This window comes from Pelodiscus sinensis, unplaced genomic scaffold (genome assembly GCF_049634645.1).
Source record: "Pelodiscus sinensis isolate JC-2024 unplaced genomic scaffold, ASM4963464v1 ctg34, whole genome shotgun sequence".
Classification (NCBI taxonomy): Eukaryota; Metazoa; Chordata; order Testudines; family Trionychidae; genus Pelodiscus; species Pelodiscus sinensis.
In genome coordinates, this window is record NW_027465849.1 from 6407777 (window position 1) to 6468724 (window position 60948).

At 61.4% G+C, this 60948-nt stretch overlaps 2 protein-coding genes across 4 annotated transcripts; both read right to left on the reverse strand.

Annotated features, from left to right (window-relative positions):
* Positions 1–22186: 22186 nt before the first annotated feature.
* FOXA3 (forkhead box A3) lies at positions 22187–48451 on the reverse strand. The gene is made up of 2 exons (XM_075915556.1): positions 48010–48451; positions 22187–23758 (listed from the first exon to the last, which is right to left on the reverse strand). The coding sequence occupies exons 1-2, from the start codon at positions 48079–48081 to the stop codon at positions 22577–22579; spliced, it is 1254 nt and encodes a 417-aa protein (XP_075771671.1). The 5' UTR covers positions 48082–48451; the 3' UTR covers positions 22187–22576.
* A 7762-nt stretch (positions 48452–56213) lies between these two features.
* IRF2BP1 (interferon regulatory factor 2 binding protein 1) lies at positions 56214–59961 on the reverse strand. 3 transcript variants are annotated; one of them, XM_075915554.1, is made up of 3 exons: positions 57162–59961; positions 56540–56697; positions 56214–56472 (listed from the first exon to the last, which is right to left on the reverse strand). In XM_075915554.1, the coding sequence occupies exon 1, from the start codon at positions 59829–59831 to the stop codon at positions 58041–58043; it is 1791 nt and encodes a 596-aa protein (XP_075771669.1). In that variant the 5' UTR covers positions 59832–59961; the 3' UTR covers positions 56214–56472; positions 56540–56697; positions 57162–58040. The 3 variants fall into 3 exon arrangements, with proteins under 3 accessions (XP_075771669.1, XP_075771670.1, XP_075771668.1); XM_075915555.1 differs by having other exon boundaries at positions 56214–56336; positions 56576–59961; XM_075915553.1 differs by having other exon boundaries at positions 56540–59961.
* Between the last annotated feature and the right edge of the window lie 987 nt (positions 59962–60948).

Here is a 60948-nt window from a genome sequence, read left to right on the forward strand (position 1 = left end):
CGTTAAAGCTCAGGGCCTTTGTGGACACGCCAGCTTCCCTGGAGCCAGGGGAGGGCAGGGCCCCTGCCTCTCGCTGCCCTTTGCTCCGGGCGTGCTGGCTTGGGGAGGATGCGGCCCAGGTGCAGAGCGGTCCCAGCCGGCTCTCGCAAAGGACGGGGCCTCTGCCTCTCTGTCTGGAAACAGCAGCCTGGCTGGGTGGGTAGAACGTGATGGATGGATGGGGGGGCAGGTTCAGGGATGGATGGGGGAGGGTGGGGGTGCAGAAATGGCCACGGGGGCAGGGTAAGCGGGGGGTGGGGGTGGAATGTTCCTGCCAATCCAATTGCAGGGGGCAAGCAGGGAAAATCACCGGCTGGGACTGTGGGCAGTATCGCTGTCTAGTGGTTAGAGCAGGGGGCTGGGAGCCAGGATGGTTCTAACGCCAGCACCAGCGTGATGTGATGGTGAGATCATGCCCCTGAGCCGGGTCTCTTTTCCACTCCCCACAGCAATCCCAGGGAAGCAGAAAGGGCGCGGGTATGTCCCCGCAACGTACTGAAGATGGAAAGTGTCACATTAACTCAACTATTTATGATTCCAGAAACCCTCCAAGTGCCTCCCGAAATGACACACTATACACCTGCCGATGATGCTTTCTCCTGCACTGAGATGCGCCCACCTCTAGGGAGGGGCGTGGCGGCCAGTTATACAGCAGCCCTCCCCTGGCACCGAGATGCAGCTGCTTCTGGTGTGGAACACAGAGGCTGTTCATATCAGGATCCCTCTTACACGCGGCACTGAGATGCCACTGCCTTTGGGGAGGGGCCCGTGCCCTCTGTGAGCTGAGCACCTGGGTGGCCTCCCACGAGAGGTTCAAATGCCACCCAGCTGATTAGCAGAGCGCCCACCGCTGGCAGCAGGGTGCACATCTGCACATGTCTTGGTGCACCGAGCAAAATTTATTCCACACAGGGATGGGAAAAAATGAGAGGGGACATTGGGTGGCACCCGGGGGTTATTTACATGCCAGGCGCCTGATACTCCTAGGCACCAGTGGCAGGATTCACACTTGCAGCCCCTCTGCCTTGCACCGCTCACGTAGCAGCCTGGCCGGTTGTGAGCGGCACGGAAGGCTTAACGCCTGCGCGAAGGTAGCTGAGGGCAGCTCCTGTCTGCGGAGCCCTGGCCCTTTACAGCGTAACGATGGCCTATAAAAGCCCTCAGCAAACAGCTTGTAAATTTCTGCGAGGTGTTTATGGAAAGGCTGGGCTTGTGGGGACGCAGGGTGGGTTGGGAGGGTGCAGCGGGGTGCAGACACCTCTGGGGAGTGGCCAACTCCTTGGCAAAGCTCTCTAAGTGCTGGGCTCCCCCCAGACCTCCACAGGGACTGGGGGAGATGGGTAACAGAGGGCAGCCCCCACCAGGGCCCCCCAGAGCAGGGTCCTGGAACCCTGCAGCCCACAGCCGGGTTCCCTGCTCCCGGGAGCTAACTGAAGCAGGGGGTCTCTCCCCCATTGAGCACACAGCTGCTGCTATAAAGGGGGCCATGCCACGGCTGGGCTGGAGGGTTGGGGCTGGACATGGCCACGGGAAGTGCAGCCCCTGTTGTGGCTCTGCAGCCCAGGCTCCTGTATGGGGGGGCCCAGCCCGGGTCACCCCTACGCACCCGCCACCTCCTGCCAACGTGCCTCAGGCCTGCCCTAGCAGCCCCCCCCAACCAGGCCCATCGCACAGCAGGGTTGGTAATGAAGCGATCCGAGGAGGGCAGCAGGTGGAGGACAAGCCAAGGCTGGGCTTTGAAAACAAAATGGCCGCCTCGCAAGCCCAGAAGGGAGGGCGTTGGCTGGGCTCTTGCACACACAATGGCTGCCTCAAAGCCAAGGAATCTGGGGCGGGGGCCCTGTAGCTCCATGGCGGCCTCACACCCAAAACAACGCCTCAACTAACCAGGCTTCCTCAATTAAAATGGCTGCTTCAAGGCCCAATGAATCATGGGAGCTGACAAGTGTCCTAAACCAAAATGGATGTTTCAGGACCCAGGAAATCATGGGAGTTGACTGGGTTCCCCAAATACAATGGCTGCCCCATGAGCCAAGGAATCATGGGAATCAATAGAAGTCCTCAATCAAAATGGCCGCCTCACGAGCCAAGGAATCATGGGAGTTGACTGGGCTCCCCAAAATACAATGGCTGCTTCAGGACCCAGGGAATCATGGGAGTTGACTGGGTTCCCCAAAACCAATGGTGGCCCCATGAGCCAAGGAATCATGGGAACTGATGGAAGTCCTAAATCAAAATGACCACCCCAAGAGCCAAGGAATCATGGGAATCAATAGAAGTCCTCAATCAAAATGGCCGCCTCACGAGCCAAGGAATCATGGGAGTTGACTGGGTTCCCCAAAACAAAATGGGCACTTCATGAGCCAAGGAATCATGGGAGATGACGGACGACCTAAAACAAAATGGCTGCTTGCCCGGGGCAAGAACCGTAGGACACAGAGTTGACTGGGTTTCCCAGAACCCAAGGGCCTGCTCGTGAACCGAGAACTGAGGGGCTTGAATTGACTAACGGCCGCCCCACGAGCCGGGCGTCTCCCCCGCCCTCCAGCGCCAAAGCCCTGGGCTGTCTGACCAGGCTCTGCAAGAGGGGGGAGGTGTGGGGTTACGGAGGCTCCCCGGGGCTGTCTCCCGCCCCGGTTCGTTCCTGTGCCCGTCATCCTCGGGTCCCCGTCCCCAGCCTGCGCGGTGGCCCCGTGGGGCGACGGCGGGGGCGCTCCGAGCTGGGGCTTGCTAGAGGCAAACAGCTGCTCCTCTCCCATCACCCTTGCAGGGCGAGGCTGCTGCAGCCCGACTCCCGTTCTGGCTGCCGGTTAACTATTAACCCCGCTGCGGTTAGCTCTGGCTGGGGGCACTGCCAGCACGGCAGGTCCCAAGCTGCTGGGAGGCGCCTACTTCCCTCCCTGCAGGGCCTCACTTCGTCTCCCCCCTCGGCCTTGGGGAGTTCCCGGCACAGCAGCTTGCGGGGAATTGTGGAAAATACCTCAGATGGACATAGGGGGGCAGCTTCTCCCCTCTTCGGCAGCAGGGAGGCACTGGACGCGCTCACACAGAGCCCGGTCCCTCTCCCCAGCCCCTTCTGGTGACCACAACGTGGCCCGGCACCCCCCCCCCCGCGCCCGGTGCTGTACAAACCCCCAGCGGCGGCTCCCTGCCTCGAAGAGCCACGAGCCGCAGGAGGACGGGTGGCTGCGCCAGGCGGCAGGCTGAGAGCTGGCCAAGACGTCCAGCCTTCCTCCCGACTTTTTCCTGCCCCCAGGGGCTGTCCCTGAACCCTGCTTCGTGTAGCTGGGTCCCCCTTAGGGGCTCGGCCAAACCGAAGGGGCTAATTGCATTGAAAGGTGCATTGAATGGAAACACGGCCAATTTAGCTCCCCCCCGGCCCTCGGGCTTGGAAACCCACCTCCCTGGACTGAACCGCCCGCCGCCTTCTCACCGCTTCCCTCCCCCGGCCCCTGCCTGTCTCAGTGTCCCGCTGTCTCACACCTTGGAAAGAAACTGGCAGCGCTGACAGGAGCATCTTTATACTCGCTGCCGTACCCGCACCCATCCCACCTTGCCGGAGACAAAGGCCCGTGTGTTCGGAGCCGGCCTGCCCGCCTCACCCAGCTCTGCCTGCCTGGAAAACACACAGGCCCCGTGTTGATGTAAGAATGTATGGATATATATAACACTGCGCCCTGCAGCCGGGCCGGGGGACGGATGTTTTCAGGGAAGCCGCCCGAGGATGTGAGGAAGGCGAGATCCGCGGCGTCCCAGTGCGTCGCCCGGCAGAAGGGCTTCACGGCGGCTTCTCCACACCCGCCCGGGGCCCCGTCAGGTGGCATGTCCAGGGGCGGCCAAGGCCTGGCCTCACGCAGGGCCCTCGGCTGATGAGCCCAGCGTGACGGCCGCTTCCTGGAAGGATGGAGCGGAGGAGACCGGAAAGATTTAGTAGTTTAGTTTTCGTAGTGGGGGTGTAATAAACGCAGCAGCTTCCCGGCAGGCGGCGAGGAGGGGCAGAGCGCCTTCGCCCACCCACACCCCTGGGTGTCAGTGCCCACGGCAGCAGGGAGGGGGCTCTGAGCTCCCCATACACCAATGCCCCATTTGTGCCCATAGCAGGGACTAGGGGGCACTGTGCTCCCTACACACCCGTAGGGGCCCTGACCTCGGTCACCGTGCGTCTGGGCAGCGCCCAGCCCCGATCTCGGTCAATTGTGTCTGGGCGGCACCTGGCCTGACGGGGCCCTGATCTCGGTCACTGTGTGTCTGGGCGGCGCCCGGCCCGACGGGCCCTGATCTCGGTCACTGTGTGTCTGGGCGGCGCCCGGCCCGACGGGGCCCTGATCTCGGTCACTGTGTGTCTGGGCGGCGCCCGGCCCGACGGGCCCTGATCTCGGTCACCGTGTGTCTGTGCGGCGCCCGGCCCGACGGGCCCTGATCTCGGTCACTGTGTGTCTGGGCGGCGCCCGGCCCGACGGGCCCTGATCTCGGTCACTGTGTGTCTGGGCGGCGCCCGGCCCGACGGGGCCCTGATCTCGGTCACTGTGTGTCTGGGCGGCGCCCGGCCCGACGGGCCCTGATCTCGGTCACTGTGTGTCTGGGCGCCCGGCCCGACGGGCCCTGATCTCGGTCGCTGTGTGTCTGGGCGGCGCCCGGCCCGACGGGCCCTGATCTCGGTCACTGTGTGTCTGGGCGCCCAGCCGAACGGGCCCTGATCTCGGTCACTGTGTGTCTGGGCGCCCAGCCCGACGGGGCCCTGATCTCGGTCACTGTGTGTCTGGGCGGCGCCCGGCCCGACGGGGCCCTGATCTCGGTCACTGTGTGTCTGGGCGGCGCCCGGCCCGACGGGGCCCTGATCTCGGTCACTGTGTGTCTGGGCGCCCGGCCCGACGGGCCCTGATCTCGGTCACTGTGTGTCTGGACGGCGCCCGGCCCGACGGGCCCTGATCTCGGTCACTGTGTGTCTGGGCGCCCGGCCCGACGGGCCCTGATCTCGGTCACTGTGTGTCTGGGCGCCCGGCCCGACGGGCCCTGATCTCGGTCGCTGTGTGTCTGGGCGGCGCCCGGCCCGACGGGGCCCTGATCTCGGTCACTGTGTGTCTGGACGGCGCCCGGCCCGACGGGCCCTGATCTCGGTCACTGTGTGTCTGGGCGGCGCCCGGCCCGACGGGGCCCTGATCTCGGTCACTGTGTGTCTGGGCGGCGCCCGGCCCGACGGGGCCCTGATCTCGGTCACTGTGTGTCTGGACGGCGCCCGGCCCGACGGGGCCCTGATCTCGGTCACTGTGTGTCTGGGCGGCGCCCGGCCCGACGGGGCTCTGATCTCGGTCACTGTGTGTCTGGACGGCGCCCGGCCCGACGGGGCCCTGATCTCGGTCACTGTGTGTCTGGACGGCGCCCGGCCCGACGGGGCCCTGATCTCGGTCACTGTGTGTCTGGGCGGCGCCCGGCCCGACGGGCCCTGATCTCGGTCACTGTGTGTCTGGGCGGCGCCCGGCCCGACGGGCCCCGATCTCGGTCACTGTGTGTCTGGGCGGCGCCCGGCCCGACGGGCCCTGATCTCGGTCACCGTGTGTCTGTGCCAGATGCTGCACACACACATTAATCGCTTTGTGTGGGGGCCTCGGCTTGCCGGGACCTGGGGTGCTAACGGCACAGAGATAAGGTGGCCAGTGAGGCCTAGAAGGACTCCCGCTCTGCCTAGCAGTCAAGCCCCCCTTGACGCCCATCAGGAACGGGTCCCACTCACAGAAAGGGGGTCCAGCGGGAGGGGAGAAGCGTGTTCCTATGTTTCTGGATGGGGCACTGGCTCGGGCCAGTCGGAGGGGAAGGCTGGAGGCAGTGTGGAGGCTGGAGGGGGGAGGTAGAGGGGCAGGACAGAGGGTGGGGGGAGCCATTTGTGGCCTGCCCTGGAGGCCTTTGAGCCAGCTGCCTTTGGGGGAGGTGTGGGCTGGGCAGTGATGGGACTGCGGGGGGGAAAGGGCCATGACGGAGGCCCTGGGCTGGGCGCCTCAAAGGAGCCATTGTAGTGCGGGCTGCCGTGTGCGCCTGCCGGTTATTTATAACCACGGCCGGTATTCCACGTCACCGCTGCCCGCACCCGCCGGGAAACTCACCGGGCCCAAGACAGCCGCTTCGAGAGGGGGGACCCGGCGGGCTGCTGCTGTGCCACCCTCCTCCCCGCACGGCCGACCCTGGGGGCACAATCCATCGCCCCCGGGCTGCATGACAGCTAGGCAGTGCCAGTCTGGGGACCTAGCCCTTGGCACATCATGTGTGAGCACGAGCGTGTGCCCGTGGGTGCGTGTGCGTACCCGTCCGTCGGTCCGTGTTTGCACGGCAGCGTGCGTATGTCTGAGACAGCGTCTGTGTCTCATACGTGTGTGTGTCTGTGTGTTTATGTCCCCGTCTCTATACACGTGTGCACGTCTGTTATTCTGCCTGTGTGTGTATATGACTCCATGCACACGTGTGTCTGTGACCCAGCGTATGTACATCTCTCTTGCTGTATGCATGTGTGCGCCTGGGATCCTGTGTGTGATTGTATGTGACTTTGTGTGTGGGCCTTTGTGTTTCAGGGTGACTCTGAGTGCATTTGTCTGTGTGTTTTGGACACGTGTGCATCCGTGTGTGTTCTGGAGGTGTGTTGGTGAGCCTACATGTCATCCTGTGTGTGCCTTGCATGTACGTGTCTCTGTTGGTGCGCTTGTCTCTGGACCTATGTCTCTGAGCATGCATCTCAGTGTCTGTGCATGACTGCATGTGTCCCTGTGTACTTGTACCTGTCTCTGCATACGTGTATTTTGTACTCATCTCTGCGTGTGTCCATGTACATTTGTGTGTCTGTGTGCTTTGTATGTGTGTCCCTGTACATGTGAGTCTGTGTTTTGTGCATGTGTCTCTGTACATGTGCATGTCTGCGTGTTTTGTATGTGTGTCTGAATGTGCGTTTCTATACGTGTGTGTCTGCCCGGTTTGTACATGTGTGTCTGTGTGTCTGCATATTTTGTATACGCGTCTCTGAACAGGCATGTGACTGCATGGTTTGTACATATATCTGTACATGTGTGAGTCTGTGTCTCTGCATGTTTTGTATGTGCCTCTGTACATGTGAGTTTCAGTGTGTCGGTGTGGTTTGTACATGTGTGTGTTGGCGTGTCTGCATGGTCTGTATCTGAGTCTCTGTACATGTGTCTCTGGCTGTCCCTGAGCTGCAAACCCTCCAGCACCCCAGACCCGGCTGGGCGTGGAGCTGGGGGAGCTCCCTGCGCTCCGGAGCTGCAAACCGAGGGGCGAAAGGTCAGCGCCCCGCAGGGATTCCTGCCCTGCCCTGCAGTGCTGGCCTGGGTGGGTCTGTTTTCACACGGGCAGTCCCCGAGGGCCGGGCTGACGCAGGTGCGTCCGGGTAGCCGGGCGTTCCCCAGGATCCCTGCTGTTTGCACTCACGCAGGCATGGGAGGAAAACTTGCAGCAAAGCAAACAGAGCTGATGGGAAAGCCCCGGGGCCCCGGCCCTCACGGCCCTGTGAGCCCCAGAGCAGGCAGCCGGATGTGGGGCATCCTGGTGGCTGGGTGGGGGCACGGCTGGGAAGGGGCATTTTCACAGCCGGGATTGCTCGCTGGAAGCTGGGGCCGGGGTCACGACCCCAGCCCCCCCCCCCCCGGCTTCCTTTTGGGGAGAGGTGGGGAGGGGGCCCAACTCAGTCGTCATTGGGTCAGCTGGTGGGGCTGGGGGCAGATTGGAGGGCACCTCTGGGGACTGCTGACACCAGAATTTGAACCTGGGGTCTAAGACACTAAATGCCTGTTCCTGGTTCCCCCCAGCCGTTCCGTTCCATCCCCTCCCTCCCCCCTCCCTCCCCCTTTCCACCCCCATAACCGTCCTGTCCCCTCCCCCTTTCTCCCCATAGCCGTCCTGTCTCCTCCCCCTTTCGACCCCCCCAGCTGTTCTGTCCCCTCCCCCTTTTCACTTCCATAGCCACCCCACCCCTCCCCTTTCCTGCCCTGCTAGGCAGTCTGTTCCCGTGACCCCCAGAGGAACCAGTGAGAGCTTCTTTCTGCGGAGATAAGCGGCAGGCTGTGCGTGTGTGTGTGCATGTGCGTGTGTGTGCGTGCACACGCGTGTGCCCATGTGCGTGCCCATTCGCCCCACTCTCAGGGTATGTCTACACTAGCCACCCTAGTTCAAACTAGGGTGGCTAGTGTAGACATACCCTCACACGCCCATCGCTCTGGCTCGCCCACATGCATATGCCACTCACCCCTCCCAGACACAATGGCACTGGTGCACGCACAGCTTTGCACCGCGTACACCCACAGGATCATCTGCCCAGTGGGCGTGTGCGTGCACAAGTGTGCGCACACGTGGGTGTGGGCTGTGGGGTGCTTAGAAGACGAACACCTCTGGGCCGAGAGGAGTATCCACTCGGGATCGCCTGGGGGGGGTTGTGCGGGGACGTGCCAGTCCCTGTGTTTGCTTCCCCGAGGGGGAAGCCTGCACCTCCCAGCTGGGCCCAACTCGCCCCGGTACTTTTCCACTCCCGGCCGTAGCTTGTTTTCCTTTCCACCCGCTCCCCGGCCGGGTGTCCCCCCTTCCCTCTGCCCTGCCCCAGCCGGGACAGCTGCCTCTGTTTGCAGGGGGCAGCGTGGCCTAAGCCTGAAGCCGATGGGGGGTTATTTGTGGCCGGGGGCAGGGCTGTGGTGAGCCCCGGCGGGCTGGGAATAAACGCTGCTTTGCTGAGGGGGCTAATCAGACGGACGGGGAGTGTTTCTCGGTTTGGATGGAATCGGGGGGTGAAGTCAGGTCGTGGCTCCGGCAGATAAATTTAGAAGTAGTTGGCCAGGCAGGGCTGTTTTCTATGGTCTGAGAGGAAAAAAAAGGGGGGAGGGTGACCCAGAGCCGGTCCGATGGCGCAGTTCAGATTCACTTGCGTGCACCACAGAGGGGCTAGAAACTGTACTGAGCACTCTAGTGGAGCCTGCAGGCCCCAGGAGAGACCAGGGCCCCGTCGGGCCGGGCGCCGCCCAGACACACAGTGACCGAGATCAGGGCCCCGTCGGGCCGGGCGCCGCCCAGACACACAGTGACCGAGATCAGGGCCCGTCGGGCCGGGCGCCGCCCAGACACACAGTGACCGAGATCAGGGCCCCGTCGGGCCGGGCGCCGCCCAGACACACAGTGACCGAGATCAGGGCCCCGTCGGGCCGGGCGCCCAGACACACAGTGACCGAGATCAGGGCCCGTCGGGCCGGGCGCCGCCCAGACACACAGCGACCGAGATCAGGGCCCCGTCGGGCCGGGCGCCGCCCAGACACACAGTGACCGAGATCAGGGCCCCGTCGGGCCGGGCGCTGCCCAGACACACAGTGACCGAGATCAGGGCCCCGTCGGGCCGGGCGCCGCCCAGACACACAGTGACCGAGATCAGGGCCCCGTCGGGCCAGGCGCTGCACAGAGTGAGAGATGGTCTCTTCCCCAAAGAGCTTCCAGTCTAACTCGCCAAAGGGCAGGAAGAGAAACCGAGGCACAAAGGGCTGAGGTTCATGCAGCTGGTCAGTGGCCTAGAACAGAAGCCAGGTGTCCTGAAACCTTGTCCAATGTTCTCCCCACTAGACTGCACTGTCCCGGGTTGGTATAGAGTCGGGATAACACACCCCTCTCTCCGCGAAAGCACCCATGGGCGCGTGCACATTGGCGTACTCAGGGCCGACTTATCCATGAGGCTCAGTGCCTAGGGCCCACGACACTTTTAGGGGCCCACGCAAATGTTTTCATTTCTTTTAAAGTCAGAAGACAAAAAATGAACTTTTAGGGTCGAAGAAAATGTTTTAATTTTTTTCTCACATCAGAAAAAAATGAAACTTTTAGGGCCCACAAAAATCTATGACATTTTGCCTCAAACAGAAAAAAAATAAAATGTTGAACTATTTTTTTTTTAATGGAGGAAGGGGCCCACGAACGCAAAAGTGCCTAGGGCCCACGAAGGTCATAATGCGGCCCTGGGTGTACTAGGGTGGGGGCAGAGCATCTCTGGGCAAGGAGTCGCCAGCATGCACTGTGCTCCCACAATCCCTAATTGGCCCTCATCCCCGTCCCTGTCCCCGAACCCAGGCCCCCAGCCACAGCCCTGATGACCTATGCGCCACCCCACTGCCCCAACTCTGGCCCCTGCATCCCCAGCCCTGCCCAGAGCCTGCACCCCCAGCCGGAGCCCTGCCCCCCCCCCCCCCACCACCTTTCTGTCCCAGCCTTGCCCCACTCCCGCCATCCATCACCCATCAACCATGTCGGCGCCTAAAAATCCTCATTCTGTGCCCGGATGTGAAACCCGAGAGGGAACGTTGCCCGGGGGAGCCCGGTGGGTACAGGCCTGGCACGGGGCCTGGGGCCCAGGCAGCACGAGGAGCAACTGGCCGGGTGACCCACAACCCTGGGGGCCAGGGAGCCATTTTGCCCTGCGTGGCCAGGCCACAAAGAACCGGGCCCCCCTATTTAGCCCCACGCGTTGGAGAAAGGACGGAGCCAGACCCAGCCATGCCCTGCCCCCTCTGCCAACGCCCCCCAGGCCCGAGGATTCCCCAGGCCCATGCCCCGGCTGTGGGGCCCCCAGCTGGCATCGAGCGGCTTTAGGGGAGCAGAATCACTGCAGGACAGGAGGGGGCGCTGGGCTGGGGCCCCCTCTCCCGGCCCCAACCCCCTCTCCTGCTTCATGCAGGTGCCTGCTGCTCTCCGGCCATAAAGCGGGCGGGGTCCTTTCCCTTCCAGGATGCCACTTCCTGCTTGGGGATTTACTGCAGAGCCATCGGCTTCCCCCGGTCTCGCCTACCCCCCAGGGCTGGGGCGCCTGAGACACGCCCTGCTCCCTCCCTGTGGGTGCCAGGCGCACGCCGTCTGCTCTTAGGCGTATTACGGTGGCAGCCGAGCCCGTGAGGGAGATCAGGGCCCCGGCGTGCCCGGCGCTGTGCGGACCAGAGCCCCGACGAACTCAGTCTCGAGGGACAGAGCTTCCGCAGGGAAACTGAGGCCCAGGGAGGGGATGTGACTGGGTCAAGGTTCACTCGGGGGGTCTGCCACAGAGCCAGGAACTGAGCCTGGGTCTCCTGGAGCTAAGGCCGGTGCCGTAACCCCCTCGCCTCCATGCCACATTGTCAGGGAGCCAGCGCTGGGTTTGGGGGCTCTGGGAGATCGCCCAGCGGGAGGGCCCGGAGCGGAGCCCTGCAGGCGGGTCTCCATTCAGGAAGTGCCACTGCAGTGACAGCTGGCAGCCCGGCCGAGGGCTCTCTTGTTGGGCACGCAGCTAAACACAGCTCTGGGGAGGGAGAGACGGAGCCACCTCCCATCCCCGTCCCTCCCAGAACCCGTGGGAAGCCCCGGCCCGCCGGACTGGGGGTGCAGGGCTGGACCGGGCTCAAGGTGCCGGAGAGTGGAGGGTCCGTCTCTCCAGAAACCTCCTTCCATCTGCCGAGCCAGGCAACGGGGAGAGAGAACAGAGCACCAGAAATCTCCTCCCGCCTGACAGGGCCTCTCTGTCTGTCTGCCGATGCCCCCTCAGCGCGTCTGCCTGTCTGTCTGTCTGCAGACGCCCCGTCAGTGAGTCTGTCTGCCTGCAAACACCCCGTCAGTGCATCTGCCCATCTGTCTTTCTCCAGACACCCTGGCTATGTCTAGACTGGCATGATTTTCCGGAAATGCTTTTAACGGAAAAGTTTTTCCGTTAAAAGCATTTTCGGAAAAGCGCATCTAGATTGGCACAAACGCTTTTCCGCAAAAGCACTTTCTGCGGAAAAGCGTCCGTGCCAATCTAGACGCGCTTTTGCGCAAAAAAAGCCCCGATCGCCATTTTTGCCATCGGGGCTTTTTTTGCGGAAAACAAATCTCAGCTGTCTACACTGGCCCTTTTGCCCGAACGGGAGCAGAATAGTATTTCCGCAAGAAGCACTGATTCTTATAGTAGGAAGTCAGTGCTTTTGCGGAAATTCAAGCGGCCAGTGTAGACAGCTGGCAAGTTTTTCTGGAAAAGCGGCTGATTTTCCGGAAAAACTGGCCAGTCTAGACACAGCCCCTGTCAGTGCGTCTGCCCGTCTGTCTGCCTGTCTCCAGACACCCCATCAGTGCATCTGCCCATCTGTCTGCCCGTCTGCAGACTTCCTGCCAGTGCGTCTGTCCGTCTGCCCGCAGACACCCGGTCAGTCTGTCCGTCTGCCCATCTGTCTCCAGACACCCGGTCAGTGTGCCTGCCCATCTCCAAACACCCCATTTGGGTGTCTGTCTGTCTGTTTCCCTCCATACACCCTATCAGTGTGTCCATCTGTCTGTCTCCATATACCCCATTTATCTGTCACGTAGCTGAGCCGCTCTCTGACTCACCATCTGCCTCCTCTCTTTCAGCCGGGGGAATGTCTTCCTTGTGGCCAGTGTCACTGAAGGCAGCTCCATCCCGAGGACAAAGGAACAGGCTGGTGCACCCAAGAACAGAACTTTGCCCCTCACTGATCAGCTGAGGCGGCTCAGATCCAGGCCAGAGCAGTAAGAAGAGGCTCAAAGCCAGATCCCAGCTGGGGTCAATGGGCCGTAACATCATGCCAGTCAATGGAACAGATCCCAGCAGAGGTCAATGGGCCCAGCCAGACCACAGCTGGGGTCAATGGGCTGTAGCTCCACTGAAGTCAATTGGCTGGATCCTAGTTGGGGTGAATGGGCTGTAGCTGTATTGGAATCAATGGGACAGATCCCAGCTGGTGTGAATGGGCTGTAGCTCTATTGGAATCAATGGGACAGATCCCAGCTGGGGTCAATGGGCCGTAGCTCCACTGGAGTCAATGGGACAGATCCCAAGTGGGGTCAATGGGTCGTAGCTCCACTGCAGTCAATGGGCCAGATCCCAAGTGGTATCAATGGGCAGTAGCTCTATTGGAGTCAATGGGACAGATCCCAAGTGGGGTCAATGGGTCGTAGCTCCACTGCAGTCAATGGGCCAGATCCCAAGTGGTATCAATGGGCAGTAGCTCTATTGGAGTCAATGGGACAGATCCCAAGTGGGGTCAATGGGTCGTAGCTCCACTGCAGTCAATGGGCCAGATCCCAAGTGGTATCAATGGGCAGTAGCTCCACTGGAGTCAATGGGACAGATCCCAAGTGGGGTCAATGGGCCGTAGCTCCACTGCAGTCAATGGGACAGATCCCAAGTGGGGTCAATGGGCCGTAGCTCCACTGCAGTCAATGGGCCAGATCCCAAGTGGTATCAATGGGCAGTAGCTCTATTGGAGTCAATGGGCCAGATCCCAAGTGGTATCAATGGGCAGTAGCTCTATTGGAGTCAATGGGCCAGATCCCAGCTGGCGTCAGGGGTTATAATTCTGTCAGAGTCAATGGACCAGTGTTTCCCACCCAGCTCATGGGAGCACTGCCTGGAGACCTCCACAGAACCCCCCACTGCCCTGCCTCAGAGGTGCCCTTTCTGTACCCACCCAACCCTCCCACCGGGCATGGAGCCAGGGACCAAACCCCTCCAGAACTAAACACCACCCCAGACCTTCCCCCTTCCACTCCCAGAGCTGGGAGCGCTGCTGGCCAGCCTGCTCTGGCAGGGACACAGGACAGCCCAGACACCAAAAGCCAACCCTACCAAAACAAACCGCCCCCCAGCACGCACGGGAGAGAGAATGGGCAAAGGACAGATGCCACTTAGTGCAGGCCTGAGACCGGCTCAGGTCCTGTGCCAGGATGATGGTGAACTAGGAGAATCGGTCAGAAAACCTTATGTCTGTTCTGCCGAGACTTGATTTCCAATCCAAAGCTGACATTTTAAACCCTGGAATCCTTTTGACGGTGGGGGACTATTGCTTGTCTTTGTTCTAGTTAGGTGCTTTGCTTTGTTTCGAGAATGTCGACCAATGTTTCCTCCAATGTTTTTCACCCCTGTGTGGAATAAAATTCTCTGCACCAAGGCATGTGCAGATGTGCACCACCCCTACACACACATGCTGCCAGCTCAGGTCACTCTGCGAATCAGCTGGGTAGCACCTGAATCTCTCCTGGGCAGTGGCCCAAGAGCTCAGCTTACCAGGAACACCAACTAAAAGACCACTGAGTCCAGTCGGTACTGTGCCATTAAATACCAGTGAGCAGGCTATTCCGACTTCTCTGTTCATGGCATGCAGAAGACGAAGGGGGAGGAAGCGGACGGATCGCGTGACTGAACATTTTTACCGGCCCGAGAAAGGGCAAACGATCCGATTCGGCTTTTGGCTGTTGGGAGATTTTGTGGGAAAGGAGGCAGGCCCACCACATGCTCGGATTCCAGCGAAACAGCCGTTTCCGACAATAAACGGCTCTAAAGAGATCACACTACCCAGAGACATTTCATTCGACTTTTGGGCTTTGTCTGCCATCTGCGCCTGCCTGGGATCTTCTCCGTCAGCTCTCCCGGGCCAGGGCTGTCTCCTCGTGTTGTGTCTGTGCACGTGGGAACCCCCTCTGAGGCACCTCTGAGGCAGGGGGGGTTCTGTGGAGGTCTCCAGGGAGTGCTCCCATGAGCCAGGACCAATGTTCCATGGAAGCGGTGCGTGTGTGTGGTCACTAGAGATTCAATGCCACCCAGCTGATTAGCGGAGTGCCCCCAGCTTGGTTTGTGTGTCTCCTGGTGGTGCACATTCACACATGCCTCGGTGCACATAGACAAAAAATTATTCCACACATGGATGGAAAAAAATCCATATGTGGATGGGGACGATTAGAGGGAACATTGCTCAGAGCCCCCGAAGGAGTATGGCAATAGAACACAATTAAATCTTCACCCAAGATGGAGATCTGCCCTCCCAAACGCTATCACAACATTTTATTCCAGTTGCTGTTGCTAGTCCCCAGCTCGGTCTGATAACACTCGGGCGTGACGTTTCTCTATCGCCAAAGCAACATGTGTCTTAGGATCTGTCCGTGGTGACGGGGCTCATGCAAGGAAGCTAGAAAGTTAGCGAGTCCCTCCCCAAACTAAGGTTCCCAGAGCAGGCCGTGTGTGTAGGGCTCGCTCCCCCTCTTTCTGGCATGCGGCCACCTCTGGGGAGGGGTGGGGTAGCTGCGCAGCAGTGCAGCTGCTTGGGACAGGAGGTGAATGGAAGCAAGTTAGGGAGGCCAAACCAAGTGTGTGAGTCGGAGCATAGGCAGTGTAAATCCCTGATCCCTCTCCCCTCGCTCCAAGCCGGCAGATCCCTGATCCCAGGACTCCCAGATCCGCAGCCCTGCAGATCCCAGGCCCGCTGGCCGGCAATGAATGACCCTTTCAAGTGAGGCAGCCCCAGGAAATCCACTCTCCCGGTGGAATGTTTAGACTCTTGGCCGGAGCGAGGCGCTGAGAGCCGGGAGGAAAGCGCGTGAATGAAGGGGCCCGGCTGGGTTCACACGCTTGGAACATCAGAAACCGCAGCTTTCCGGCTCCTACTCCAGCGCCAGAGGAGCCAGGGCTGAGCCGCGAGCTGGCCCGCTGCCCGGCACAGGCTGCCCTGGATGGCAGCGAGGCTGGGACACAGAACCCAGCTGTTCAGGCGATGGCCCAAAAGCGCCTGGCTCATTCTAGCAGACAGGCTTCTCCGACGCCTATCTGGGCAGGAGAATTCCCTTCCTCTGCCCATCCTGTCTGGACAGCGCTCGGCCCGCGGGCACCGGCACAGCCTGGAGAGAGAGGCCAGCTCTGAGAAATCCGTCGGTCACTGGGGGAAACTGAGGCATGCCAGGACAGTGGGAGCTGCTGCAAGGTCATACGGCAACACCGTGTGGCCAGCTGGGGCGCGAACCCTGGAATCTGTCCCCTCCCTCCCCGGTCCCATGTTCTAACCACTAGACCCCACTCCCTGCCCCAGTGTCAGGGGGTGGAACCCACGATCCTTCTCTCTGACCACAAGGCCCTGCTGTCTGCCCAAGGGAAGTTCTTCCACGTCCCGGATTCACAGCACCTGGCGGGCTCAGCAGCAACGCCCCAAAGGCCAGGAGGCCCCATTCCAGCACAGGGGGTCTTTGAGCGTGACGTGCTTCCCTCTGCTCCGTGCTCGCAGCACGGCCGGGTCTAAGTGCTCCTCCTTCCTAGGCTGTGGGGCCTGCCCGTGGGGTGGGGGCTGCCCGGGGCACCTCCGGGCTGCTGCAATAAAGGCTTCATCCCATGGGCCCTGGGGGGCAGGGAATAGCCTCAGTACAGTGTGTGCTGCCCCGCACTCCCGATCTGCCCCCTATGGGCCCTGGGGGGCAGGGAACAGCCACAGTGCAGTGTTCCCCAGCCACACCCCCTATCTGCCCCCTATGGGCCCGGGGGGCAGGGAATAGCCACAGTGCAGTGTTCCCCAGCCACACCCCCTATCTGCCCCCTATGGGCCCGGGGGGCAGGGAATAGCCTCAGTGCAGTGTTCCCCAGCCACACCCCCTATCTGCCCCCTATGGGCCCGGGGGGCAGGGAATAGCCTCAGTGCAGTGTTCCCCAGCCACACCCCCTATCTGCCCCCTATGGGCCCTGGGGGACAGGGAATAGCCTCAGTGCAGTGTTCCCCAGCCACACCCCCTATCTGCCCCCTATGGGCCCGGGGGGCAGGGAATAGCCTCAGTGCAGTGTTCCCCAGCCACACCCCCTATCTGCCCCCTATGGGCCCGGGGGGCAGGGAATAGCCTCAGTGCAGTGTTCCCCAGCCACACCCCCTATCTGCCCCCTATGGGCCCTGGGGGACAGGGAATAGCCTCAGTGCAGTGTTCCCCAGCCACGCCCCCTATCTGCCCCCTATGGGCCCTGGGGGACAGGGAATAGCCTCAGTGCAGTGTTCCCCAGCCACGCCCCCTATCTGCCCCCTATGGGCCCTGGGGGGCAGGGAATAGCCTCAGTGCAGTGTTCCCCAGCCACACCCCCTATCTGCCCCCTATGGGCCCTGGGGGACAGGGAATAGCCTCAGTGCAGTGTTCCCCAGCCACGCCCCCTATCTGCCCCCTATGGGCCCTGGGGGGCAGGGAATAGCCTCAGTGCAGTGTTCCCCAGCCACGCCCCCTATCTGCCCCCTATGGGCCCTGGGGGGCAGGGAATAGCCTCAGTGCAGTGTGTGCTGCCCCACACTCCCAATCTGCCCCTATGGGCCCTGGGGGGCAGGGAACAGCCACAGTGCAGTGTTCCCTGGCCACACCCCCTAACTGCCTCCTATGGGCCCTGGGGGGCAGAGAATAGCCTCAGTGCAGTGTTCCCTGGCCACACCCCCTAACTGCCCCCTATGGGCCCTGGGGGGCAGGGAATAGCCTCAGTGCAGTGTGACCTGCCCACCCCCTGATCTGCCCCCTATGTTCGGGGCGTGAGCAGGACCTTTATACCGTCTGGGCACTGACGGGGGAATGGCGTCGGTTTCCACCCCGTCCAGGCCTCTCGCGGTGCCAGCCGACGGGGGGGAGGGATGGGGTGCCGATGGGGAGGGAGCCCGAGGTGCCTGGGGGCTCCTGTCTCAGCGGGGCGGGGCGAGGAGGGGCGGGCAGCCGCACACAGGAGCTTTCTGCTGCCATGTTGTTTTTTCCAGCACCGCGTGGACTTGCAGAACGGCCCGGCACCCGCTCACACAGGCTCCATTCAGCCGCCCCGGCTGCAGCAGCCACCGCTGGCAGCCCCCAGCCTGGCTGTCCCCATGGCACGGGGCAGCCAGCACGGATCGGCTGGGGGGAGTGACTCAGAGACCAAGCACTTGGGCGGGGGGAGGTGTGTGGGGAGAGATTCATTCATAGCGTCCAGGGCCAGAAGGGGCCACAGTGATCAGCCAGGCCAGGCAGCTGCCCTGAATTAGTCCCTCTGTGCACTGCGGCAGACAGACAGATGGAGAGAGAGGGTGTGTATGTGGGTCTGTGTGGGATAAATAGACAGACAGACAGATCGGGGTGTGTATGGGGATAGATAGAAAGATAAGATAGATGAGGATGTGTATGGTATTGAGAGAGAGAGAGAGAGAAAGAGCGTATAGGGATAGCTGGACTGGTCAGCATATGGGGACTGCTGGACCGGTCAGTGTATGGGGACTGCTGCACCGGACAGCGTATGGGGATAGATGGACCGGTCAGTGTATGGAGACTGCTGGACCGGTCAGCGTATGGGGATAGATGGACCGGTCAGCGTATGGGGATATCTGGACTGGTCAGCGTATGGGGATATCTGGACTGGTCAGCGTATGGGGATAGATGGACCGGTCAGTGTATGGGGATATCTGGACTGGTCAGCGTATGGGGATAGATGGACTGGTCAGCGTATGGGGACTGCTGGACTGGTCAGTGTATGGGGATATCTGGACTGGTCAGCATATGGGGATAGATGGACCAGTCAGTGTATGGGGATAGATGGACCGGTCAGCGTATGGGGATAGATGGACTGGTCAGCGTATGGGGATAGATGGACTGGTCAGCGTATGGGGACTGCTGAACTGGTCAGTGTATGGGGATATCTGGACTGGTCAGCGTATGGGGATAGATGGACCGGTCAGCGTATGGGGATATCTGGACTGGTCAGCGTATGGGGATAGATGGACCTGTCAGCGTATGGGGATATCTGGACTGGTCAGCGTATGGGGATAGCTGGACCAGTCAGCATATGGGGATATCTGGACGAGTCAGTGTATGGGGATATCTGGACTGGTCAGCGTATGGGGATATCTGGACTGGTCAGCGTATGGGGATAGATGGACCGGTCAGTGTATGGGGATATCTGGACCGGTCAGTGTATGGGGATAGATGGACTGGTCAGCGTATGGGGATAGATGGACTGGTCAGTGTATGGGGATATCTGGACCGGTCAGCGTATGGGGATAGATGGACCGGTCAGTGTATGGGGATAGATGGACTGGTCAGCGTATGGGGATAGATGGACTGGTCAGCGTATGGGGATATCTGGACTGGTCAGCGTATGGGGATATCTGGACCGGTCAGTGTATGGGGATAGATGGACTGGTCAGCGTATGGGGATAGATGGACTGGTCAGTGTATGGGGATATCTGGACCGGTCAGCGTATGGGGATAGATGGACCGGTCAGTGTATGGGGATAGATGGACTGGTCAGCGTATGGGGATAGATGGACTGGTCAGCGTATGGGGATATCTGGACCTGTCAGTGTATGGGGATAGATGGACTGGTCAGCGTATGGGGATATCTGGACTGGTCAGTGTATGGGGATAGATGGACTGGTCAGCGTATGGGGATATCTGGACCGGTCAGTGTATGGGGACTGCTGGACCGGTCAGTAGCTCTCATTACTCTGGGCTGGGGGGTCAGTCAAAGCAGATTGAGGCTCTGGTGAGATGTCCAAACAGCAAGGGCAGGGGCTCCGTCTCTCCCACCCCATGCCCACAGGTGACCCCCATTGGAGGCCCTGGGGGTCCAGCTCAGCCAATCCCCACCCCCTCCCTGTCTCCTCTCCTCCCTGCTTGGCTGGGCCGTGTCCCCACCGCCGGGATGTCCCGGTGGGAGTGTGGGGGGGCGATTAGTGATTAATCCGTGCAGGGCGGGCGGGTCCCCCAGGGGCTGCCTGTCGGCCGGGGCTGCGTGGGCGCCGTGTTTGCCAAGCAAACTGTCCCTGCGGTCGTGACCCGGGCCCGGAGGGAGCTGGGGACAAAGGTCCCGCGGCGGCGAGAGGCGACGTGGAGGGCTCGGGATGGAGGGGGCTGTTCCCCCCGTCTGGAGGGGAGATGCCCAGGGCTTTGGGGGCAGTGGGGAGAGCCCGGCTCCCCCCCACCCCTGCCTGGGGCTGCAAGACAATCACAGGCAAAGGACTTGGAGGCTGGCAGCGGCAGGGGCGGGCCGGGGGCCTGGAGCCCCTGGTGGGGCTGGGAAGGGGGGGCTGCTAGGGCTCCGGCCCTGTCGAGGTGCTGGGAGTGGGGGAGTTGGGAGCAGGGCCCACGGCGGGCCGGGGCGGGGTGGGGAACTGGACTGGGGGAGGGGGCTCGTCCTTCCAGCTCCAGCTGTTCTCCACCCCGGAACTGGGCCCAGGGAGTGCCAGGGGACAGGCGGGGTCTGCAATAATCCAGTTTGAGCTGTAGAGGGTCCCCCAGTTGGGGTGTCAGGTCACACCCCCTTTCCCCCAATGGGTGGGGGGAGACATTACTGACCCCCCCATTGGGGTGTTGGGTCACCCCCATCTCCCCCGCTGGGCAGGGGGACCCCAGTAACCCCCCACCGGGTCACCCCCATCTCCTCCGCTGGGCAGGGGGACCCCAGTAACCCCCCACTGGGGACCTGGGTCACACCCGTCTCCCCCGCTGAAGGCAGAACGTTCCCCGGGGCGGGGTATCAGGCCCTGCCTCGTCGGTCACTGTGTATCTGGGCGGCGCCCAGCCCGACGGGCCCTGATCTCGGTCACTGTGTGTCTGGGCGCCCGGCCCGACGGGCCCTGATCTCGGTCACTGTGTGTCTGGGCGGCGCCCAGCCCGACGGGCCCTGATCTCGGTCACTGTGTGTCTGGGCAGCGCCCGGCCCGACGGGCCCTGATCTCGGTCACTGTGTGTCTGGGCGCCCGGCCCGACGGGCCCTGATCTCGGTCACTGTGTGTCTGGGCGGCGCCCAGCCCGACGGGCCCTGATCTCGGTCACTGTGTGTCTGGGCAGCGCCCGGCCCGACGGGCCCTGATCTCGGTCACTGTGTGTCTGGGCAGCGCCCGGCCCGACGGGCCCTGATCTCGGTCACTGTGTGTCTGGGCGGCGCCCGGCCCGACGGGGCCCTGATCTCGGTCACTGTGTGTCTGGGCGGCGCCCGGCCCGATGGGGCCCTGATCTCGGTCACTGTGTGTCTGGGCGGCGCCCGGCCCGACGGGCCCTGATCTCGGTCACTGTGTGTCTGGGCGGCGCCCGGCCCGACGGGGCCCTGATCTCGGTCACTGTGTGTCTGGGCGGCGCCCGGCCCGACGGGGCCCTGATCTCGGTCACTGTGTGTCTGGGCGGCGCCCGGCCCGACGGGCCCTGATCTCGGTCGCTGTGTGTCTGGGCGCGCCTGGCCCGACGGGCCCTGATCTCGGTCACTGTGTGTCTGGGCGGCGCCCGGCCCGACGGGCCCTGATCTCGGTCACTGTGTGTCTGGGCGGCGCCCGGCCCGACGGGCCCTGATCTCGGTCACTGTGTGTCTGGGCGGCGCCCGGCCCGACGGGCCCTGATCTCGGTCACTGTGTGTCTGGGCGGCGCCCGGCCCGACGGGGCCCTGATCTCGGTCACTGTGTGTCTGGGCGGCACCCGGCCCGACGGGCCCTGATCTCGGTCGCTGTGTGTCTGGGCGCGCCTGGCCCGACGGGCCCTGATCTCGGTCACTGTGTGTCTGGGCATTTCTCTTTTTTTTTTTTTTTTTTGGAAAAATCAAATGCCAGACTATTGGGCTACATCTAGACTGGCATGATTTTCCGGAAATGCTTTTAACGGAAAAGTTTTCCGTTAAAAGCATTTTCGGAAAAGAGCATCTAGATTGGCACGGACACTTTTCCGGAAAAGCACTTTTTGCAGAAAAGCGTCCGTGGCCAATCTAGACGCGGTTTTCCACAAAAAAGCCCCAATCGCCATTTTCGCCATTGGGGCTTTTTTGCGGAAAACAAATCTGAGCTGTCTTCACTGGCCCTTTTGCGTAAAAGTTTTGCACAAAAGGACTTTTGCCCGAACGGGAGAAGCATAGTATTTCCGCAAGAAGCACTGATTTCTTACAGTAGGAAGTCAGTGCTTTTGCGGAAATTCAAGCGGCCAGTGTAGACAGCTGGCAAGTTTTTCCGGAAAAGCAGCTGGTTTTCCAGAAAAACTGGCCAGTCTAGACACAGCCTTGGAGTTTCCTGCAGGACAGAAACTCCAATTTTCGCTCTACTCTTCCAGAGTGTTGTTTTTAATCATCGCGCACACCCCTCCCGAAAAAGGAAAGACACACTTAAAACCAGCCATCCACAAACACATCTCTCTCTAAAGTACGATATATTAAAACCGACTCTATCAATCCCTTTTCCAAAGCAAATATTTAAATATAAAGCCATTTACAAACAACGAAAACATCGTAGAACAAATTCCCCACCCACAGCTTCACACTCGGGGGGCCCGTTTTGACCCCGTCCCAACGAAACCCCGTGACTGTAACAGTGGAATCCTGCCGTGTGTGGCTCTCCAAGCTCCCAGGGTCCCCGAAAAGCCCTGGGGGTCCCCAAAAAGCTGTGGGGGACTGTAACATTTCGGCAGAAACTTTCCACGCGCCCTAGGCTGCTCCCAGATTCGGAGTTTGAGCCGGGGCTGGACGTACCCCCAGGAAGTGGCCAGGACGAGGGGGGCTGTAGAATGTGTGGACCTCCCCCCCCCAGCTGTTGCTTTGGGGAGAAACTTTGCCCTGCTACCTTGGAAGTTTTGGTGAGGGGGTGGTGCGGAGGGGAGATGGGTGAGGGCCTTTTCCACACCGACACAAAGAACTCCTGGCCCTCCCGTTTCTTCCCTCCCGTTTCTTCCCTCCCGTGGCACACGGCGGATGACGGAAGGGAACGTCTTATCATCGGGGAGGGGGGAGTAGGTGGGGAAACGACATCCGCCTCTCGTCCCTGGTCTCCCCAGGTGGCCGTTACGAGGCGTTGAGCAGAGAGCGGCTGTACAGGCTCTGGTAGTAGGAGCCGGTTTCGCTGAGCGAAGTGGCCGTCTCGTAGGCGTGTTTGCCGTCCGGCGCAGGCGGGGAGCCGTAGCCGCTGTAGGCCACGGCCTGCTCGTAGGCCTTCAGGTCAATCTTGTGGCTCTGCTCCGAGGACATCAGGTTGGTGATGGAGAAGGGGTGATTGAAATTGTACTGAGGGTCCATTTTGAGGTCGTTCGGGAGGTCCAGGCTGGCGATGGAGGGGGGGAAGTAGTGGCTATTCATGGGCTGGGCGAGGGGGGAGGCCTTGGGGGCCGGGGAGGAGCCTTGCACGCCAGAGCAGTCCAACTGGACAAGGCCCCTGTGCTCCTCAGAGCCGTGGGAGGCGTCGGAGTGGCCCGACTCGGCCCCTTCCGAAGCTGGGTTGGGGCTCTGGCCTTCCTGGAGCCGCTCAGGGTGTTTGGGAGCCGGCTCCTGGGCGCCGGACGGCTTGACGTTGGGCTTCTTGGCCTTGTCTTCCAGCTTGAAGCGCTTCTGGCGCCGCAGGTAGCAGCCGTTCTCGAACATGTTGCCGGAGTTGGGGTGCAGGGCCCAGTAGGAGCCCTTGCCCGGCTTGTCCGGGGAGCGAGCCACCTTGACGAAGCAGTCGTTGAAGGAGAGCGAGTGGCGGATGCTGTTCTGCCAACGTTGCTGGTTCTCCCGGTAATACGGGAAGAGGTCCATGATCCACTGGTAGATCTCGTTGAGGGTCAGCATCTTGCTGGGGGCCTGCTGGATGGCCATGGTGATGAGGGAGATGTAGGAGTAGGGGGGCTTGGCGTGGGTCAGCGTGCGCCGGTACGATTTGTTGACCTCCTTGGGCCGGCTGATGCCTGAGGCGGGGTACCCCAGGGGGGCCAAGGGCTGGCTCATGTTCGGGTAGGGCGCCAGGGAGCTGAGGGTGGGCGCCTGAGCCCCCAGCGGCGTCAGCACCGGGCTGACAGGCGACGTCACGGTGGGCAGGCCCATGGCGCTGGTGGGGCTGCTCAGCCCGGGGAGGGAAGGGCTGTTGAGGCCTCCGCTGGGGTAGCTCATGTTGATGGAGCTGGGGGAACTGAGCGAGTTGAGCGTCATGTAGGAGTTGATGGTGTTCATCGGCCCCAGGGTGGAGGTCATGGTGCTCACGGACGGATAGACCTAGGGGGAGCCAAGGGACAGGGTTAGCCACGCACAGGGGGGTCTTGCTTCAGCCTAGCCCCGGAGTGACCTACTCCCAGGGGTTGGTTATGTGAGGCGATAACTCACACACCAAGGGCTGGCTTCTGCTCTCAGCCACACGAAGGGCAGTGTGGACACAAAGGAGTCGCTCCTAATTTGCACCAGTGTAATCAAGGGTTGGATTTGCCCCCAAAGGGAGGCGTTGTACCAGGGAGGGTGTACAGATAGAGGGCTGTTTTCTGATCTTCTCTAAACTGGAGCGAATCTGGATTCAGTCCAGTTACACCAGGCCAAAATCTGGTTCTAATACTACGGACTTCAGTGGAGACATTCCAGAGTTACGCCCGTGGAAGCTGCAATCAGAACCCGGGCCTTCTTCCCTTGACGTCAGGAGTGACTCCAGATTTACACCAGGGTCCCCGCCGGCCCAAGAAGCTGAATCCAGCCCCTCCGCTCCCAAGACCGCCATTTCTCATGTGAAAAAGCGCCTTCTTTTATATCCTGAGCCAACCGGCTCCTTCTCCTTCTCCACGGCCGGAGGAACAGGAAGGCCACATGCCCAGTGTTTTGTCCCCTTCTCGGGTCACCTTTAAAGCTGAGCGTATTAAACAAACAGCTTAAGACCAGACCAACTAGAATCAGGTGTAAGAAGGACGCCTGCTATTTACTCTAGATAGGGTGTAATGGAAAGGCCTGCTGAGCCTCCTTTACGAGCGCTGCCCGGCTGCCACGCAATGCGGTTGGTGCCACCTCGCTCGCTCACGCCGCGTGTTTGCTGCCTGGGTTGTTGAGCGTTGCTAAGTTCTGCTCTCCCGGGGCCTGGCTGCAAGCCTGGAAAAGCTGCCATCGATCCCGATAGGGGTTCGATTAGGCTCCCAACCCAGGAAGAAAGCTCAGCCTGCCACAGCCAGCCCTGTGATCTCCCAGTCGCTCCTGAACTGAGCCCGACCACCTGTGTTTGCCTGAAATGTCTTCCAGGAAAGCCTGCAGGCTGCTCTCCGAGACACCAAGCCCGGAAAACCCACCTCTTCCCAGTCAGTGTGTCCCCACAGTCGGTCACCCGATTTCCAGTTGGTTCTGCCTTTCTTACAGGGTTTCAGGGCCTGGTGTTTTCTCTCCAGGATGATACTTAGACACTGATCAAGTCACAGAACCATAGACTCCTAGGTCTGTGAGAAAAGGTCAAGTCCAGCCTCCCAGGTCACCTCCCCAGCCCGGACTCTTCCCATCTGTTGCCTTTTCCCCAGCCCCTGCTTGGTTTTGTGGCTTTTCTTGCGCCCTCACCAATTTGCCAGCCTCCCTTTGAAAACGCACCCCCCAGAGCTGGACGCAGGCGCTGGGTCAGTCTCGCGAGTGCTGGCTACGGAGGAGAAATCCCTCTCTGCCGCTCTGAGACCCTCTGCTGGAAAGCTCGGAGTAGCCAAGGCATTGTCTGGGGGTGAACAGCTCAGGGGCATGTGGAAAGCCAGCTGCTGACTTGGCGGGGGCAGGAATCAGCCTCGAAGGTTTTGGAGAAAGCAAATGCAGCCAGGAAATAGCCCGGGAGGGGCTCTCTGCTCTGTAAAGGTTGTGGGGCCCTGTCACCTGACAGCAGCCTTATAGCAATGAGAGAGACACGGGAGGGGGGATATGGGGACAGACAGACAGATAGATAGATGAGAGTGTGTATGGGGATAGACAGACAGACAGTTTGGCTGTGTCTAGACCGGCAAGTTTTTCCGGAAAATCATCTGCTTTTCCGGAAAAACTTGCCAGCTGTCTGCACTGGCCGCTTGAATTTCCGGAAAAGCACTGACCATCTCATGTAAGATCGTCAGTGCTTTTCCGGAAATACTATGCTGCTCCCGTTTGGGCAAAAGTCTTTTTCCGAAAGACTTTTGCGCAAAAGGGCCAGTGTAGACAGCATAGTACTGTTTTCCGCAAAAAAGCCCTGATCGCGAAAAAGGCGATCGGGGCTTTTTTGCGGAAAACCGCGTCTAGATTGGCCACGGACGCTTTTCTGCAAAAAGGGCTTTTGCGGAAAAGCATCCTGCCAATCTAGACGCACTTTTCCGAAAAATGCTTTTAACGGAAAACTTTAAAAGGATGTGTATGGGGATAGATAGACAGACAGACAGATAGATGAGAGTGTGTATGGGGATAGATAGACAGACAGACAGATAGATAGAGAGATAGATAAGACTATGGATGGGGATAGATCGATGGATAGACAGACAGATAGATATGTGTACGGGGAAAGATAGACAGACAGATAGATGAGGGTGTGTATGGGGATAAACAGACAGACAGATAGATAGAGAGATAGATAAGACTATGGATGGGGATAGATCGATGGATAGACAGACAGATAGATGTGTGTACGGGGAAAGATAGACAGACAGAGAGATGTGTGTATGGGGAAAGATAGACAGATAGATGAGGGTGTGTATGGGGATAGATAGATAGACAGACAGATAGATGAGGGTGTGTATGGGGATAGATAGACAGACAGACAGATAGATGTGGGTGTGTATGGGGATAGATAGACAGACAGACAGATAGATAGAGAGGATAGAGAGATAGATAAGACTATGGATGGGGATAGATCGATGGATAGACAGACAGATAGATGTGTGTACGGGGAAAGATAGACAGACAGATAGATGTGTGTACGGGGAAAGATAGACAGAAAGATAGATGTGGGTGTGTATGGGGAAAGATAGACAGACAGATAGATGAGGGTGTGTATGGGGATAGATAGACAGACAGATAGATGAGGGTGTGTATGGGGATAGATAGACAGACAGATAGATGTGTGTACGGGGAAAGATAGACAGACAGATAGATGAGGGTGTGTATGGGGATAGATAGACAGACAGACAGATAGATGTGGGTGTGTACGGGGAAAGATAGACAGACAGACAGATAGATGTGGGTGTGTACGGGGAAAGATAGACAGACAGACAGATGAGGGTGTGTATGGGGATAGATAGACAGACAGACAGATGAGCTGAGAGGAAGAAGCCCTTGTTCAAACAGAGCTATTTGACATTGACACGGCACCAGGAATCCAGAGCAGGGCTCCGGGAACATGGAGGTCTGAAGGGACTGAGGTGAGGCAGCTGCAGCTGCCTGCGTGGCCGAAGGGGTGGCCGGGTCCTGTGCGTGAGCCCTTGGGATGGCGCCGGTTTAGACACAGAGCAGTGAAAGCAGCACAGCCCCTCGTGTGGCCGCGGCCCCTTCGCCTTCCTGGCAGTGTTGCTTTTCCCTGGGAGCCTCGTTCTAGCAGAATCCAACGTGCCTTTCCGCCCAACACAAGCCAGAGTCCTGAAACTTCCCAAATCGACGCCCCACCCCTGTGCCCCCAAACGCTCTCACACCTTTGAAACCGTCATCCAAAATTCCCAGGGCTCTTCCAGCCCTCCTGTGCTATCTAATTAGCCCTCCTTGTGAAGCGGGAGTCACTAGTCCCATTTCCAGGGTAGGGAAACTGAGGCACGGAGTGGGCTGGTGGGAAATATTCACGGAAGCATCCAAGGAAGCAGGTGGGTCACAACAGACCCCCGTCTTATGCTTTAACCAGGAGGGCTTGCTCCAGGGCACCCTGTTCTCTCACTGGCCTGGGTGCAAAGTGGCGTGAAAAGCTACCAGATTGGAGCAGCCCATGTTTGGAACCCGCTTGGCCCTGGTAAAAGACGTCGTGTCAGTGGGATGGAGCTAAGAGCAAAACTGGGCTGCTTCTCCATCACAAAGAGATGGCCCTGGAGCAAAGAGTAAATCTAGGAGGCAACTGGGACAAGTTAGAGGGGGATATTCTACAGGAAACAGTTGCTCAACCTGTGCTCACTTTAAGGGCGGGTGGAGTCAAGCAGAAGTTTTTTCAGCTGCAAACTTGATTTGGAAATGTGACTTGTGAGCCACATGGGAGTTGTAGTTCAGATGCTTTATGCTCCCCATTCTCCTCTATAGGCAAGGCTCTCTAGTCAGACTACATCTCCCATGATGCACTATGGCCACCCATCAGGATGAGGGACCATGTCTGCATCATGGGACTTGCTGGCTGTGTTGCACCATGGGAGGTGTAGTCCAGCTGAGGTGATTTCCCCTAAATGGAGATTAGGACTGGAAGAAACTGAACTACAGCTCCCAGGAAGCAAGAATCGGAGCTGGGTTACAACAGTTTGGGGGCATGTTGGTTTTGCGATGACAAGTTGAACCTTTCGGCTCCTTGTCACACCAAACATCCATTAGCACAGTGGTTCCCAAACTTTTCAGCATCACGCCCCCATTTTGATTTTTGGGAAACCCTCATGCCCCTCCCCCCCTCCAAAAATAGCAGCAACACTTGTTGAGGGGGAAAAAAAAAGAACTGACCGGGGACAAGAAACAAAAATAGCAGCAAAACTTGGGGGAGGAGGGGAGATTAATGGGGGGTGGGTCGCCTCGCGCCCCCCCTGGAATTTCTTCACACCCCTCCAGGGGGGCACGCCCCCCAGTTTGGGAACCCATGCATTAGCGGACCCCCCCTTTTTCTATCCAAATTCAACATCTTCCACGCCGCAGGCTCCGTCACCACAGATCCCCGTGCCAAAGTCTCCTGCGGCCACCTCTGGGGTGCAACGTGGCAGCCAGGAACGCTCCTTCACTAAGTTCCACGAGTGGGAGAACACAGCATTCAAAACTCATCTGGACGGTCGCCCCCCAAAATCACTCTCCCGCTGGACCAGACGGAATCCAGATATTTACGTTGTTGAATCAAAGCTGAAAGCCTCGCTCAATACCCCTGACTCCGGGGGCTGGGATTTTTAGAAAACCAGAGACCGTTGCGAGACTCGGAGTAAAACGGTTTGCGTGCGCATTGCTGGGAATAACGTCTCCTTCTGATCTCCATTTGGATTTCCAGACACATGCTAGCATGTGACCTCAGAGGAGAGGCTGAAAGAATTGGGCTTGTTTAGTTTGGAAAAGAGAAAACTGAGAGGGGACAGGATAGACATTTCCAAGCATCTAAAAGGGTGTCACAAGGAGGAGGGAGAAAAATGGTTCTCTTTGGATAGGACAAGAAGCAATGGGCTTAAACTGCAGCAAGGGAGGCTGAGGTTGGACATTAGGAAAAACTTCCTACCTGTCAGGGTGGTGAAACACTGGACTAAATTTTCTAGGGGGGGTTGTGGAATCTCCATTCACCGGAGATACCTAAGAGCAGGTTGGACAGACACCTGTCAGGGATGAACTACATCATGGGTTCCCAAACTGGGGGGCGTGCCCCACTGGGGGCTGTGAAGAAATTCTGGGGGGGGGCATGAAGCAAGCTAGCCTCCCCCCATCAAGTTTTGCTGCTTTTTTTTTGACGAGGGGAGCGTGAGAGTTTGTTCAAAAATCAAGAAGGGGGGCGTGATGCCGAAAAGCTTGGGAACCCCTGATCTAGACAGTGCTTGGTCCTGCCGTGAGGGCAGGGGACTGGATTCGATGGCCTCTCGCGGTCTCTGCCAGTTGTAGGATTCTAGGACGGTAGGAATGGAAGTCGGTAGGCAGGCTGTGTCGTTGTTGCAGGGGAGCGTGAACGTACTGAGCTGCGTACATGGCTTTGTTAGGGTGGCTTTGGGCATTAGCCAAGTCCTGGAACTGATTTTCAGAGGTGTTTTGCCCTTTAAAAGACTCACCAATTTGGACTTTAAAGCCAGAAGGGACCCCTGCATGTCACAGACTGCCAAATCTCCCACACCCGTTCCTGCACTAGACCCCTACCCATCCTCCAGTCATAGTTTAAAGAGTTCAAGTTACAGCACATCCACCATTTGCTCTAGTTTAAGCCTACAAGGGACCCCACGCCCCATGCTGCAAAACAAGGTGTCACCCCGCCCCCACCTCCAATGTTCCTTGTAAGCTTGTGCAGCTGCTCAGGAGAGATTCCAATGCTGCCCAGCTGATGAGCAGCGCACCCACAGCTCGGTTTGTTTCTACTGGTGGTGCACATCCACACAGGCCTTGGTGCACAGAACAAAATTTATTCCGCACGCGGATGGAAAAAAAATCGGCATGTGGATGGAAAAAGGTTAGAGGGAGCGTTGCCCGCTGCCCCGGGACTCTGCCAATCTGACCTGGGGAAAATCTCCATCCTGACCCCCAATCTGTTAAACCAGCAGCTTGTGAGTGTGACCCACCTGCCAGACCCCTGGGAAATAACTCAGCGCCCCACCACCAGCCGATGGGGATATCTGCTGTACCAAATCGCAGATCGGCCACGTGGCGTCCCGCCCTCCCCCACCCTGCAGCTAATCCCGCTGATGTGTTTACAGAGAAGAATCAGACATCTCACCAGCAAGACAAGTAGCTTCTCCATTCGGTGGATCATTGGTGGCGGGTGAAGACACAGCCAGGGAAGGCAAGTCCCAGCCCCGCCCCTTCCATCTGAGGCCCGCCCCTGGTGCCAAGCCCCGCCCATCCCCGGAGCCAGGCTCCACCCACCCCCAGCCCAATCCTTCCTGGCCACCTGCTTGTGGCCGGGGAAGCCGGGCAGCTGCGCTAAGGTCCCAGCACTCCCCAACGTGTAGGCACTTTTGGGAAGGCTCTGCCTTCCCTTGCCTGCATTACCGGCCTCCCATGCATTCGACCTTCTTAAACGTGGGACACGTAGGCCGCTCACAGGATTCCAGACGAGTGGAGCCCTGCAAATCCGCAGGTCTCTGCATCCACGCACGGCAGTGAGGGTATCTGCGGCTCAAATTTTGTATCCACGCTGGGGCACTGGTTCAGATTTTGATGGGGGGGTATGACCTGTGCATGCTGTGATGGGGCGCAGGGAGGGGAGTGAGGACAGTGGCTTCAGCAGTGTTACTGAGCATGCTCAGTGCAAGCCAAGCACCAAATGTGGAGGGCAACCAGTTCCTTCCGCCCCCCCTCCCCTCCCCCACATCATCTCCATCCCAGGGCTACTAAGGCATTGGAAACGCTGCTTTTTTGGCAGACAACTTAGCAGCCAGCAGGAGCACTGTATTTAATTCCTATATCAAAGAAAGCAAATGAAATAAATACCCACTCAGCTCTAACACTGACGTATTCTGACATCACGTGGCAAGTTACTCAAGGGACACTGGTTGGCCTTAAAATGTTAATGTCTATTCTTAGTTTGTTACTAACTCTGGGGAGAGAGAGAGACCCAGCCAGGACTCCAGGGCGCTTTCAGCTCGGGAAGGGAAGGGGAGCTAGTGGGTTACAGCAGGGGAAAGATACAGTTCAGCCGGATATAAGAAAATCAGAATGGCCAGACCGGGTCAGACCAAAGGTCCTTCTACCTCAGTATCCTGTCGACCGACAGTGGCCAGTGCCTGGTGCATCAGGAGGACGAAATAGAAGACAAAGACACACGGTGACCGAGATCAGGGCCCCGTTGGGCCGGGTGCTGCCCAGACACACAGTGACCGAGATCAGGGCCCCGTTGGGCCGGGTGCTGCCCAGACACACAGTGACCGAGATCAGGGCCCCGTTGGGCCGGGTGCTGCCCAGACACACAGTGACCGAGATCAGGGCCCGTCGGGCCGGGTGCCGCCCAGACACACAGTGACCGAGATCAGGCCCCGTTGGGCCGGGTGCTGCCCAGACACACAGTGACCGAGATCAGGGCCCCGTCGGGCCGGGCGCCGCCCAGACTCACAGTGACCGAGATCAGGGCCCCGTCGGGCCGGGTGCCCAGACACACAGTGACCGAGATCAGGGCCCCGTTGGGCCGGGTGCTGCCCAGACACACAGTGACCGAGATCAGGGCCCCGTTGGGCCGGGTGCTGCCCAGACACACAGTGACCGAGATCAGGGCCCCGTCGGGCTGGGCGCTGCCCACACACACAATACGGGCTGTCCTGCTCATTGACAGACATGGAGATGGTCTCTCCCCAAAGACCCCAGTGTCTGAGCAGACGAAAGCAAGATCCTTGTCTGAATGGAGGGAGGGAGCCAAGGCCCAGGCAGTTTCAGGGCCTGGCCCAAGGTCGCACAAGGCGATAGCAACAGGGCTGGGAAGCCAGCGGGGTCTTGCGTGTGAGGTTTGTGCGTGAAGCCAGACTGAGAGCTCTGCAAATATTAACCGAGTCACCCTTCCGATGCCCTCTGGCTAACGTAATTAGCTCCCTTCTACAGAAGGGAAACTGAGGCACGTTGTGAGTGGCAGGGCTGCGAGGAGACTTAAAGAGCCTATGGAGCCAGATGGCATTTTATTTGCTGCCAGGATCTTCAATGTAAATACTGACCCCTCCCCCTCCCCCCGGTTTCCTTTCTGCTGATTGCTATTCAGCGCTTATCTCTCCGGCCTTGCGTCAGCCCCGAATCATTCAGCCGGGCCCGTGTCATTCCCGGGGTGCAGACGAGTGGACAGAGCAGGGAGCCTGGAGAAGGCCCTGGTGGTCTTTGTATGCCTGGGAAAAGTCGGCGCAGAGGCGTTTTCAGCTAGGTTCTCCAGTCTATGCTACTGGAACCCTTCTGCCAGCTGCAGCCAGCAGCCACCTGGGCCGGGTTCAGTATCCAGGGGTCCCTCTCCCTCCGGCCAGCACAGAACCGGCTCGAGCCCCCGCCCAGTAACGGGGAAATTCACCCACCACCCCTTGCGCTGCCGCTCAGGCACTCGCTCGCCGCCCCTCTCTGCTGGCATTTCACACAACGAGGAGGCTTCGCGTGAGGCTATTTTCTGAACGCAGAGGGTAGAGGGTGGGGTGGCGGAGAAACATGTAGCTCACTCTAGGGAGGACCTCTGGGAAGGGTTTGCTGCCTCCCGGTTGAGATACCTCCCCGCACCAGTGTTCCCTGTAAGCTGGGTGCTTGTGCGGGTGTCCAGGAGAGATTCCAGTGCCGCCCAGCTGATCAGCAGGGTGCCCACAGTGCCCAGAGCCAGTGCCGTGTGTTTCTACTGGTGACGCACACACCTTGGTGCACGTGACAAAATTTATTCCGCACATGGATGGAAAAGCGTAGAGGGAACATTGGCCCCCACTTCTCTTCCCTTCACAGGGCTCCCCCCTCCGAGCCTCTGGATGAATGAGGTTCTTTAAACAGAGGCAGCCCCCATTTGGGACAGATTAAGCACCAGTTCTGCTTCTCTGTATTCCCATCATGATTACACCACGTTTCTCTACCCCTGCAGTCAGCGCTACTGTAATTCGGACCTCGCAGCAGCCAAAGGTGGTCACTCTGACACCACTGCGTCTGCGGGGTGTGTAAGCAAAGCAGGAGCAAACTGTGTCTGTAAACACAGTCTCTTCCAGCTAGCTGTCAGGGGAGCGCTCATTCAGACCTGGCAGACAGACAGACAGATAGATAGTGTGTGGATGGATGGATGGATGGGCGGATGGACGGACAGATGAAAGGTGTATTTGGGAATGGAAGGAGGGTTAGACAGAGAGACAGGTTAAGGGAATGAATGGGGATGGATGGACAGACGGGCAGATGAAAGGTGTGTATAAGATGGATGGATGGATGGATGGATGGATGGATGGACAGACAGATGAAAGGTGAGTATGGGGATGGATGGATGGACGGACAGACAGGTGAGAGGTGGGTATGGGGATGGATGGACGGACAGACAGACAAAAGGTGGGTGTGGGGATGGATGGACGGACAGATGACAGGTGGGTGTGGGGATGGATGGACGGACAGAAAGATGAAAGGTGGGTGTGGGGACGGACGGATGGACAGACATGAAAGGTGGGTGTGGGGACGGACGGACGGACAGAAAGATGAAAGGTGGGTGTGGGGACGGATGGACGGACAGAAAGATGAAAGGTGGGTGTGGGGACGGACGGACGGACAGAAAGATGAAAGGTGGGTGTGGGGATGGAAGGACGGACAGACATGAAAGGTGGGTGTGGCGATGGATGGACGGACAGATGACAGGTGGGTGTGGGGATGGATGGACAGACAGAAAGATGACAGGTGGGTGTGGGGATGGATGGACGGACAGACATGAAAGGTGGGTGTGGGGATGGATGGACGGACAGACATGAAAGGTGGGTGTGGGGATGGATGGACGGACAGATGACAGGTGGGTGTGGGGATGGATGGACGGACAGAAAGATGACAGGTGGGTGTGGGGATGGATGGACGGACAGACATGAAAGGTGGGTGTGGGGATGGATGGACGGACAGACATGAAAGGTGGGTGTGGGGATGGATGGATGGACGGACAGATGACAGGTGGGTGTGGGGATGGATGGACGGACAGACATGAAAGGTGGGTGTGGGGATGGATGGACGGACACAAAGATGACAGGTGGTTGTGGGGATGGATGGACGGACAGACATGAAAGGTGGGTGTGGGGATGGATGGACGGACAGAAAGATGACAGGTGGGTGTGGGGATGGACGGACAGAAAGATGACAGGTGGGTGTGGGGATGGATGGACGGACAGACATGAAAGGTGGGTGTGGGGATGGATGGACGGACAGAAAGATGAAAGGTGGGTGTGGGGATGGATGGACGGACGGACAGAAAGATGAAAGGTGGGTGTGGGGATGGATGGATGGACAGACATGAAAGGTGGGTGTGGGGATGGACGGACAGACAGAAAGATGACAGGTGGGTGTGGGGATGGATGGACAGACAGACGAAAGGTGGGTGTGGGGATGGATGGATGGACAGAAAGATGACAGGTGGGTGTGGGGATGGATGGACGGACAGACATGAAAGGTGGGTGTGGGGATGGACGGACAGACAGAAAGATGACAGGTGGGTGTGGGGATGGATGGACAGACAGACATGAAAGGTGGGTGTGGGGATTGATGGACGGACAGAAAGATGACAGGTGGGTGTGGGGATGGATGGACGGACAGACATGAAAGGTGGGTGTGGGGATGGACGGACAGACAGGCAGATCATCTCTAATCTTCTGCTACGTTATTATTGTTCTGTTCCCAGGCACCCTGCTCCCTGCTCAGCAGCAAACCTCCGGCTGTGGGTGTCCCGTGGGCGGTGCGTGTCACTCGCCCGGGCCTGCCCACGTGGCGCCACGCACACACAACACGCGTGTCGGCGGCTGGGCGGCCGGGCAGAGCCGTGTGGCTGGACCTGCAGCCCCTGCAGCTGCAGAGGAATGTGGTGCCTCTCGCAGCCCGGGCGGCCCCAAATCCTTTCCAAACAGGGCGATTGCGCAAGGCAAACACCGGAGCCATTCTCACCCCACAGCCTTGGACATTGGCATCGGCTCTATCGCAAGCGGGGAGAGGGGGAGGGGGCAGCCAGGGCACCGGGGTTCTCCCCCGGCCCTCCCCTAAATTGCAGAAGAATCTTTACCCTCCCCCCCACGCCACGCTCACAAGGCAGAGACGGGAACCCATGCCCCGAGAAGAGCGCCCCCGTCTGGCCACTGGGCTCATTCCAATTCCCCAGGCACAGACCTCATGCCCGGCGGAGCCCTGTGAGAATGGAAGAAGCTTCGTTTAGGGGCCGCAGTTGGCCCAAGGCCTAAAACTCCCAGGGCTGGCTTAAAAATCATGAGATTTTCTTCCAAACTTCACCCCTTAGGGAGGGGCTGCATGTCAGGCATCTGGCTTTGGGGCCCCCAGGAAGCCCCTCACCCCCTCCGGCACACCCACGTGGGCCAGATGTGGATTTTAAAACCAGAAGGGAGAGTCCCCCATATTCACGGGACTCCAGATGCAGGAGCTTTAACGAACAGGCCAACAATTCCCACGGTTCTGGAGAGCTGCCAGCACTGGCCTGCACCCAGACCCTCAGCTCCACACCTTTGGGGGGGGGGGTCTCCTGCTTTTTCTCCCACCCCCCCACTGCCTAATTAACATGCAGGGGACCCGTGGCGACCGGGTTGTCCCCATTGGACTGACAGCCAGGGGGGCCAATCCTGGGGCCGTGCTCACTGGGTCAATCCCCATCTCCGTTCTAAGGGACCAATGGAGGAGGAGGGAGGATGGTGCGGCGGGGAGGAGGCGGAGCCTGGCAGCTCGGCCATCAGTTCTCAGCCCTGCGACCGATTCCCGGTGTGACCTTGGAGGTTCACCATGTGCGAGTGTAGCAGCTTTAGGGAAGAGTTATGTCTGGGCGGCGCCCGGCCCGACGGGGCCCTGATCTCGGTCCCTGTGTGTCTGGGCGGCGCCCGGCCCGACGGGCCCCGATCTCGGTCACTGTGTGTCTGGGCGGCGCCCGGCCCGACGGGCCCTGATCTCGGTCACTGTGTGTCTGGGCGGCGCCCGGCCCGACGGGCCCCGATCTCGGTCACTGTGTGTCTGGGCGGCGCCCGGCCCGACGGGCCCCGATCTCGGTCACTGTGTGTCTGGGCGGCGCCCGGCCCGACGGGCCCTGATCTCGGTCACTGTGTGTCTGGGCGGCGCCCGGCCCGACGGGGCCCTGATCTCGGTCACTGTGTGTCTGGGCGGCACCCGGCCCGATGGGGCCCTGATCTCGGTCACTGTGTGTCTGGGCGGCGCCCGGCCCGACGGGCCCTGATCTCGGTCACTGTGTGTCTGGGCGGCACCCGGCCCGATGGGGCCCTGATCTCGGTCACTGTGTGTCTGGGCAGCGCCCGGCCCGACGGGCCCTGATCTCGGTCACTGTGTGTCTGGGCGGCGCCCGGCCCGACGGGCCCTGATCTCGGTCACTGTGTGTCTGGGCGGCGCCCGGCCCGACGGGCCCCGATCTCGGTCACTGTGTGTCTGGGCGGCGCCCGGCCCGACGGGCCCCGATCTCGGTCACTGTGTGTCTGGGCGGCGCCCGGCCCGACGGGCCCCGATCTCGGTCACTGTGTGTCTGGGCGGCGCCCGGCCCGACGGGCCCTGATCTCGGTCACTGTGTGTCTGGGCGGCGCCCGGCCCAACGGGGCCCAATCTCGGTCACTGTGTGTCTGGGCGGCACCCGGCCCGACGGGCCCCGATCTCGGTCACTGTGTGTCTGGGCGGCGCCCGGCCCGACGGGCCCTGATCTCGGTCACTGTGTGTCTGGGCGGCGCCCGGCCCGACGGGGCCCTGATCTCGGTCACTGTGTGTCTGGGCGGCGCCCGGCCCGACGGGCCCTGATCTCGGTCACTGTGTGTCTGGGCGCCCGGCCCGACGGGGCCCTGATCTCGGTCACTGTGTGTCTGGGCGGCGCCCGGCCCGACGGGCCCTGATCTCGGTCACTGTGTGTCTGGGCGGCGCCCGGCCCGACAGGCCCTGATCTCGGTCACTGTGTGTCTGGGCGGCGCCCGGCCCGACGGGCCCTGATCTCGGTCACTGTGTGTCTGGGCGCCCGGCCCGACGGGCCCTGATCTCGGTCACTGTGTGTCTGGGCGCCCGGCCCGACGGGCCCTGATCTCGGTCACTGTGTGTCTGGGCGGCACCCGGCCCGACGGGGCCCTGATCTCGGTCACTGTGTGTCTGGGCGGCGCCCGGCCCAACGGGCCCTGATCTCGGTCACTGTGTGTCTGGGCGCCCGGCCCGACGGGCCCTGATCTCGGTCACTGTGTGTCTGGGCGGCGCCCGGCCCGACGGGGCCCTGATCTCGGTCACTGTGTGTCTGGGCGCCCGGCCCGACGGGCCCTGATCTCGGTCACTGTGTGTCTGGGCGGCGCCCGGCCCGACGGGGCCCTGATCTCGGTCACTGTGTGTCTGGGCGGCGCCCGGCCCGACGGGGCCCTGATCTCGGTCACTGTGTGTCTGGGCGGCGCCCGGCCCGACGGGGCCCTGATCTCGGTCACTGTGTGTCTGGGCGGCGCCCGGCCCGACGGGCCCTGATCTCGGTCACTGTGTGTCTGGGCGGCGCCCGGCCCGACGGGGCCCTGATCTCGGTCACTGTGTGTCTGGGCGGCGCCCGGCCCGACAGGGCCCTGATCTCGGTCACTGTGTGTCTGGGCGGCGCCCGGCCCGACGGGGCCCTGATCTCGGTCACTGTGTGTCTGGGCGGCACCCGGCCCAACGGGCCCTGATCTCACCGCTCCACACACCTAACATTAAACACCCTTTCAATAGGACAAACTCCTGGGCTCTTAGAAGGGCCACTGGGGATTTTGCCTGCGTGGGATTTAGCTTCAGTGCCTAGAGGCCCTGAGCTGGGAGGAACAAGATGGGAAGCGACTGTCTAGGAAGGAGCATGGCGGAAAGGGATCTAGGGGTCATAGTGGACCACAAGTTGAATATGAGTCAACAGTGTGATGCTGTTGCAAAAAAAGCAAATATGATTCTAGGTTGTATCAACAGGTGTGTTGTAAGCAAAACTCGTGAAGTCATTCTGCCGCTCTACTCTGCACTAGTTAGGCCTCAGCTGGAGTACTGTGTCCAGTTCTGGGCGCCACATTTCAAGAAAGATGTGGAGAAATTGGAGAGGGTACAGAGAAGAGCGACAAGAATGATTAAAGGTTTAGAGAACATGACCTATGAAGCCAGGCTTCATGAACTGGGCTTGTTTAGTTTGGAAAAAAGAAGATTAAGGGGGGACATGAGAGCGGTTTTCAAATATCTAAAAGGGTGTCACAAGGAGGAAGGAGAAAATTTGTTCCTCTTGGTTTCTGAGGACAGGACAAGGAGTAATGGGCTTAAAGTGCAGCAGGGGAGGTTTAGATTGGACATTGGGAAAAAATTCCTAACTGTCAGGGTGGTTAAATATTGGAATAAATTGTCAAGGGAGGTGGTGGAATCTCCCTCTCTGGAGATATTTAAGAACAGGTTAGATAGACATCTGTCAGGGATGGTGTAGACGGAGCTTGGTCCTGCCTTGAGGGCGGGGGGCTGGACTCGATGACCTCTCGAGGTCCCTTCCAGTCCTATTATTCTATGATTCTATGATTCTATGATTCCCCTGTCAGTTACCTGAGCGCTGGCCCCAGGACCCGTTCCTCTTTCTGCAGGAAATTGCCTGCCCCCAGCAAGCCCCAGACTCCGAGAAGGAAACATCCCGGAACAGGCTCCTTTGGCGTGTGGCTCCCGGAGCTCTTAGGGAATCAGACCAGTCAACCGGTCCCAGGCTCCATCCCAAGGCTCCCTGCTTTGTCCTCTGTGACCATGCCCAACGCCCAGAGCCGGGGAGAGCCCTGGCCATGAAGCAATTAGGCCACTGTGCCAGGCCTGGAGCCAGGGGGCTGGGGCGGGGGACTGCAGGCTGGGAAGGGACTGGCTGAGTGATATCCTGCAGTAGGAGACTTCCTGAGCTAGGAGAAAGACACTGGGGGATCAGGACGAGTCGCTTCACACCCCACTCTAGGCCTCCGATCCTTCATGGCAGCAGGAAGCCAGCTGGGGAAACTGAGGCACGAAGTGGCCAGTCCAGAGTCACAGCACTGATCAGTGACAAATCGAGGCATAGGACCCTGGTGTGCCCCTCTCTGTGCTGACCACTAGACCCCACTCCTCTCCCACAGCTGGGGACAAAACCCAGGTGTTCCCTACGCTAACCACTAGACCCCACTCCCCTTCCATAGTCACAAATAGAACCCCGGCGTTCGTGGGCCAGAATTCCATTGCGCGGCCAGTCGGGAGGCAGGCCTCCGCTCCTCACGAGGTGTTCCACACGCACAACGCCCGTCGGCATCTTTCCTTGGCCTGCCGGTTCCTAAGCATTGCGGCTGACCCTGGGTGCAGGTGCCGAGTTTTTCTCGGCCGCCCCAGGGGGAGAAATGCCCCGTGTTGCAAAAGGAAGGCCAGCTGCCTTTCCCGCGGGTTTCCGGGATTCCCTAATGCATTTGGGACTCCTGTCCCAGAGCCCTCAGACCCTGCTGGCGCGCAGCAGCGCCAGATCTCCTGATCTTGAGACAACTGGGGTGTTCCTGAAAGCCCCTGCTCCCGGAGTCCTGGGAACGAGCGGGACTCTCCACCTCCCTTTAGGTTTTCAGTTGGTTGCTAAGACATGCTTGAAAAGGTGATGCCCAGAGGCTCCGAAGCCAAGTGGGAAATGAAAGGAGCCCTGGGAGCAACGCTCCCTCTAATCGCTTCCATCCATGTGCGGGACAAATTTTATTATACGCACTGAGCCACCCGTAGAATGGGCACCACCCGCAGAAACACGACCCTAGCGGGGGGCGCTCTTCTAATGAGCTGGGCAGCACTGGACTCTCTCCTGAGTGCCCAGTTTCCAGGGAACACTGCCTGGGCGCGATCGGCTTTGAAATCTCACCCTTTCTAAGCCTGTCTTGTGATTCTGATGCCCCGTCCCAGAGCCCCCCCCCCTCCCCGAGCTGCCCTTCGCACCCCAATTTGGCTCTTTCTACGAACAAATGCAGCCCTGCTGGAAAGGAAATTCCTTTCCCTGCACATCCAGTGCAGATCCGCTGGTGTAAATCAGGATTGCTCCTTTGTTGTCAGGGAGCTTGTTTACCCCACTGGAGGGTCTGGCCCATTGACTCAACTGGAGAGACCTTGATTTACATCCCTTAGGGAATTAGCCCTGTAGACGCCAGTGGAGCTACGGCCCTTTGACATCAGCTTGGGTCTGGCCCATTGACCCCAGCTGGGATCTGGCCCATTGACTCCAATGGAGCTACAGCCCATTGACCCCAGCTGGGATCTGGCCCATTGACTCCAATGGAGCTACAGCCCATTGACCCCAGCTGGGATCTGCCCCCCTTGACTCCAGTGGAGCTACGGCCCATTGACCCAACTGAGATCTGGCCTCATTGACTCCAATGGAGCTATGGCCCATTGACACCAACTGGGATCTGGCCCCATTGACTCCAATGGAGCTATGGCCCATTGACACCAACTGGGATCTGGCCCCATTGACTCTAATGGAGCTACGGCCCATTGACACCAACTGGGATCTGGCCCCCTTGACTTCAATGGAGCTTCGGCCCATTGACCCCAGCTGGGATCTGGCCCCCTTGACTTCAATGGAGCTACGGCCCATTGACCCAACTGAGATCTGGCCTCATTGACTCCAATGGAGCTATGGCCCATTGACACCAACTGGGATCTGGCCCCATTGACTCCAATGGAGCTATGGCCCATTGACCCAACTGAGATCTGGCCTCATTGACTCCAATGGAGCTATGTTCCATTGATCCAATTGGGATCCGGTCCCATTGACTCTAATGGAGCTACGGCCCATTGACACCAACTGGGATCTGGCCCAGTGACTCCAATGGAGCTACGGCCCATTGACCCAACTGAGATCTGGGCCTATTGACTCCAGTGGAGCTACGGCCCATTGACACCAACTGGGATCTGGCCCATTGACTCCAATGGAGCTACGGCCCATTGACCCAACTGAGATCTGGGCCTATTGACTCCAATGGAGCTATGGCCCATTGACCCAACTGGGATCTGGCCCATTGATGCCGGTGGAGATATGCAGATATGCCCCAGCTATGAGTCCCAGGTGTTTCAGCTGCCAGTTTCCATTCTTGAAGCAGAAAGCATTTACCAATAAATACAGAATAAACCAGCCTCACCCGGCCTGAGTCGTCGGGCTTGGACGCTGGATACCCAGCACCTGTGTTCTGGCGGGGACACTGTGCGGAAGGCAATAGCTCGCACAGGCAGCACTGAGTGAAAGCAAGAAGGAAGAAGGGAGAGAGGGAGACAGGCCACGGCACGCTCCCCACCTAGGTGACGTGGTTTGTTTGAGCAGCTTTTCCCATCGTGTAGCGGGCTGGGCCCGTGCGCCGCACCATTGGCTGGAACGCTGTTCTGGGCACTGGCGCAGACAGGCCCAAAGCAAATCCAGCGGCCCCTGCCCTGCAGGATCTCAAAGCACCAGCGCACGCTGTCGCCTCCCAGCTGTCCAGCTTACAGAGACAGCGAGCCACCACGCTCCCCCGGTCATGCTGCTAGGCAGCGCCAGGGACAGATCCTCCCTTGTCCCTGCTGTAACCACTCCATGGCGCTCCCTCTGTTCTGGCCAGCGATGGAACCCAGCTGGCCTGCCCCCTGCTGTTCCCCCCACCCTCCCCGACCGCTCACAGCACCCTAGAGCAGGGATCACAATCCAGGCATCCTGCCCTCTCCCCCTCTAACCACGGTAACTTCTCTAGACCAGACCACAAACATCTCCAAAAGCCACCCCTCCCCAGGGCCAATACTGGTCAGTCGCAAGCTGCTACCTGGGAAATTGTTCAGTGTAACCCCCCCCCCCCAAAAAAAAACCTTCTCTGGACACCGCTTTTAGGGCATGGAAACAGGCTTGGGTGAAATCAGTCTAGCCCAAGAGGAGCCTCGGCCCCTCCAAATCTATCCCCAAACCAAAAACCATCGGTGCTTCTCCCAAGGGCAGGAAAGGGACGTGCCCGAGACGGGGTAACGCAGTGAGTCCAGGGTGTCTCATCAGCCCCGGGGACGTCCAGCTGTTCGAATGGGCTCTGTGCGAGGGGCCTGGGGTGATCACGCCGCAGCCCGAGTCACTAGACGGTGCCGCTAACCCCGGCCACGCACGCTCTTTCTCGGCCTTTGCCAAGGCAGCCTTGTTACGCTTTTTACGGGGGTTCGTTCCGGGGAGGCACTTGCAAACAGCGAGGCTCTATCGCAAGAAGGCCAAGTGGAGGCAATTCTGCACGGCTGGTTCCCTGATGCCGGTGCAGAAAGGGGGCTGGTGCGCTGTTTGTGACCACCTCTGTTCCAGGACTGGGGTGCAGAGAGGAGAAAACCAGACTGCACTGCAGAGAGACCCTGATTTCAGGCCCTCTAACGCCAGGGGACTAGCAGTTGCTTGCTTAATAATCATGACTCAATAATTTGGGCCGTTTCATTTCATGGCACACCTGGGATTTATTCCAGTACTGAGCTTGAAGCGTGCGTTAGCCCAGAGGTGCTACTCCGGAGACGGGTGACCTGCGTCCCATTGGGGTTCTGCCCATGGCCCACTAGATGTTTTGTTTGCTGTTCCCCACGCGCAGGGTCGCCAGATTCGGCTGGTTTTCGGCCACGTCGTTTGTTTTCTCCGGGCGTTACCAACGTGACACACACGGAAAGCCAGGGCGGGTGGAGGGCGGTGTGCGCTGAGCACACACAACTGGCTGGGAGAGCCGTACGCACCCTCTGCAGCCAATCACAGCGCGGCTACGGATGCGTCACCACACCTGCACAGTCTAGGTACACCCGCTTCACTCCCCTGCCCTGGGAGACCGCCTGGGTGACGACAATCGTGCGACCCACGGAGATGAAAGAGGCCGCTCCTGTGGCCCACTCCCGAGCCCGGACGGCCCCTCACTGTGCGACTCACTCGAGCTGGGACTCACAGCCACTATCGACGGCCCCTCCTCAGCTGATCACTCACCCGGGCGCCTTTTGGCTGCCCAGGAAAGCGGCACCGTGGCGAACGCCTGGGGGTGACACTTGGAAAGCTCTCAGCAGGCCACAGGGGAGCTGAGGGGTCTGATTCAGGGAACCCATCACGTCCCACAGAACTTCTGGTCTCCCTCCCATCTAGCCGACTGTGACGGCACTTCAGGGAGCCCCCCGACCCTGCACCCCCATCCGCAGCAAGATGTGAATCCGCCAGCCAGTAGAATGGGGAAGGTTTATTGCTTCTCAGCGATACAGCACAGCTTAGGCGCGATGTGGACATAGGCGTCAGGGCGGGCAGCCTTAGACCCCTTGGGGTAGGGCACACAGGCCCCTGAACCCCCAGCTCTCGGCTTAGATTCCTTCCTCCATGGTTCCCCACACCCGGGCTACCCCTTCTCCAAGCCACACCCTGCCTTTGTTCCAACCCCTTCCTGGTCAGGGGAGAACCCGTCCGGCCATTGTCTGCCTGACATGAGGGCCCTCAGAGCGCCCCCTGCTGGGCCGTGCTTACAGACGCAGGCCAGTAGGGGTCACCCACAGCCCAAGCATAGCGACCAGTGAATGTCCCACCAGAGGGGACAGCCCCCCACTACATCACACCGACCAAGGGCTAACAATATGCTACGGCTCATGGCTGTAGCTACGCAAATTCCGACTGGGAGTAAGGTGGAAAATACATTTTCACAGTGCGGGGAATTACTCTCAGAGCTATTTACCGAGGGCCGTGGGGCCCCGATCTCAGTCACTGTGTGTCTGGGAGGCGCCCGGCCCGACGGGCCCTGATCTCGGTCACTGTGTGTCTGGGAGGCGCCCGGCCCGACGGGCCCTGATCTCGGTCACTGTGTGTCTGGGCGGCGCCCGGCCCGACGGGCCCCGATCTCAGTCACTGTGTGTCTGGGCGGCACCCGGCCCGACGGGCCCTGATCTCGGTCACTGTGTGTCTGGGCGGCGCCCGGCCCGACGGGGCCCTGATCTCGGTCACTGTGTGTCTGGGCGGCACCTGGCCCAATGGGCCCTGATCTCGGTCACTGTGTGTCTGGGAGGCGCCCGGCCCGACGGGCCCTGATCTCGGTCACTGTGTGTCTGGGCAGCGCCCGGCCCGACGGGGCCCTGATCTCGGTCACTGTGTGTCTGGGCGGCACCCGGCCCGACGGGCCCTGATCTCGGTCACTGTGTGTCTGGGCGGCGCCCGGCCCGACGGGCCCTGATCTTGGTCACTGTGTGTCTGGGCGGCGCCCGGCCCGACGGGGCCCTGATCTCGGTCACTGTGTGTCTGGGCGGCGCCCGGCCCGACGGGCCCCGATCTCGGTCACTGTGTGTCTGGGCGGCGCCCGGCCCGACGGGGCTCTGATCTTGGTCACTGTGTGTCTGGGCGGCGCCCGGCCCGACGGGGCCCTGATCTTGGTCACTGTGTGTCTGGGCGGCACCTGGCCCAATGGGCCCTGATCTCGGTCACTGTGTGTCTGGGCGGCGCCCGGCCCGATGGGGCCCTGATCTCGGTCACTGTGTGTCTGGGCGGCGCCCGGCCCGACGGGCCCTGATCTCGGTCACTGTGTGTCTGGGCGGCGCCCAGCCCGATGGGGCCCTGATCTTGGTCACTGTGTGTCTGGGCAGCGCCCGGCCCGACGGGCCCTGATCTCGGTCACTGTGTGTCTGGGCGGTGCCCGGCCTGATGGGGCCCCGATCCCACCAGAGCCGGTGATTCTAGGATCACTGCAACAGGATTTGCCTGCAATTTTGTGCCTGTTTCTTACTATGCCATGTGGCAAAATCTGGACAAATAAACCCCGTTTCGTTGTCTGAGCGACACAGGCTAGGACAGCAAAATGCAACAGGGGCTAGCTGAAGGACCAAAGAGCAGAACCCCATTGGGCCGGGCGCCGCCCAGACACACAGTGACCGAGATCAGGGCCCGTCGGGCCGGGCGCCGCCCAGACACACAGTGACCGAGATCAGGGCCCGTCGGGCCGGGCGCCGCCCAGACACACAGTGACCGAGATCAGGGCCCCGTCGGGCCGGGCGCCGCCCAGACACACAGTGACCGAGATCAGGGCCCCGTCGGGCCGGGTGCTGCCCAGACACACAGTGACCGAGATCAGGGCCCCGTCGGGCCGGGCGCCACCCAGACACACAGTGACCGAGATCAGGGCCCATCGGGCCGGGCGCCGCCCAGACACACAGTGACCGAGATCAGGGCCCCGTCGGGCCGGGCGCCGCCCAGACACACAGTGACCGAGATCAGGGCCCATCGGGCCGGGCGCCGCCCAGACACACAGTGACCGAGATCAGGGCCCATCGGGCCGGGCGCCGCCCAGACACACAGTGACCGAGATCAGGGCCCGTCGGGCCGGGCGCCGCCCAGACACACAGTGACCGAGATCAGGGCCCCGTCGGGCCGGGCGCTGCCCAGACACACAGTGACCGAGATCAGGCCCCGTCGGGCCGGGCGCCGCCCAGACACACAGTGACCGAGATCAGGGCCCGTCGGGCCGGGCGCCGCCCAGACACACAGTGACCGAGATCAGGGCCCCGTCGGGCCGGGCGCCGCCCAGACACACAGTGACCGAGATCAGGGCCCCGTCGGGCCGGGCGCCGCCCAGACACACAGTGACCGAGATCAGGGCCCCGTCGGGCCGGGTGCTGCCCAGACACACAGTGACCGAGATCAGGGCCCGTCGGGCCGGGCGCCGCCCAGACACACAGTGACCGAGATCAGGGCCCGTCGGGCTGGGTGCTGCCCAGACACACAGTGACCGAGATCAGGGCCCCGTCGGGCCGGGCGCCGCCCAGACACACAGTGACCGAGATCAGGGCCCCATTGGGCTGTGTGCAAAATCCTCATCTGGGACCAGCCAGGTCCCCAGAGTGCCGGACCAGGGAGGTCCAACCTGCATTAGCTTCTGTGGACTCACTCCTGCTTTGGGGTCTGGCCCCACAGATTCTCGGGACTGACCCCAGCTGGAGCGATGCTGCTTTGCACCAGACAGAGATGTGGCCCTTGATCTGCGTGGCAGGTGGCGGGCTGGGTTCCCTGTCGCTCCAGCCTCGGCATGGCTGTTGGGTGGCACTTCCCCTCCGTCACCTGCTCCGTGTTTGTTCTCGCAGCTGCGCGGAGCCCTTCCCCCCCGGCCTGTTTGCCAAGGGAGCACCTGGCCGCGATCCCCGGGGACAGCACCTCCCGCCAGGCGTCACTGCAGCAGGGAGCCGGCCCCAGCCCTGCCTGGACGGGAGTGGCCCCCGGCACTGCCCCAGACCGAGCCGGCTGGGGCAGGTTCTGCGTGTGGGAGGGGGCAGGGAACCAGCCCGAGGGTGAGCCCCCGAGAGCTTGGATGCGTCGCCCCTCCATGCCAGCTGGGGACCCCAGAGGCAGCCGTCACAACCAGCCCCCTCCATCCAGCCCCCTGGGATAGGGGCTAGGAGAGACCCCCCCCAACAGGACAGCCCCCGCCTGACACAGCGATGCCCCCTCCCCGGCGTGCAGCATGTGATCCCATTTCCCCGCTCGCCCAGGGGCAAGGCCTGGCTGCGGGTGATTTATAGTAACCTGCTCGCTGCTCACGAGCGAGATGAATTGATTAATAGATTCATTGCTGCCTGCTGCCATTTACATGCCCACTGCGGCAAACCTCCCACGGGCCCTTCCTGTCTCTTTCCCCACGCACCCTGCCTGTCCATCCGTCCGTGCTCCCATCCGCCTCTCTGTGTCCATCCGTCCATCCCCACGCCCCCCCCATCCAGCTACCTATCTGCTCACAAGTCCTCCTTTGTGTATTACGCCGCCGCTGTCGTACAGCCCGGGGGCTATTTCTCGCTCTCTCACGTGCAATCTCCCCCCCCCCCCCCGAGGTCCCTCTGTGTGGGGGGATTGTTCTGCCTGTTTACAGTCCCTGGTTCTGAGCGCCGCCCGGGCGGGGTCAATCCGACCTGCCTGCCCAACACTGGCCCCATGCATGGTCCGGCCTCCCTCCCACCGAGCGGGCAGGTACCCTGGTGCAAGGGAGCAGCGTCCCGGGTCGCCCCCCTCCGGCTCGCCCCCCGGCCGGATCAGGAAGTGTGCAAAGTCAAACGTGCTCGAGAGGTGGGCTGGCCCGTGGGCTGCCGTGGGCTTTGCATCGGGTGCAGGGACGACCCCGGTGATCCGGGCCCAATCCTGCACTGGGCTGCCGGGCCCGATTCTGTCTCCTGCCCTGGAGGTCAGCCCCGCTATGCCCGGCACTGCTCGGGGCTCCCAGCAAGGAGCAGACTCAGGCCCTTTGGAGCTATGGGGCTGGGGAAAGGCGTCACCATATCTGGGTGCTTTGCAGACAGGCCAAGGCTAGACAAGGAAAGTCAACGCACAGCCCAGTGGATGAAGACCGGGGACCGTGGGGCCCTCGAATCCAGAGCGTGCAGCTGCCGAGAAAAAGGGGCCCAGAAATCTTGGGGTTTCTCAGCAGGTCTGGGGGTCACAGCCCAGGGCGGGAGCTGGGCCAAGAGGATGCCAAGAGATGAGATGGAAGAAGCGTCCTGCTCCATCTGCCTCCCCCCCCACCCACTTTGTCCTCTCCCCGCTATTCCTCAAGAGGATTTCCTGGGAAAGCAAACCGCACCTCTCTGCTTGGGCAGAGGGACTGCAGGACGGGGGTGTCACGCCTGGAAACCCCGCAGGCACACACATCCCCCCCCTCCCGATCCCTGTATTCCCCTCTGAACCGAGCCAGCCTCCCCCTGCCGTCTCCCCCAGGGTATCCCCTGCGTCCTTCCAGCAGGTCCCCACACCTTTGCTGAGGGCCAACACCCACAACGTGGCACCAGAAAGGACCCTGGAATACCCCGAGTGGCCGAACCCGCCTGGGGCGTTCTTGGCTGCGCCACACGCACCCCAGAGCCAGCCGCATGGCGGCAGCTCCAGGCACAAGCTAGCCTCCTTGCCCCGTCCCTAGATTTTTTTTCTCCTGCGCGCCTCCCCCTCGGTCCAGCTGCACGTCAGTGGGTCTCGTCCATTTCCCCCTTCCCCAAAAGATGTCGCGAGGCCCCGTCCAGCTACGAGAAGCGCGGGGGGGACGGACAGGTGCCCCGCCGGGACGTACCTCTGTGGGCTCGCTGTAATAGGCGTTCCACTCGGAGAGGTCGTGCGATTCCATTTTGACGGATCCCAGCATTCCAAGCCCCGGGCCAGAGGAACCGAGGCGCCGGCAGCCTCCGGGAAAGCCAATCCAACACGTCCGGGCGCGCGGCGCCCAGCCCTGCTCTCCACGCTCTCTCGCCGCCTCCGAGCGGAGGGCGCGGGCGCCGTCCGAAGGGCCGCAGCTGGGAGGGCAGGCTCAGCAGCTGCCCATGCTCACGGGATGGTCAATTTCACATCCGGTTCGGGGCACCACGGACAGGGGGATCTCTCCCGGCTGCAGTCCCCTCCCCGTGTGGCACCGTCCCCCGTGGCAGTGTGGCTCCCGGACACCAGCGTGTGCTCCCCTCGCCCTAGGCTTCCAGCTCGGTCCCTGGTCGCTGCACAAGGACTTTATAGGGCAAGTCCTGATCCCACCTCCCACCCTCTGGCTCCCAATTTAAATAGTTTGCTGCTGGCCAGAGCCGGGCCAGGCTGGGGCAGCCAGGCCGGTCCTGCCCCCTGGTGGCAGCCGAGGGACACGGCGCTGCCACAGCCCACGGGCCAGGGCTAGACACGGCAAGTCAAAGGGCACGAGACCAGCGAGGTCCAGGCTGAGCCTGGGGGTGGGGAACCGGACAGCGGCGCTGGGTCCGACCGGGAGGCCTCAAGCCGGGGCCTGGTGACGCAAGAGGAACAGGGTAGACAGACGCCTGCGGGGACGGAGTCGATTCAACTGGGGTTTGGGGGAGGGGGGTGCAACCAATTTTCATTGGGGGATTCCTGGAAGATTTCACAAACCCCTTGGGAGCACCGGCTGAACACCCCGATTAGAGAGATGGGGGTGGATGGTGCCTCTGTGCATCCCACTACACACCCATGCGATCTCATCTGTCTGTCTGTCTGTCCCCATAGACCACTGCACTCTGCACCCCCACACCCATCTGTCTGTCTGTCTGTCCCCATAGACCACTGCACTCTGCACCCCCCACACCCATCTGTCTGTCTGTCTGTCCCCATAGACCACTGCACTCTGCACCCCCCCACCCATCTGTCTGTCTGTCTGTCCCCATAGACCACTGCACTCTGCACCCCCCCACCCATCTGTCTGTCTGTCTGTCCCCATAGACCACTGCACTCTGCACCCCCCACACCCATCTGTCTGTCTGTCCCCATAGACCACTGCACTCTGCACCCCCACACCCATCTGTCTGTCTGTCCCCATAGACCACTGCACTCTGCACCCCCCACACCCATCTGTCTGTCTGTCCCCATAGACCACTGCACTCTGCACCCCCACACCCATCTGTCTGTCTGTCCCCATAGACCACTGCACTCTGCACCCCCCACATCCATCTGTCTGTCTGTCTGTCCCCATAGACCACTGCACTCTGCACCCCCCACATCCATCTGTCTGTCTGTCTGTCCCCATAGACCACTGCACTCTGCACCCCCCACACCCATCTGTCTGTCTGTCCCCATAGACCACTGCACTCTGCACCCCCCACATCCATCTGTCTGTCTGTCTGTCCCCATAGACCACTGCACTCTGCACCCCCCACACCCATCTGTCTGTCTGTCTGTCCCCATAGACCACTGCACTCTGCACCCCCACACCCATCTGTCTGTCTGTCCCCATAGACCACTGCACTCTGCAGCCCCCACACCCATCTGTCTGTCTGTCCCCATAGACCACTGCACTCTGCACCCCCCACACCCATCTGTCTGCCTGTCTGTCCCCATAGACCACTGCACTCTGCACCCCCCACACCCATCTGTCTGCCTGTCTGTCCCCATAGACCACTGCACTCTGCACCCCCCACACCCATCTGTCTGCCTGTCTGTCCCCATAGACCACTGCACTCTGCACCCCCCACACCCATCTGTCTGCCTGTCTGTCCCCATAGACCACTGCACTCTGCACCCCCCACACCCATCTGTCTGCCTGTCTGTCCCCATAGACCACTGCACTCTGCACCCCCACACCCATCTGTCTGTCTGTCTGTCCCCATAGACCACTGCACTCTGCACCCCCCACACCCATCTGTCTGTCTGTCTGTCCCCATAGACCACTGCACTCTGCACCCCCACACCCATCTGTCTGTCTGTCTGTCCCCATAGACCACTGCACTCTGCACCCCCACACCCATCTGTCTGTCTGTCTGTCCCCATAGACCACTGCACTCTGCACCCCCCACACCCATCTGTCTGTCTGTCTGTCCCCATAGACCACTGCACTCTGCACCCCCCACACCCATCTGTCTGCCTGTCTGTCCCCATAGACCACTGCACTCTGCACCCCCCACACCCATCTGTCTGCCTGTCTGTCCCCATAGACCACTGCACTCTGCACCCCCACACCCATCTGTCTGTCTGTCTGTCCCCATAGACCACTGCACTCTGCACCCCCCACACCCATCTGTCTGCCTGTCTGTCCCCATAGACCACTGCACTCTGCACCCCCCACACCCATCTGTCTGCCTGTCTGTCCCCATAGACCACTGCACTCTGCACCCCCCCCACCCATCTGTCTGCCTGTCTGTCCCCATAGACCACTGCACTCTGCACCCCCCACACCCATCTGTCTGTCTGTCTGTCCCCATAGACCACTGCACTCTGCACCCCCCCCACCCATCTGTCTGCCTGTCTGTCCCCATAGACCACTGCACTCTGCACCCCCCACACCCATCTGTCTGTCTGTCTGTCCCCATAGACCACTGCACTCTGCACCCCCCCCACCCATCTGTCTGCCTGTCTGTCCCCATAGACCACTGCACTCTGCACCCCCCACACCCATCTGTCTGCCTGTCTGTCCCCATACACCATCAGCTGTCTATCTAATCCAGGGGTGAGCAAAAGGGCCTCCATGGGCCGGATGCGGCCCCGCTAGGTGGGTGGATCCGGCCCTGCTGCTCCCCCGCCCCCGAGCCAATTAGGGGCTTCTGCAATCAGGGCCTGGGGGCTGCGGGAAGCTCCCTTTGCCTGGCCCCGCCCCGGCCGTACAAGGAGCCCGCGGCACTTCAAAGCACCACGTGCTCCTGGCAGGGCGGGAGGAGGTTTCCCGCGCTCCCCCGCCCCTAGGCCCTGATTGGCCAGGGGGTGGGGGAGCATGCGAAGCCTCTTCCAGGGCACGGGTGCCTCGCGGGAAGGGGGGCAAAAGGGCTCCCCCCACCCCCAGACCAATCATGGTCTGAGAGTGGGGTAGTCCCGCCCCTTCCTGCTTAGGCTCCGCCCCTTCTGAAGTGGCCCCCCCCCCCCAGGGAAAAAAATATTGCCCATCCCTGATCTAATCTGTCTTTCTGTCCCCAATACACCACTGCTCTCTGCAACCCCCACGCCCATCAGCTGTCTCATCTGTCTGTCTGTCTGTCCCCATACACCACTGCTCTCTGCAACCCCCACGCCCATCAGCTGTCTCATCTGTCTGTCTGTCTGTCCCCATACACCACTGCTCTCTGCAACCCCCACGCCCATCAGCTGTCTCATCTGTCTGTCTGTCTGTCCCCATACCCCATGGGCTATCTATCTAATCTGTCTGTCTGTCCCCATACACCACTGCTCTCTGCAACCCCCACGCCCATCAGCTGTCTCATCTGTCTGTCTGTCTGTCCCCATACACCACTGCTCTCTGCAACCCCCACGCCCATCAGCTGTCTCATCTGTCTGTCTGTCTGTCCCCATACCCCATGGGCTATCTATCTAATCTGTCTGTCTGTCCCCATACACCACTGCTCTCTGCAACCCCCACGCCCATCAGCTGTCTCATCTGTCTGTCTGTCTGTCCCCATACACCACTGCTCTCTGCAACCCCCACGCCCATCAGCTGTCTCATCTGTCTGTCTGTCTGTCCCCATACCCCATGGGCTATCTATCTAATCTGTCTGTCTGTCCCCATACACCACTGCTCTCTGCAACCCCCACGCCCATCAGCTGTCTCATCTGTCTGTCTGTCTGTCCCCATACACCACTGCTCTCTGCAACCCCCACGCCCATCAGCTGTCTCATCTGTCTGTCTGTCTGTCCCCATACCCCATGGGCTATCTATCTAATCTGTCTGTCTGTCCCCATACACCACTGCTCTCTGCAACCCCCACGCCCATCAGCTGTCTCATCTGTCTGTCTGTCTGTCCCCATACACCACTGCTCTCTGCAACCCCCACGCCCATCAGCTGTCTCATCTGTCTGTCTGTCTGTCCCCATACCCCATGGGCTATCTATCTAATCTGTCTGTCTGTCCCCATACACCACTGCTCTCTGCAACCCCCACGCCCATCAGCTGTCTCATCTGTCTGTCTGTCTGTCCCCATACACCACTGCTCTCTGCAACCCCCACGCCCATCAGCTGTCTCATCTGTCTGTCTGTCTGTCCCCATACCCCATGGGCTATCTATCTAATCTGTCTGTCTGTCCCCATACACCACTGCTCTCTGCAACCCCCACGCCCATCAGCTGTCTCAGCTGTCTGTCCCCATACCCCATCTATCTAATCTCTCTCTCTCTCTCCCTGTACACACCCTTATCTGTCTGTCTGTCTGTCTGAAGGCAGTGGTCAGGCATCTCGCGTGGCGAGTGGCTAAACTGAAGCCAGGCAAGGGGACCCGCCAGCACTCGGCCGCCACCCCCGCAGCACAACCCGAACTCTGCCCCCTGCGCTGGCGCTGGACCCTGGCCGTGGGTCCCGGAGGGCGGGGGCAGGGCTAGCTAGCGGCTCCGGGAGGGGAGGCGTCTCTGTCGCTTGGGGCCTGCTGGACGAGATGCTGGGGTCACACGCAAGCGGCTGGGCTGCACAGGATGGGCTCCGAGAACCTGCCATCTCCGTGGCGGGGGGCGGGCCCACTTGGCGAGTGTGGGGTTACCCCTGAGCGTCGCCAGAGCAGAGACAGGGCAGATGGCTGCTCCAGGTGGCCTCTGGGCCTGGCCCTGGCCCTGGCTGGGCAGAGGATGGAGGACAGAGCAGGGCCAAGTCTGGGGGACGTTGTTTGAAGGGGGGCGGACACACTTGGGGGGCTGAGTGGGGTGCAGGTTCGGGGCACTGCCTCCATGTTCCCCACCACATAGTCCTGAGACCCTCCCTCAATCCCACCCCACACCCTCCTGCACTGGTACCCCCCCATCAGTCCTGGGACCCCCCCCCCCATTCCGCTCTCCAGCTCAGAGCCACCCCAAGACTGCCATGCCCCCCCCCCCAGTCAGAGAGCTCATACACACTCCTGGGCCTGCTGCCCGTGTGGGGTAGGGCGCTGCTGGCATGTGCCCCAGCTGCAAAGGGGGCAGGGGTTTCAGCCAGACCTGGGTGAGGGCACGGTGGAGGATGGAGACAGGGTGACGCAGGGAGCCGCCCCCCCTTCCGTACATCTGTCTGGTCCCCCTCTGGCTCAGCATGGGGGGGAGGCACTGAGGGCCCCCCCCCCACAGCTGCCTCCAAGGAAACCAGGCCTGGCCAGAGGAGAGGAGCCGGGGCAGTCCCTGCCTCTCTGGGAGCCCCAAGGAGAGATCCCTGCGGAGCACGGTGCCCTCCAGGCATTAGCGTGGCTGCAGAGCAGTGTCCGGAGCAGGGGGTGGGGGGGTGTCTCAGCCCCATGGCAGGATCCTGTCTGGATCCCAGCACGGGCACAGGGCATGCAGGCTGGGTGGAGGAACCTCGCCAGGACCGTGCCAAGCTGCCAGGGAAGAGAAGGGGCCCTGGGGGCAGAGCAGGTGTGAGCTTGGGGGGGGGGTGCACTCAGCTCTGCCCATTCAGACTCACTTCCCCAGCCAGGCAGGGTGGGAGCTGGGCGTGGCACAGCTGGGCAGGCAGGCCCACCTTAATTGCCACCTCACATGGCACCTGCCAGGCCTTGCTCCGGGGCACATCCCCTCCCCTCTGTGATACAGCTGGCACCGCGCATGGGGCGGAAAGTCTGCCCCTCCCTATGCAAGGGGTGAGAATAGGGGCAGACTCACCCCAACCCTCCCAGCTCCTGCAGCGGCAGCTCCGGGCCATGTGGCTCAGGAGGGCGGCTCCCCCCACACAGGCACCACCCTGGCCCTCCTTGGCCGAGCAGACCCCCGGGCCCGAGCCCTCCTTTTGCCCAGGGGGCAGCAGGCCCGTCCCGTAGCAGTGGAACCAACTCCTGGCATCTCACCCTGCCAGCTTTCCAAGCCTTGGATCCAAGAGTGATGGGGGGAGGGGGTGGTCCCCATGCACCATCCCAGGACAGGGAGGGGCCACTCCCCCCCCCCCCCGAGATTCTTGGATCACCCAGCTCAGAACCACCCCCGGGGCACATGGGCCTGTGAGATCTGCCCAGCTCCGAGGGGAGCAGCAGAGGTGGGACTAGAACCTGGGAGTCCTGACGCCCTGCCTTGGGCACTAACCATGGAGTGCACCCCCTTCCCTGCAGCACAGCGCCCCCTAGTGCTGCACAGGGGCGGGAATGGACTGCCAGGCGAGAGTCCCCACCCTGCTCCCTGCAGCACAGCGCCCCCTAGCCCTGCAGTGGGGCAAGGGACCAGCACTGACTGCCAGGGGAGAGTCCCCACCCTCCTCCCTGCAGCACAGCGCCCCCTAGCCCTGCAGTGGGGCAAGGGACCAGCACTGACTGCCAGGGGAAGAGTCCCCACCCTGCTCCCTGCAGCACAGCGCCCCCTAGCCCTGCAGTGGGGCAAGGGACCAGCACTGACTGCCAGGGGAAGAGTCCCCACCCTCCTCCCTGCAGCACAGCGCCCCCTAGCCCTGCAGTGGGGCAAGGGACCAGCACTGACTGCCAGGGGAGAGTCCCCACCCTGCTCCCTGCAGCACAGCGCCCCCTAGCCCTGCAGTGGGGCAAGGGACCAGCACTGACTGCCAGGGGAGAGCGCCCCCTGCTGAGTCCCCACCTGCTAGCACCTAGAATTTTCCCTCTCCGGGGACTCCCATGCCCAGCCCCTCCCCCCCCCCAGCTCCTAAAAACTAGGCACATCACAGACTCAAGGTAGGGGTGTGTTCCCAGCTGATACTGCCCCCCCAATCCAGTTACCTACCTGGCAACTCCCCCAGCTCTGCTCCTCCCCCCCCCCCCCCGAGAACCAGCCAACCTGTTCTTTAAACAAAACCAAACAGAAGAATCAGTTTATTGACCAAAACCAAAGAGAATCACAAACTGGTTTGATCCCCCCCCTCCCCGGAGGTGCCCAAAACTGGGGGTGCCCTGCCCCCTCCAGTCCCCATCCCCCTGCTTCCTCACTGCACTGGGCCTCCCAGTCCTAGCCTGCTGGGGCCAGCTGGCAGGGACCCCAACCAATGAATAACCACACAGACCTGCCCCCCCGGGGAAGGGTCAGACCCAGAGGCATGACGGGGGGGGGGGGATTTCTATCCCCCTCCCCCCGCCCGCATCCTTTCCATTCCCCTCACAAGGTGCCCCCAGCACACGGCCCCCCGGACGCAGCCCATTTCGCTCCCTGTGGCCCACCATGGGCGCTCTCTGGCTGCGATGGACATCCAATGTCGGGGGGGGGGGGAGATAAGCAGCACCCCCAGGACAGCTCCTCTCCCTTTCCCCTGCTGCGTGCGAGTTTTGTCCTTGGGAAGACAGGCTGCGGGTTTGTTATCGTAGGGTTGCACCAGGATCTTTGCTGTCACAGGGGACCCGGGGAGGCCCGGTCGTTAGAGCGGGGCTGGGGGGGCGCTGTGCACGAAGAGCGCTGACGAAAGATCAGCGCCCCACCCCTCGGGCTGTCGAAGCAGCCACAGGGCCAGTCTCCCCCCTTTATAGCGGGAAACTGAGGCACAGAGTGGGCGCACGACCAACTCGTAACAAGGCCTGGGAAGGAACCCAGAAGCCCTGAGTCCCAGCGCCCTCTGCTCTAACCACAAGGCCCCATGCCCCTCCCGGCACTGGGGACAGAGCACAGGAGTCATGACTCCCAGCCCCCCTTCCCCGCTCTAACCATTAGACCCTTCTCCCCACCAGAGGAGGGCAGAACCCAGGAGTCCTGGCCCCAGAACAGCCTGCGTCCTACAATCTCTGCTCAAACCTCTTTCTCCGGCCAAGCTGGGGTTCAAAGAGCAGGAACCCCCCACTGCTCCGGGGCAGCGGCTTCCCAGCATCGGCCCGACAGGGGCCCCAATTTACCCAGGGGCCCAGACTCTCAGCCCTCGCAATCCTGCATTAACACCTACTTAGAGCGTGTGTGACATTAGCGTTGTGGGTCATGTTCGCCCCCCAGCCCGCCCCAATCCACAGCCAAGCAACCGCTGCCTCCCAGGCTCCATGGACACCTGCAACTCTGGGGACAGGCAGGGGCTGCTGGTTGGGGTGAGGGCCCTGGCAGAGTTGGGGGAGCTCAGAGCTGGGCTAGCAGGGGGCTGCGGGTCGGGAGTGAGGGGCACCGGCAGACCTGGATGCGGGGTGGGGGGAGGGGGGAGGGAAGAGCTGGCCTGGGCTAGCAGGGGGCTGTGGGTCGGGAGTGAGGGGCACAGTCTGACCTGGATAGGGGGGGCTGGCCTGGGCTAGCAGGGGGCTGTGGGTCGGGAGTGAGGGGCACAGTCAGACCTGGATGGGGGGGGGGGGGGGGAGGGAAGAGCTGGCCTGGGCTAGCAGGGGGCTGCGGGTCGAGAGCGAGGGGCCTGAGCAGAAGTAGCGGGGTGGCAAATAGAGACAGCCCATCACCCTCCAAGTCCTTTTGTCCTTCCTCTCTGGGTATGTCTACACTGCCATCCTACTTCGAACTAGGGAGGCTAATGTAGTCACTGGAAGTTGCAAATGAAGCCCGGGATTTAAATTTCCCGGGCTTCATTTGCATCTTGCCGGGCGCCGCCATTTTTAAATCCCCGATAGTGCGGACTCCGTGCCCGCGGCTACACGGGGCGCACAGCAGGTAGTTCCAATTAGGCTCTCTAATTCGAACTACGGGTACACCGCGTTCCACGAGGAGTAACGGTAGCGCGAATTAGAGAGCCTAATTCGAACTACCTAGTCCGTGCCGCGTGTAGCCGCGGGCAGCCGCAGGCACAGAGTCCCCACTAAGGGGGATTTAAAAATGGCGGCGCCCGGCAAGATGCAAATGAAGCCCAGGATATTTAAATCCCGGGCTTCATTTGCAACTTCCAATGCCTACATTAGCCTCCCTAGTTCGAACTAGGATGGCAGTGTAGACATACCCTGGCTTTCTAACAGGGCCCCTGGGCTGGTCCCACTGGGGGAGGGGGCGACCTTATGGGCCCTGTTGGGGAAGCCCCCAGGGGATCGGGGTGGGGGTGTGCTCCCCAAACCTTGGCACCCCAAATGCCAGGACCTGAGCTGCTAAGCAAGATGCCCAGCGCCTGGCCTGAGCCCCCCAAACCCAGCTGGCCAAGCGAGAGGCAGGATGGGGGGGGGGCTCCCATGTAGGGGGCAGCAGCTCCCCTCCCCACAGCCCTGCAAAGCGGTGGAGATCTGCAGGGCTGGGCAGCTCATTTTGGCAAATGGAGATGCGGCTGCAGACACGACGTTTGTATCCACACAGGCCCAATCAATCCAGACTCGGGTCAGCGACAGCCACAGCTCCCCGCCCCCCCCACTGGCATGGAGCGAGTTTGCCGGGTCTCAGCCCCCCTTCTCCACTGGCAGTAGCCTCAGCCCCAGAGGGGCAGGGAGACAGACACCCAAGCCCGAGACACATTAGCAGACAGGCAGAGTTCCTGACCCAGTTTGCGTCCCCTCTGGGGTGGGGCAGAGACTCCCCCTCCAGGGTGACCCGAAAAGAGAGTCTGGGCCTCCTCCGTCCCCTCCCACTCCCGCCCCCCCCCCCCATGCTGCTATGCAGCAAACCCTCCCGTCTCCCCGCCCCCCATCCCCCCAGTCGGTTATGTAGATATGACCTCATATATAAGATTGCTATGGAAATATTAAAAAATAGATTATATACAAGGCCCCAGACTGGGAAAAGTTAAAAGGGCAATAAGTTAATTGTAGCGCCAGTTACTCCGGAGGCCTCTTGCTGGGGGGGGATCCCCCCAAATCACAGGCAGGGGGTCCCCAAATCACGGGGGGAACCCCCATCCTGGCTCTCGGTTCACGGATCCCGCTCCTTTTTGACTCGGACGTCTCCGGCCAGGATGGTGGCAATCTCTCCCTGCATGAAGGCCCAGGGCACGTTGGAGCCAGCCAGGGGGCACTTCTCCCCACTGGGGCAATATACCTCGCCGGCCGCCCCCTGGGCTTTGATGAAATCACGGGAGCAAGGGAAGCAGAACTTGTGGCCGGGCACCGAGGGGCACTGCACAAAGTGGGTGTCTTCCAGGCGCTCGTGGCAAATGGTGCAGCAGAGCGGGGCGCTGTTGGACCCCCCCGAAGAGTCGGGCGTGCTCTGGGCGCCCGTGGGGTCGGCGCTGCCGGACGAGTGGGCCCCGGAGGAAGAAGAGGAGGAGGACGATGCTGGCCCCGGCTCGCCGTTGCGTGGTACCAGCCGGTGCGGGGCAGAGGCGGCAGGCGAGGCAGGGCTGGCGCTGTTTTGCCGGGCCGTGGTGGAATGGACGGGGTTGGCATCCTTCGGCGACTGCCCGGCCCCCAGCGTGTCGGCCACGTTCTTCAGCGCGGTGATGGGCGAGGGGTCGTTGCGCGGGGCGCCCTCGGGCACCGGGGCCTGGCCGGCGGGCGCGGCAAGATGGGCCATACCCGGCGAGTAGATCCCAGCCGAGCTTTGGGGAAGCCAGTTCTGCCTTTGCTGCTGCTCCTCGCCCGTCAGCTTCCCCGCCGCGGTCCCCTCGCCCTCCGGCTCCGGGGAGGCCTTGCGGCGCCGCATGACGGCCCGGGGCGGCATGGCCCGCACCAGGGCACTCGGCAGCATGGCGCAGCTGCTGTCTAGGAACTGCTGGGGCAGGGCCTCGGGGGCGGGGGGCTCGCGGAAGAACCGGACGCCCTCGGTGAAGAGCTCCCCCAGCAGGCGCCAGTCCCCGGTGCCGTGCCGCTTCTCGTACTCCAGGTACTTGTAGCCGGAGGAGATCACCTTGCCCGGGTCCTTCACGCAGTCGTGGAACATCTGCTTGGCCAAGGCCAGCACGCCGGCGTAGACGCTGCCCGAGCCGCACGGGTACTCGACGAAGAGCTTCAGCTCGAACTCGTAGCCGGGCCGGGCGGCGGCGTCGAAGGCGAAGATGCGCCCCACCAAGGCGTGGTCCTTCTTGAAGCGCACGTTGAAGGGGGCGCAGGCCGACAGGGCCAGCAGCTGCTCCCGCACCGCCTTGGGCTTGCCCGGCCACTCCTCCGCCCGGCCCCGCAGGGCCTCGCTCAGCTCCGCCAGGCACTCGGCGTTCCGCTGCTTCTCCTTCTCGTAGTCGCCGCCGTAGGCTGCCCGCGCCTTGCCCAGCTCCCCCAGCAGGGGCGAGGCGGCCGCCAAGCCCAGGGCGGGCCCCCGGGCCCCCAGCCCCGAGACGGCCGCCAGCAAGCCCTGCGGCGCCCCCATCAGCCCCAGGCTGGGGGGCACGGCGCCGATCAGCGCCCGCCGGGCGGTGGGGCTCTGCCGGCTGCCCTCGGGCCCCCCGTCCTCCACGCGGGCCAGGCCGTTGGGCAGCCGGGGGCTCAGGGTGTAGTCGCCGGGCCCCCGGGCCCGCTCGTAGCGCTCCAGGGCCCCGCCGTCCTTGGCATGCTTGACGGCCTGGGGCCCCGGCGAGCGGGCGTCCTGCATGGCGTGGCTGCGCTTCAGCTGCCGCGCCGTCTCGATGAGGAACTCGATGCGGTCGGCCCCCTCGAAGTTGACGCAGCCCCGGCACACGGCCTCGCTGAAATCCCAGATCATGGCCCACGGCATCTTGGGCAGGTCGCACAAGTAACACCATTGCCGGCGGGAGGCCTGCACCGAGGCCATGGCTGCTGCGCTGCGCTGCGCGCCCGGCTGCTGCGCGCCCCCTCCGCGCAGCGCCCCGCGCAACCTAGAACCCGCGCTCCCCCGCCGCTCCGCCGCCCGCAGCGGCCGCCCTGCTCATGGAGAAACTTACATAACTCCGCCGCGGCGCCTGCTGGGACATGTAGTCCCGCCCGGCCGGGCCGTCTTAAAGGGCCGGGACACCTGCCCCCCCCACTTCGCCCGGCCTTGGCCTTGGGTCAGAACCCAGCCGCGGCCGCCACCCGGCGCGCTACAGACGGGCCGGGCTCCGTACGGATGCGGCTCATGAATGTTTGGAGGCGCAGTTTCCTTTCCCCAGCTTGTTAGACTGAGAGGGAAACTGAGGCTGGGAGCAGCCAAGGGACTTGTCCGGGGTCACCCAACAAGCCAGTGGCAGAGCCGGGGATTCACACCAGACGTCCCAGCCCCCTGTCTCTAAGCCCTGGATCTCAAAAGTCAGCCCCCAAAGTCAGCAACGGAACAAGCTCCCCGTCCTGGCTCTAACCACTAGACCCCACTCCTTACCCCGAGCCAGAACCCAGGCGTCCTTGCTGTCAGCCCCCTCCTCCATCGCACGGATGCGGACACCCAGCGATAGCCCCCAGGAAATATCTGACCCCCGGTCTCCTCGCTCCAGTCCCAGCTGGGTACACCGTCCCCCCCCCCATCCCCCCTGGGCCGGGAGTCTGGATGGGAGCGCCCCCTACTGAGCCGCCCCTGCCCAGCATGAGTCGGGGAGGGGGCCATGCAGTAAATGGGAGGGGGCGCCGGAGCAGGAGGGGGTGGGGGGGTAGAGGTCTGAATTGCAGCCACCTCTGGGGTGGGACCCAGCGAACCGCGTGGCGCCCACAAGACACAGAGACTCGGCGGGGGCGGGGGGTGTCACGTCTGCGCCAGGCACCCAGATTCTGCCGCTTGTCCGCTCCCACCTCATTTCTCCCCTCCCCCCCTCCCCTTCCAGGGCAGGCTCGGCCCCAGCGCGGGAAGGGTTAACAGCCGCTGCGGGAGTGAGAACTACAATTCCCAGCATGCCCCGCTGAGCCCTGCGCACCAGGCCCAGCCCGGGGGGGGGGGCGGGGGAAAGATCCTGTCGTGTGCC

Bases quoted from the DNA above. Each gene is read 5' to 3' on its own strand.
- IRF2BP1 (XM_075915554.1), bottom strand. From the start codon at position 59,831: ATGGCCTCGGTGCAGGCCTCCCGCCGGCAATGGTGTTACTTGTGCGAC.
- FOXA3 (XM_075915556.1), bottom strand. From the start codon at position 48,081: ATGCTGGGATCCGTCAAAATGGAATCGCACGACCTCTCCGAGTGGAAC. The intron at 23,759-48,009 runs GTACGTCCCGGC...GGCTCCCCCTAG, and splicing joins ATTACAGCGAGCCCACAGAG to GTCTATCCGTCCGTGAGCAC.